Source organism: Erythranthe guttata, chromosome 10, assembly GCF_056151865.1.
Source record: "Erythranthe guttata isolate IM_541 chromosome 10, IM_541, whole genome shotgun sequence".
Taxonomy (NCBI): Eukaryota; Viridiplantae; Streptophyta; class Magnoliopsida; order Lamiales; family Phrymaceae; genus Erythranthe; species Erythranthe guttata.
The window spans coordinates 14,238,693-14,292,084 of record NC_142542.1 but is presented as its reverse complement, the minus strand read 5'-3'; the positions used below and the strand labels follow the sequence as shown (position 1 = coordinate 14,292,084).

The 53,392-nt window shown below is 35.5% G+C and overlaps 5 protein-coding genes across 5 annotated transcripts; 4 read left to right on the top strand and 1 right to left on the bottom strand.

The window, feature by feature from the left end:
- The first annotated feature begins 1,852 nt into the window (after window positions 1-1,852).
- Window positions 1,853-5,333, top strand: LOC148767611 (putative disease resistance RPP13-like protein 1). The gene is made up of 2 exons (XM_088824700.1): window positions 1,853-4,721; window positions 5,266-5,333. Exons 1-2 carry the CDS (start codon window positions 1,853-1,855, stop codon window positions 5,331-5,333), a joined length of 2,937 nt encoding a protein of 978 aa, XP_088680826.1.
- A 17,501-nt stretch (window positions 5,334-22,834) lies between these two features.
- On the top strand, window positions 22,835-24,534 carry LOC148767610 (uncharacterized). Its single transcript, XM_088824865.1, has one exon. It carries the CDS (start codon window positions 22,953-22,955, stop codon window positions 24,447-24,449), a length of 1,497 nt encoding a protein of 498 aa, XP_088680991.1. The 5' UTR covers window positions 22,835-22,952; the 3' UTR covers window positions 24,450-24,534.
- A 5,187-nt stretch (window positions 24,535-29,721) lies between these two features.
- On the top strand, window positions 29,722-33,202 carry LOC148767609 (putative disease resistance RPP13-like protein 1). Its single transcript, XM_088824699.1, has 2 exons — window positions 29,722-32,590; window positions 33,135-33,202. The coding sequence occupies exons 1-2, from the start codon at window positions 29,722-29,724 to the stop codon at window positions 33,200-33,202; spliced, it is 2,937 nt and encodes a 978-aa protein (XP_088680825.1).
- A 979-nt stretch (window positions 33,203-34,181) lies between these two features.
- Window positions 34,182-34,966, bottom strand: LOC148767608 (putative WRKY transcription factor 46). Its single transcript, XM_088824697.1, has 3 exons — window positions 34,740-34,966; window positions 34,517-34,621; window positions 34,182-34,332 (listed from the first exon to the last, which is right to left on the bottom strand). The coding sequence occupies exons 1-3, from the start codon at window positions 34,964-34,966 to the stop codon at window positions 34,182-34,184; spliced, it is 483 nt and encodes a 160-aa protein (XP_088680823.1).
- Window positions 34,967-48,245: 13,279 nt separating this feature from the next.
- LOC148767607 (putative disease resistance protein At3g14460) lies at window positions 48,246-50,500 on the top strand. The gene is made up of 2 exons (XM_088824696.1): window positions 48,246-48,617; window positions 48,697-50,500. Exons 1-2 carry the CDS (start codon window positions 48,246-48,248, stop codon window positions 50,413-50,415), a joined length of 2,091 nt encoding a protein of 696 aa, XP_088680822.1. The 3' UTR covers window positions 50,416-50,500.
- Window positions 50,501-53,392: the final 2,892 nt, after the last annotated feature.

Sequence of the window (53,392 nt, the reverse complement as noted above, 5' to 3'; positions counted from 1 at the left end):
GACAACCACATAAATATAATCTTTTGGATTTTTTGTTTTGTTTGAGTTGTTGACAGATTAACTTAATAATATTATTGTCTACTATTGTATTATAACTAAAAACACAATAATATTACTATGGTTGACGGTAATATTAGTGTTGTTACATTAATATTACTGTGGATGACAATAATATTACTTTCAACCACATCAATATTAATTATTTTGGCTTTTTATTATGTTTACTTATGTTGAACGAACAACATATTAATATTACTCTATTACACAATATTAGTGATTTTTGTTGTGTAAATATTACTGTGCAACAGAGTAACAGTAATATAGTTAATATGACTATAAACGACAACAATATTACTATTTATTTAAACAAGCAAAAATATATTGAAGAAAAAAAATCAAATAAAAAAAAAAAAAAAAAAAAAAAAAAAAAAAGTCAACACCGCCGGAGACCGGCGTTAACCGCAGGCAGAAAGAAGAAAAATAACAATAAAACGAAAAAGAAAAACAATCGAAAGAGTCAACGCCGAAAACCGGCGAAAAAAGGAGGAGAAAAAAAAATAGTCAACGGCGGCGACGAACGAAATTGTACTCAAAATTGAATAATTTGAGAAATTTGGGGTGAAATTGAGGTTAAATTAAATAAAAATGATGAAATTAGAGCATATTAAAATGTGAGGGGGTATTTTAGTCTTTTACAGACCTCTGGACAATGTCATGATTTTTTGGCAAATTTTTTTTTTGTGTGTGGACCCCTTAGTGAATAAGTATTCCTTGATGGACTTATTTGTAATGAACTTTTATTTTTTCTACATATGGTTCTATTTATTGCAATTTTGGTAAATTAGTTTTTGGATTTTCATGTATTTCGCTATAGAATTCCGAAAAAGAGTGAAGACATTGTGTAAATTCTCTTTATGTCCAAATTTGTTTCAAGAGATTATAAAGTAATACAATTTTTGAAATTTCCGAAATTCCGCCAATTTCGAGGCATTTAAAAATTATAATGGATTTTTTCGGAAAAAGCCATTTCCAATCTATTCCGCCCGATTTCCACCCCTAAATATGGTCAACACTTCACATTTCAAGAATTTGGATAACAATTTAATCACTATATTGATGTTCCATGTAATTTAACTATATTGCTTTCCATATACGTTAATTATTTTGATTTTTTTTTTAAAATTAGTTTAAAGTAATTTAGAAACAATGTAAAAAAATAACTTCAAATTATATATGGGACTTGTTTTTCTGGAAGGTCCGTGACCAAGATAACTTCAAATTAACTAAAATGGAATTTTTATTTTTAATGTTTTTGGTATATATTATATTATATATCAACTGTTAAAAGTTTTTGTTAATTTTATTTTATTCAAAAAAGAATTAAAAAAAGAAAAGAAAAAGAAAATTGATCCCTTGCATCGCACTAGTGAATGGGGATACAAATGCTTTTGTAAATAAGAAACTAAAAATACACTAAACCACACACACATATGACATATATATAAGAGAAAAAGAATTACCGGATGAGAAAAAGAAATTCAATTTATGTAATCCGACAGAAAAACACGACTTTCAGTAATGTTCCACGAGGGTGCAAGAGAAGCGCACCTGGGTGGTTGAATGAAGCTTTCTCTGTAGACAGGCACCTCGGTGCCGGGATTAGCGCATCTGAGAAACCTGAATCTCTGTACTGTGGCACCATTGTGGTGTTTGCTTAAAAAAAAAAAAAAAAGTTTGTACAAAACAGAGACAGAGCCGTTTCCTTCTTGTTTTATGTTTTCTTGTCTTTGCTTTCTTTTCACTAAAAATAAAGCAAAGCTAGTGTTTGTTCATATTCGCAACCAGCAGAAAAATGAATCCTCTTCTACAAACTCCACTCCGAATACTAGGGCAGAAATTCGCAAGTCAAGCTGCGAAGCAGTTCTCTGCAGTTTGGAATATTGATAAATCGACAATGGAGCTGCAAAGAAAGATTGAGAAGATAAGAGCTATGTTGGATAGCATGGAAGAAATTAGATGGACTTCCTCTAACGAAAAGGCATGGAAGGTTTTACTGGAATTTGCGGTTTCAGTCGTGTACTCTACCGACGATTTGCTCGATGGAATTTATTTGGATGTTCTAAAATACAGAGCCAAGCTCTCTGAAAATTCCTCCAATGAAGGAGAAACGGAGGTAAGAAACATGCTTCTTTCGACTTTCGATTCAAAGTTGGCCACTAAAGTAGCAAATCGAGTGAAGAAGTTGGAAAAAATTGAAAGAAATATTGAGTCGCTTTACAATAATGAGAGGTCCAAGAAGGTTTTAGAATCTAGGCCTTACAGTTCTGTGGTGGACAAGATGCGTGTGGTTGGACGAGACATAGAAATTAAACATATTGTTGATACATTGTTGGCCGACGAGGGAGATGATGTTTCTGTCATACCTATTGTGGGTATGGCCGGAATTGGAAAGACAACTGTAGCACAAATTGCTTACGGTGATGATGTTAGACTTGGTGATAAATTTGATTTGAAGATGTGGACCTCTGTGGGTATAAATTTTGATATCATCAGCATCACAAGGTCTATAATAGAGTCTGCCTTAGGAGAAAGATGTGAGTTATCGAACATTGATTCCATTCAAATGAAACTTCAGAAATTGATTCATGGGAACAAGTTTTTATTGGTTTTGGATGATTATTGGAGTGAAAACTATGAGGACTGGGCCCAATTGTTTTCTCCGTTCATGTTCGGGTTAAAAGGAAGCAAGGTCTTGGTTACCACTCCTAGTACGGCCGTGTCCCAAATTGTCGGCACCGCCCCTTCAATCGTTTTGAAGGACTTAACCGATGAATATTGCTCACTAATTATCAAGAACCGAGTGCATATAGACGACTTACACTTGGAGCCTATTCGGATGGAAATAGCAAAAAAGTGCAAAGGGCTTCCTCTCATAGCGACGACTATTGGTACAATGCTCCGCTACAAGCGTGGTCGTACCGAGTGGGAGTACGTTTTGAGCTGCGATTTATGGCACTTGGCAGAGATTAAAAATCAAATCTTCCCGGTGTTAGCACTTGGCTATTTTCAACTTCCATTAGAGCTAAAAGCATGCTTGGTTTATAGTTCATTTTTTCCGAGTTCTCACGAATTCACAATGAATGAATTGGTTTTACTCTGGATGGCAGAAGGTTTAGTAATTCCCACGGGAAAGATGCGCCCGGAAGATGTTGCTTGCGGTTACTTCAAGAAGTTGCTATCGGCCGCTTTCTTCCGTCTCTCCATAAACCAAAATTCGAAGGGGCAAGAATCTTACAAAATCCATGATGTGATTCACAGCATGATCCGGTTTATATCCGGTGATATCTGCCTTTCCCGGGAAGTTGAACAAACAAGCAAAGAAGAATTCGTCTTCGAAGTTGAACAAACAAGCAAAGAAGAATTCGTCTTCCCAAAAGGAACCCGTCATATGTTTGTGGACCGCAAGATTGTGCATAATGTGGTGCCAAAAAACTCACACAAGAAGAACTTGCGGACTCTGATAGTGTCATCCAAAAGTAGTGACACAACCAAGGTCTCGTTTGATTTTCTTTTAGATATGAAGCACGCAAGAGTGATAGATTTGAGCAATATGGGTATTGATAATGTGCCCCATTCGATTTTTGAAATGAAGCGTCTTCGCCTTCTCAATCTTTCTGGGAATCCTTTCTATGCGTTGCCCGATTTGTTTGGGCAGCTCACCGCTTTAGAGACACTAAAGCTTGAGAAATGTGATGGACTTAAGCAGTGGCCAAAGAACATGAAGAACGTCGTTACTCTACGGCATCTTATTTTTAGTGCACGTATGCTACAAAACATGCCATTGGAGTTTCGTAAATTGGTGAATCTTGAAACGTTGTCTGCGTTTATAGTGGGAAAGAGTAAAATTCATCATGGTATTCAACATCTTAAAGACATGGATATGCTAAGAGGATCCATTTGCATTGTAAATCTTGAGTATGTACTTAGTCATGATGATGCAAAGGAAGCTAGCCTACACACGAAGCCATTCCTTGACAAGATCGAATTTGTATGGAAGGCCGCAGTAAAAAATGGTGAAGAAGTTCTTGACGGTCTTTGTCCCCATAAAAATGTGAAGGAGTTGGTGATCGCAAATTATAATGGTGAAAAGTTTCCTAATTGGTTGAGCACTCTGCCCCAGCTTTCAGTTATTCACTTGATGCGTTGTACGAAGAACTCCGTCCTGAACGAATTGAGGATACTGGAAAATCTTAAATCGCTTGTCATTGAAGAGATGCCTATGTTGGACACTGTTAGTAGTCGGTTTTCCGGATTACTATGTCTGGAGTCTCTCAAGATAGTAAAGATGAAGAAAATGACTGCTTGGGGAATGTCTGTAGTTTCCGGTGAAAGTCGTTTCCCTAATCTTCGTATTCTTGAAATCAATGAGTGCCAAATGCTAAAGGAGTTGCCGGTGCTTACCGATACAAAACTTGAATGTCTAACAATCGTTAATTGTCCCAAACTTCTTTCATTGCCAATTGATGGTTTGCCCAAATCTCTTAAAGAATTGGTGATCTCAGGATGTGATAAGCTCAAACATACGTGCAGCGTAGGCGAAAGGGATTATAAAAAGATTGAATGGGTTGAGAAGATAACTATTGACGGTCAGACTCTGCATATTATCAAGTCTCCTAGCATGAAAAGCATTGTTAATCCAGATTCAGAGGACCGTACTAGAGGTATTTGTACGCGAAAGACATTTGTGCTCCATTTGAATTTTTATTTGCTTTGCAATTTATGATTAGTCCAACTGGATTTGTTTATTTGTGTTTCAGATAGCCGAGAATAGCGTGTACGTGAAGGGGGCATCAGTCTTAGGCTGTCATCTTTGGGACAGGTAGTTCCTAACTTAACTCATGCTATTTACATTGTTGTCCAGTAATGTGATTCGACGAATGAATATTTGAGAATCATAACCCCTAAGCTTTAGATTCAAATGTGTAAAGACCAAATTTGGAATGTAGGTAAGAGGTATATTCAGTAATAGACTTGCAATTTAAGTTCTATGATCGACCACTAGTTTTGGTTCCGAATTTGGTGTCGGCAATTAATGATATGATTTTGTTGCTGACAAAAAGCAAGGAGGTAATTATCATATCTTTCTATTGATTTATTTTTTAGTTTAAAATGTGAATATAGCTCATTTACCAGCATTCTTAGTTCAACCATATATGAAAAATGACACCTTTTGCTGATTAGTTTTCTTTGATAACTTGGACACAGGTTTTGAAAGCTCATTATCAGATGTTGTGGAAGTTGAGGATTTCTCTCCTACTGAACCCGGATTTTGATTTTTATGTTGTGGAAACATGAGATTTTTCATTTTTATTCACTCATATTCGGTTAGAAATTGTCCTTAATTCTGTGATTTATTATTCTTTTGTTGAGCTTTTCGAGTATGCAGATGAAATATCAAGATGAATACTCTTTATTCCAATGTTAATTGCTTTTTGGAATCTTAGCAGCTCTAGCTAGGCTCTCATATTTTTGTTGTTCTCCCGTGTTTATCGATGTGCTCGTGTGACTGTGTCAGATGTAGTTGTTAAATTACACACCCAGTTTTCAGGTGAGAAGAAAAAAAAAAAAGATGATCTACACCTCACTTTCTGTAATTTTCCACCGCGGTGCCAGATAAGAAAGATAACGAGCCCTTGAAAGCCCTCTCTCTCTCTCTGTAGACAGGCACCTCGGTGCCGTTTAAGCGCACCCGGATGCTTAGGTTGCAACCTAATTCTCTGTAGTGTGGCACCGCAGTGCCGTGTTATTGCACCTAGGTGCCTTAATAAATATCTTAAATTCTTTGGTTAATTATTTCTCATACTCTTATTTTGTGTAATGCGTTCCGAATAGTCTAAAAAAGCAAATAATGTTAGTTTGAAACATCATTTCAGATATTCATTTCCCGTAACTTGATTATTACATAGGGGTGGAGATCAGACGAATACGGTCGTAATTAGTACTTTTGGAAAAAAATCAATCCTTAACATTTGAACTGGAAAACCAAACCAATTCAAATTTCATCCTTGAAAAAAAAAAACAAAGAACACCGAAAATCAAAATTTTGCAAGAAGATTAACCACACAAGCATAATGCTCGATCTCTGGCCGATTTTTGTGGACCCCACTCAATTCATGCTTTCGAACAATGAAAGTCCATTCTGTTAAACAACTCGAGCGATTTCATCGCATTGCAAGCCCGGATATAATAGCGTTCCTAACTCTACTATCAAAAAACAACTCCCCGAGTACATTAGTCAAAACGCAAGCTCGATCGTTCTCTAAAACTTTGATCACCCAATGAATGGAGTAGATTTTTTCGTCAATCCTATGTTGTAATAAAAGCATAAACGAAGTACTTGTCCGGTGAGGGTCCATTTTTGAGAGTCAAATCCCGAGGACTTGTTCGAGTGGTACATGTGCCGACCTCAGGCATGTATGCTTCCCTCTGTATGTGATATCAACTGCATTCGGCTCATATGCTGACATACGCACTTCTTTCATAGCCATACAACCTTCCCTCACATGATCTATACATCTGTAATAGGTTCTGCACATTCAGAAAAAAATATTTAACGATCATTTCTTAACATGTGTGTGTAAAAACCTTAAAAGACACGTGTATTATTTTGAAAGGGAGAGACCGTAGTATATTGAGCACAAAGAAGTAGATTAGATCAAGTAGCATGCATACATATTCGTCACCTTGTGAGAAGGGGAGCAAATATATATTCTCGGCCGTACTTCCTCCAACTGTATCCATCGTCGAATTCTTCGGATGGTACCTTAGGTCTCACTGTCACCCGTGCGCTGCAAAGAGACCCGAACAAAATATATGCTAATCGATGAAAATTTCGAAGAGTGAAGAACAACCACCTTGGATTTTATACATTTATGATAAATTTTTTTTAGTAAAAATATTAATCACCTTTCGTCTGATGAGGATGACACAACGTTGTACTGACATTGTCCTTGTGGAGCAAATAGTTTAAGAAGGGATAGAGCCTCCTCGTACGAGACCAACTTACTCTCTAAAACACTATCTCCGATTTTGGAAGAAGATTCTTTTAGATGTTTCACTTTTTCTTTCCCTTTGGTAATCTCGTTTACGAGTTTCTTGTATTCCTCTGAAGAAGAAGAAGATACGCTCGCCATTCTTATACCTGTCACGACATTGAAAGATTCAAACATATTTTTATATGTTCAAAGAAATAGAGAAGACCACAAGTTTGTAACTGAATTAGCTATTTTTGACAATTTAGAAAGAGTTTTGTAGATCTGACACCACATATGTAAACTTTAAACCAATTCTTTATAAAAAATAGATTATTATTATTAGACTAAATTAGGGCCACCTCTTAAGTAAGGTCAAATTACGACACTCTCTTCTCATATTTGGATAATTACAACCAACCCCCTCGACTATAAATCTTCGTACACGTTCATCTTTTATGGTGTCAAATTAAGCAAAATCTTCTTGATTCCGAGAAATGTTCTCTAGTTTGTACCCATTTTGTGCAAAAATGTACTATTGAAACAAATGTCGACGAAATTTTGGTAATTACGGATATTTGGGGTATTTTTCGTAATTTAGCCCAAATCCAGGGGATTTTCGTAATTTACCCTATAATTTATATGCGTGATTATATTTAGGGTAAATTACACCTACACCCCTAAGGTATGTTAAAATAACTCTAAGGTCCCTCTAGTATTGATAATTACATCCACACCCCTCAAACAATTACTGGAGTCAAGATTTCATGTCCTGGGGACCGATGTGCACTATATTTTTTTTCCGCGGGGCGTTAATGCTACCATGATAAAAATTTATAAATCTTATATAAAGTAATAAGCATTTAAAAAATGTTCGGGGAGTCATATCACCTCTTACCTCTATATATATACTAGTGATGAAGCACCGCGCAAGGCTTGGTGCCCGGTTGATTCGTACGAACAAAACATAAAATAGAAAATAATGGCAGCAGGCAACAGTGGAGGAGAAAGAGATTTCTTTGATTTCACTTCTACCAGTCTGGCGGTTAGGGGTGGTAAACGAGCCGAGCCGACTCGACAAAGGCTCGAACTCGAGCTTGGGTTTTTTTACCTCGAGCTCGAGCTCATGAGTTCGAGCTTCGGACAAGCACGAGCTCGAGCCCAATTTTAGTTGTTCAACAACTCGCGAGCTGGTTTTTTTTTTTTTTTTTTTTTTTAATTTACATATATATATATATATATATTAATTATTAGTTAAATAGTAAATAGTTTTTAATAATAAGTATTTATAGTATTCAAACATAAACAAATCTATATTACTTAGATAATTCATAATAAGATAAAATATTATAATATATAAAAATTAAAAACAATATAACTACAGTTTATTATTTTTTTATAATTTTTTTCATTTTACTATAAATATTTTTTTTAATAAAAAAATAAATAATTAAAAAAAACCTAAATGAGTTCGAGCTCGAGCTTGAGCCAAAAAAAAAAAATAACTCGATGAGCTCGAGCTCGAGCTTGATCTGGCCAAAACAGGAAGATGGACTCGAGCTCGGCAAAATGGACTCGAGCTTGAGCCAAAAAAAAAAATAACTCGATGAGCTCGAGGTTTAGGGCTATATCTTTTTCGCCAATAAGCCCATCCCTTTAATATTTTTTATAAATAAATGAAAAATTAATGTATATAACAAAATTACCCCCAAGCCTTTACACCCAATTCTTAATTGTAACTCCAATTTAATCAATTTGGACCACAAAAATCCAATTTTGACCTTTTTTTTAAAAAAAAAAAATTCAGAAATTATTTTTTGCCGCTGGTTTCCGGCGTTGACTTTACGATTTTCTTTTCTTTTTATGGTCTGTTTTTCTGCTGCCGGTTTCCGGCATTGACTTTTTCGATATTTTTTTTCTCTGGTCTATTTTTTTCGCCGCTGGTTTCTGGCATTGACTTTTTTTAGTGGTTTTTTTTTTCCGCCGGCCGCTAAACGTTGACGGTAATTGTGCAGTCATTAACAGACTGTAATTATACTGTCACTGGCTGTAAATTAACGTAATTATATTGTCACTGACAGTACATTAACGTAATTGTACTGACGTTGACAATACATATATGTAATTGTACTGCCGTTGACAGTACAATTAGAGTCAAACACAATATTATTATTATTATTTTTGTTATTATTATTATTTTTTTAATTTTTTTTGATTTGTTGACAAGTCGACGTAATTATATTACTGTCGGACAGTAAAATAACTGTAAACACAATAATATTATTGTCAACCACATCAATATTATTATTTTTTTGGGTTTTTTATTTTGTTTGAGTTATTGATGGAGTAACATAATAATATTAATGTCTGTTATTGAAATATTACTGTAAGCACAATAATATTACTGTGATTTATGGCAATATTACTATTGTTACAGTAATATTACTGTCAACCCAGAAATCTAGATCTGACTCACCAGCCTAAAACTTAAAAAAATTCTCTCAGACACACTCAAAACTCTCCGTTTTACCCATCACTAAGACTGTATCGCTCACTCATAGAAGAGTGAAGACAAAAAATGAAGGAAAAACATGAACCATCTCTCTCCATCTCTACAACAAACATTTATACTCTGAGATACAACGGTCATCGGCGAATGAGCCGTCTTACTGTCAAAGTATGCCATTTGGTGGCGTTTGACTCTCAAATCGTCTGAAGAAGCCAAGAACAGAGAAAGTAGAACGACATATGGTACATGGAGAGGAAATAATATATGTTGATAATAGAATATTTCAAGATATGAATAAATTATTAAGTTTAAATTAAATTATCCGTAGTTAACTCAAAAAATATATTATTTTATACATTATGTATAAAATTCTACCAAAATGTACATTAATATACAATGTTAATATATATATTTCAAATTTCAAATAATAAATAAGTTTTATTATAAAATAAAAGAATGGACAAATGGATAATATTAAATTTAGCGAATTAATTGCATGATCCATATTAATTGTTTTAATATTTAATGCACTAAAGATTCAGCAGTTGATTAACTTGATTCGATGATAAGCTAGTATGGGGATTTTTAATACATTTAAAATTAACATCATTATACATCATTTCAATAATATATTTTAATAATTTTAAAATCACGAGACATACCAAAAAAAACATCATCATACATATATCTCATAAAATAAAATAAAAGAAAAAGAAAAAGAAAAAATGCAATGTAGTTAGGGGTGTCGGAATGCAATTTTGGAATTCCACAGATTCCGATTAAAAAATATCCAAATTTAAAACCGTACATTTTTGGCACGGATTTGGAATTTTATATAAAACTACCAAAAATTTCGATTCCCGACGACTTTAGTTACAATTATTTTTATTGTTTTTCGAAATATATAATATAATTTTCTGATTTATTTTTGTAATTCCATAATATAATGTATGTTATATTTTATATGAAAATTTTGAATAAGGGTCAAATAAACTAAAAACCTTGAAAAAAAAAAAAAATTAGCTTCAGAACTATCTGTTGCATTTTTTCTTATATCAAAAACCATGTGTTGTATATTGTTTTTTTTAGGGTAAATTACCCCCATATCCCTGAGGTATGCTTAAATAACTTTATGGTCCTTGTGGTATCGATAATTACACTCCCCCCCTTGAAACATAGTTATAAACTCTAATGGGATAATGCATTGGATACGTTATTACGATATAGTTCTAACAGACTATTTGGTTTTAGGAAGTGGTGGATACAACAAATAGTTATGAGTGACTTAATAAATGTTGGGGGAGCTATGTCACCCCATAACTCTATTGTTATCTCCACCACTAGCTAAAAGTAATAGTCCGTTATAACCCTATCGGAATAATGTATCCAATGCCTTATCCTATTAGAGTTTCTAACTACGTTTCAGGGGTGAATGTAATTATCGATACCATAAGGACCTTAAAATTATTTAAGCATACCTGAGGGGTGTGGTTGTAATTTACCCTTTTTTTTTTTAGTGTTTTTATGCAAAGTCCCTGACCAACCATTTTTATTATTCTAGGTTCAAGGGTTATATCTCTTTCGCCAATTTTATCCCTTAAATATGTATTATAAATAAATGCGAAATAATGTATTAAAACCAATTACTAATTGTAACCCCAAATTAACTTCAACTTAATCAATTTTGACCACAAAAATCCAATTTCCACCTTTTCTTTTTTTGAACTTATTTTTTCTCAATTTTTTATTCTGGTGCCGGTTTCCGGCGTTAACTTTTTTAATATTTTTTTCCCTAAATTGTTTCCCTTTTTTTTACGCTTGCCGCTGAACATGGACCGTAGTTGTACTATCAATAACAGTAATTATACTGTCGGTGACAGTAGTTGTTCTGTCGTTGATAGTACAATTACTGTCAACCACAACAATATTATTATTTTATCGGGTTTTTTTGTTTGATTTTTCGACAAGTCAACGTAATTATATTACTGTCGTTGGCTGTAAAATTAACACAATAATATTACTGACAACCACATAAATATAATTTTTTTGGTTTTTTGTTTTGTTTGAGTTGTTGACAGATTAACTTAATAATATTATTGTCTACTATTGTAATATAACTGTAAACACAATAATATTACTATGGTTGACGGTAATATTACTGTTGTTACAGTAATATTACTGTGGATGACAATAATATTACTCTCAACCACATCAATATTAATTATTTTGGCTTTTTATTATGTTTACTTATGTTGAACGAACAACATATTAATATTACTCTATTACACAATATTAGTGATTTTTGTTGTGTAAATATTACTGTGCAACAGAGTAACAGTAATATAGTTAATATGACTATCAACGACAACAATATTACTATTTAAACAAGCAAAAATATATTGAAGAACTTACTCTCTAAAACACTATCTCCGATTTTGGAAGAAGATTCTTTTAGATGTTTCACTTTTTCTTTCCCTTTGGTAATCTCGTTTACGAGTTTCTTGTATTCCTCTGAAGAAGAAGAAGATACGCTCGCCATTCTTATACCTGTCACGACATTGAAAGATTCAAACATATTTTTATATGTTCAAAGAAATAGAGAAGATCACAATGTTTGTAACTGAATTAGCTATTTTCGACAATTTAGAAAGAGTCATGTAGATTGATAAGTGTTCATTTTGCATGATTTTCACTTATCAATTCTTCGAGTTTTGGTCCTCGTTCGTCCGAGTTTTCGGCTTTATTTGTATATATTATGTTGTTTTTGTTTTATTTATATTTTAGGTAAAGAGAAGCTATTTTTGCCGATTCGAAACGATTTTGGAAGCGAAGCCGAGAACCAAACCAAACACGTGCAAAAGTGCATTCTCGCGGATTGTGGCAGTGTTTGGTATTTCGAGCATAACTTTTGCATACGACCTCCGATTGGGATGATTCAAGTGGATTTAGAAAGCTAACTTCAAGGGCTACAACTTTTGTGAAATGCACAATTGTCGAATTCAGGCTGAAAAAGGGTGAAAAAAGTGTTTGAAGTTGATGCAGAGGCCAGATCGCGATCCAGAATCACCGGATCGCGATCTGGTGGCAAATTCCAGTAGCAGCGAAAAGTTGGGGCAGATCGCGATCCGCACTTCCTGGATCGCGATCAGGGAAGGCGGTGGGCAGTTTTCGAGGTTGCCAGATCGCGATCCAAGAATCCCAGATCGCGATCTGGGCACAGAAATCGAGACTAGATATTTTTCTTTGATTTTTCACTATAAATAGAAGGTCTCTTTTTCATTTTTCAACATCTCGATTATCTTCTCGACTTCTTCTTCGGTTTTTCTTCGGTTCTCGCCAGTTCTTCGCGGGAAGCTTCGACGAGGGTTTCGACTCGGGTTTTTCATAAGCTTTTCTTTACGTTTAGTTTATGATTTCTCGTGTTCTTCATTTTGATGCTATGTTTGTAATGACCTGAGCATTTTCTTTTAGGGAAATGAAACCTTGTATATATTGATTTTGATTTCCAGATCTGTGATCTATTTGTCGTTCTTTGATTCTGTTTATGTTTTCCTGTATTAAATGCTTTCGATTGTTTGGCCAACAGTTGAATTGATTGTAAATGGGGATGAACTCGAGAGAGGATTTCTCGTTTGATTTTAGGAAAACATAGCTCGGGTTGTGGAAACGGAGACGTGATGCACCTCGGGTAGCCCTTAAGGACTTGACCTAAATGCTCTCTTAATATCAGGTTCTGAACGGAGACGTCGGACCTGTGGGTAGACTCTAACTACACTGGAGACGGGGGTTAGGGTACTTTAGTGTCTGGGTTAGCGAACATAGAATTGACATTAGATTCGGATTTGTAGATCTTTATCGATAGTACACTGGTGGATTTTACCCTAGAAGCCATCACACGTCGGAATTCCTCGATTATACTGGCGGACCGTTGTTTTTATTTTTGTTTCCTTTTTGCTTCATTTCATCCCCCATTATTTCCTTCGTCTAGATAGAGTTTATGATAGTATAATTACGGTACTTGGTAGATTTAGGAACTTAATTCCCTGTGGATCGATATATGGAATTCACTATTCTACAAAACGCGATACTGTACACTTGCGGTTATTTATACGTAGGTTTTACGCGTATCAAGTTTTTGGCGCCGTTGCCGGGGAATTAGTTAATCTTGAATTTACTAATATCGTTACCAACTATCCTTACTTTACTTTAGACATTTTTTTTTTCTTTTGATTTTTTTTATAGCAGATTTGTATACATCGATGGCCTCGATTTATGATCTCTCTCTTTGCAAGATTCAATCCAGAGCTGATTACATTCAACATGAGTTGGAGGATATTGAAAGACATCGAAGGTTGAACCCAGAAAATGGAATTGCACAAACAAATGAGCACTTCTGCTATCTACAAGAAGAACTCCACTTTTTGGCAAATATTTTCGAAAATTTTCAGAGATGTCACATTCATAAACCACATCCGACCATCCTTTATGAAGACAACAAGGCATTTACAGATTTTCGTATGAACGATGAGGTTGAGCACCTTGAGGGAATTATTCATCCCAGTTCTGTAGATACTTTTGTGTGTGATGAGAGTGGGATGAAGATGATGGTAGAGGAACTTGAAGAACGAAATCCTATCCACATTGCTACTCCGGATTTGAGTGTGAGCGAGGAGACGAGTTTCAGATTTGAGGTAGAGCTTACTCCAAAGCTCGAATATCTTGTGTACGAGTTTGAGAGATCGGTAGGCAAGCAACCCATCCTAGTCTCCTACCGACTGATTTCCAAAGCAAACGAAAAGTACCATGGGTTGGGATGGTCATTACAAGATTGCAATCTAGTCCACGATATGATTGCAAAGTATGTATCAAGACTGACGGATGGATGCGCAATCTACAAGGTTTTGGATTGGACATAATCCGTCCAAAACGTGTCGAGCCGTCGACTGTAAAACAGGCGCTGAATGGGAGGCAACCCATTATTCATTTTTCGTCATTTATTTTGTTAGTTTTCTTTTATTTTTGCATTTTTTTTATTTAAAGCTAGATTTCACCCATTTTTCTTGATTTTTGCCGGTATCTCGTCCCCAAGGAAAGAAGAGTAAGAAGTCGGGAAGTCTAGGCAATTCCGGCAATTCGCCCTCGGTGCCAAAATTGACGGCACCCCGTGCAACCAAAGAACACTTTCGCAACCGTAGAACACTGATCAATCTGCGGCACGACTGTTCAGGGCGTATTTCTTTCTCCTTTCTTTTATTTTCGCATTGAGGGCAATGCATGATTTAAGTTTGGGGGGAGTTTAGCTTATTTTGATTTGGTCTTTTGCATGCATATCATATAATTTAGTCTCGTTTATGTATTTCGATTTCCGTAATTGTGTTATGTTTGTCACATGCATCTCATTTAGGATCGAGTGTAAGTTGCATTTCCGGATTCTATTGAAGCAAAGCAATTAATGAATTAGTAGATGGGCTAGTTGATTTTAAAATTGAAATTGTGGATAACCGGCTAATTATAGATGAACCTTCCGACTGCGTTTTTGCAACTTGTGTGGATAGCCTTTCGAATCCTCTCCGATTAAGCTTGAGCGCACTTTTCTAAGGGGTATAATAGTCTGAGGTTTGGGGGGCGAGTTAGAATTGAATTATGTGTTCACGATTTCCAGTTGTTGGCTAAAAGTTCTATCTATGGTCTTTACGTTTTTGTGTTATATTAAAAAAAAAAAAAAAAAAAAAAAAAAAAAAGAGAGAAAAATAATAATTTGTGGTATTGTTGTGATTCACGCTCTGATTTCCCCGCCTTTCTGACTCGAGCTTAACCCGTTGGGTGCACCTCGTCACCTAAGTCCCTCGAGCTTTCGAGCTTGGGGGTTTCTTGGACTAAAGTTCGATACATGGGTCAGGGAGATAACACAGTGGTGTCGAGCCTTGCACGAGTCACAATTATGCCCATTTCAAAAAAAAAAATGAAAAAAGAAAAAAGTTGTGATGAAAATCACCAAAAATGTTGTTGTTGTCGTTTCTTATTGAATAAATAGACCTACTTATGCCCAACTCGAGTTTTTGAATTTCAGAATCAAAACTTGCTTTTCACCCACATTTCTACTCAAAACCCTCGATAATTGTGTTTATTGTTTAATTACGGATTCTTGAGTCTATCTTTCATTTTGGTGTAGAAACAACTAATTGCGTCGGTAGGAAAGTCAAATACCTTAAAGTCGTGGGCCATTATGAGATTTTAGGTTATCTAGCTCGTTTTATCTTTGGAATTAATTGCAATGCTTTGACCAATCCGGCAACTTTGTGGGTGTGTTGTCTGAAAACCCTCACGAGACACAACTCGTCCTTTGGGGGTACCCAGGGGTTCAACGGCTTGTTGCATACGCTAAATGCAATCGTGTTTCCCTACGTTAGTGGCCTAGGTTTAGTTTGTTGTTTCTTTTTCCTTTTTGTTGTTCTTTCGTTTTGATTTACTCGGGACGAGTAAAGATCTAAGTTTGAGGGTGTGATAAGTGTTCATTTTGCATGATTTTCACTTATCAATTCTTCGAGTTTTGGTCCTCGTTCGTCCGAGTTTTCGGCTTTATTTGTATATATTATGTTGTTTTTGTTTTATTTATATTTTAGGTAAAGAGAAGCTATTTTTGCCGATTCGAAACGATTTTGGAAGCGAAGCCGAGAACCAAACCAAACACGTGCAAAAGTGCATTCTCGCGGATTGTGGCAGTGTTTGGTATTTCGAGCATAACTTTTGCATACGACCTCCGATTGGGCTGATTCAAGTGGATTTAGAAAGCTAACTTCAAGGGCTACAACTTTTGTGAAATGCACAATTGTCGAATTCAGGCTGAAAAAGGGTGAAAAAAGTGTTTGAAGTTGATGCAGAGGCCAGATCGCGATCCAGAATCACCGGATCGCGATCTGGTGGCAAATTCCAGTAGCAGCGAAAAGTTGGGGCAGATCGCGATCCGCACTTCCTGGATCGCGATCAGGGAAGGCGGTGGGCAGTTTTCGAGGTTGCCAGATCGCGATCCAAGAATCCCAGATCGCGATCTGGGCACAGAAATCGAGACTAGATATTTTTCTTTGATTTTTCACTATAAATAGAAGGTCTCTTTTTCATTTTTCAACATCTCGATTATCTTCTCGACTTCTTCTTCGGTTTTTCTTCGGTTCTCGCCAGTTCTTCGCGGGAAGCTTCGACGAGGGTTTCGACTCGGGTTTTTCATAAGCTTTTCTTTACGTTTAGTTTATGATTTCTCGTGTTCTTCATTTTGATGCTATGTTTGTAATGACCTGAGCATTTTCTTTTAGGGAAATGAAACCTTGTATATATTGATTTTGATTTCCAGATCTGTGATCTATTTGTCGTTCTTTGATTCTGTTTATGTTTTCCTGTATTAAATGCTTTCGATTGTTTGGCCAACAGTTGAATTGATTGTAAATGGGGATGAACTCGAGAGAGGATTTCTCGTTTGATTTTAGGAAAACATAGCTCGGGTTGTGGAAACGGAGACGTGATGCACCTCGGGTAGCCCTTAAGGACTTGACCTAAATGCTCTCTTAATATCAGGTTCTGAACGGAGACGTCGGACCTGTGGGTAGACTCTAACTACACTGGAGACGGGGGTTAGGGTACTTTAGTGTCTGGGTTAGCGAACATAGAATTGACATTAGATTCGGATTTGTAGATCTTTATCGATAGTACACTGGTGGATTTTACCCTAGAAGCCATCACACGTCGGAATTCCTCGATTATACTGGCGGACCGTTGTTTTTATTTTTGTTTCCTTTTTGCTTCATTTCATCCCCCATTATTTCCTTCGTCTAGATAGAGTTTAGGATAGTATAATTACGGTACTTGGTAGATTTAGGAACTTAATTCCCTGTGGATCGATATATGGAATTCACTATTCTACAAAACGCGATACTGTACACTTGCGGTTATTTATACGTAGGTTTTACGCGTATCATAGATCCGACACCACATATGTAAACTTTAGACCAATTCTTCATTAAAAATAGATTATTACTATTAGGGTCAAATTACGAAACCCCCTCCTCATGTTTGGATAATTACAACCAACTCCCAACTATGAATCTTCTTACACGTTTATCATTTATGGTGTCATATTCAAATTCAACAGAATCTTTTAGATTCCGAGAAATGTTCTCTAGTTTGTACTCGTTTTGTGCAAAAATATAGTTTCTAATAATGCACCACAATCTGATATTTATAAGCCAAGAGACACATCTTATGATCATCTTGTTTCAAAATGTGGAGCTTGAATGGGGTAAAACAGGGTGGGTTTTTCGCACTTTGCACGCTTGAATTACACCCTTTTGGCACTTTGCACCCTTAAATTGCAAAATTGGCAGATTGCACCCTTTAAACATAAATTGTTTGGCACTTTGCACCCCAAATCACTTTTGGCTTAGAAAAATTACTTGCAACTTGCTGAAAATCTGGAAAATGGACAAATTTGTAATTCTCTAATTATCTATCTTCTTCCACCAATTCTTAATCATCGTTCTACCATTTTTATCTTTCGTCATTTTAATAAGAGAAAAAAAAAAAAAAGCTAAATTCTTCTTAGCCATTTCTAATTGCCATAATATGTAAATTTTGAACTAAAACTCAAGAATGGTCGTAATACATAGACAAGAGTTCGATACCACACCTTCAGAAGATCAAGTTTTATTCCATGGTAACGCTATTTTCTAATCATTTTTCAGATCCAAACTATTCAATGGGAGCACAAAATTCCTCCCATCATGAAACTAATAGGCACCAGCTCCTTGCCAACAAATAAACCTCCCAATAGCCTTATTGTGTCATTTGACTGATTTATCACTGAAAGAAATGTCTAAAAAGATATTAGGAGTTTTTGATTAAAGGGATCATGAAAGATAAAAATGGTGGAAGGGTGATTAACAAGGGGGCAACTATTTTGAATACTAATTTTTGCTTAGTTGAATACTACCAAGTTGAAAACCACAATTGAGTACATATTTATAAGTTTTTTCTTACTTTAATACCAAAATAAAAATAAAAGTACAAAAATACCCTTTCATACAAAATACTAATTACATCATTTTTTCTTTGAAATTACCTATTTGAAAACCAAATAAAAAAAAAAAGAAAAAAAAAATTCAAACACAAAAAAACCTCCCTCCGTCCACCCCTCCCTCCGTCCACCCCTCCCACGCCGCCCGACGCCGCCGCCGCCGCTCCAACCATCGCCGCCGCCGGACGCCGACGCCAAACACCGCCGAACGCCGCCCAACGTCGCCCAAAGCCGCCGCCGTCGTCGTCTTCGAATAGTAAGTTATAGTTGTTTCGATTTTTTTTCTTTAATATTTATTTAAGATTTGATTGTTTGATATGGGTAATTAGGATTTGGTTGTTTTAGGTTAGAATGATCGTTAATTAGTAATGGGTGCATCTGATTTCAGTCGATTTGAGCATTGATTTGAGATTCGTGGGTCGGTTCTTCGTTCACCATTTTCGACCTGTATATGTCGATTTTCGATGAATTTTCGACAGGTTGATGTCGAAAATTCATCCAAAATCGACATGTAGATGTCGAAAATGGTGAAATTGTTGAATTTGGAATTTTGGTAATTCGACAGCTACCTGTCGAAAATTGGTTGAATTTTCGACAGCGACTTGTCGAAAATTCAACCAATTTTCGACAGGTAGCTGTCGAAAATTCAACCAATTTTCGATAGGTAGCTGTCGAATTTGAACTGTGAATTTTTTTTTTTTTTTCCCTATTTTTATTTGCTTGTGTTTATATTATGTATATTAATTTTTATTTGTGTGTTATTTTGCAGTGGAAGAACCACGTGAACCTCGTATACCTCCGACTGTCTCGAACCGTAAGAAGAGGAAGGAATTATCCGATAGAGGCAAGGGCATACCAGTCACGACCAAGAAAAAGACCACGACCAAGAAGAAGTCTGGAGAGGGTTCTTCGTCAACGAATCCGGTGCCGGCTCTACCTTCGACTGTAGAAGTTGGTGATTCGAGCAACGAACCGGTCCGAGGTCCCGAGATACCGGAATTGTACACAAAATTTGATAAGCACATTGCTTATCATATTGTGAACGGAGGGCCAGATCGTTCGGAGCGCGGCTCAGAATTTCGAATACGAAATCACACAGGAACTTTGAAAGGTTGGGAGCCGGCGCCGTTTATTACAGAGGTAGTACAAAGATGTGGTTTAATGTCAGTTGTACAGGCATCGTACAATACTGTGGACGGCCATCTACTTAGAGCCTTCATAGAGAGATGGGAGCCAGCTACCAACACATTTCACTTACCTGTTGGAGAGATGACCATCACACTTGACGATGTGAGTACGTTGATCGGTTTGCCAGTTGTTGGGCGTACCGTAGCTTGCGAGCGTTTGGTCCGTGATTCCAAAACGATCCCCAGTACTTTGATGTTCGAGTTGCTAGGTGAGTACCCGGACGATGTAAACAAGAAGAAAGCGGTCAAGTTGGAATGGTTGAAGGCTAAATTTAGCAAAGTGACCATGAGAGATAGTGCGGAGAAGAGGACATACGCCATTCGGGCGTATTTGTTATTTTTGCTCGGGTGTACTATACTGTGCGACAAGACAGGCAACATGGTAAGCGTTGAGTACCTAAATCTTGTATCTGATTTGGATCGGATCGGCGAGTATGCTTGGGGCACTGCATGTCTTTGCCGGTTGTACGATGAGCTTTCCTCAGCCTCACAAAAATCAACGAACTCGATGGCTGGCTGGCTGACGCTCTTTCAGTCATGGATTTACGAGCACTTTCCTTATTTGGCGGGTGGCACATTGAAGACGGAATTCGAGGGGCCATTAGCGAGCCGATGGGAGCCTCAGTCAAAGACTACTTCAACGCCTGAACGAGCGTCGTACCTGCGATCTCGATTAGATGATTTGATCCCCGATCAGGTAACATACCAGTTTAATAATTTGTTATTACTACTTAAGAAGGTTTTTAAATCTAATTTTTTATTTATTTTACTAGGTTTTATGGTCACCGTATACGGCTATTCGTGATCGTTTCCCGATGCCAGATTCTGCTTGGTTTAGTGGGATGATATGTTGCATGGACCACTTCGAGGCATATTATCCGGACAGAGTGTTGAGGCAGTTCAACCGGGTGCAAATCATTCCAGGTCGTGCATACATGTCAAAAGATATGTACAAAGCTCTAGTTAGCAAAGGTCGACCGGTCCAGAACTCAATTTTCGTTGCGTACGGCGAACGATTCTCTGATCGGTGGGAGGAGTATTGTCTGGACGAGGAGTCGGGGTCCGTTGAAATTGAACTCGGGGAGGCGGACACTTCGCCGGACTACATGAATTGGTTCCGACCCAGATGCATGTTACAACTGAGTAGGCATGGAGCCCATCCACCTCGACCCCAGGCGGATCGACCTCGACCCCATGAAGCTCGTCCAGAGGGTGGTACCGATAAGGAGGTCCAACTTTCACAAATTTTGGAGTTGGTGAAGGGTACACTTAGCGAGGTGCGGGGACTTGCGCCATCCGACGCTCATACGGTCATGTGGGGGACCCTAAATGATATTGTCAGATTGATCGAGCCGGATGCCCCACTTCCACCTCCTTCGAGCTCGTCGGATGCCCCACCACCACCTCCAGGTAGCTCGATAGGGCCAATTCCACCGCCATCGAGCTCGTCCGATGCCCCACAGGCGGGTGTGAAACGCGTGTTTAGTAGGAAGAAAAAAACACAGGATTAGTCTTGTATTTTTTTAGATGGATGTTGTTTGATGGATTTTATTTGATTTACTTGTTTTTTAATTTAGTTTTATATGGATTTTGGTTGTTTTAAATGAAAATATTTTTGATAATTTGAATTTTTTTTTTGTCCAAAAACACTTAGAATATGTTTTTTATCTTTCATTGCAATATATTTGGGGTTAATTTCACAAAAAAAAAAATTTGCAATTTTTTCAAAAAAAAATAAAATTTGATACAGATCAAATTCGACAAGTAAATCAAATAAAATCCATCAAACAACATCCATCTAAAAAAATACAAGACTAATCCTGTGTTTTTTACACCCTTTTGGCACTTTGCACCCTTAAATTGCAAAATTGGCAGATTGCACCCTTTAAACATAAATTGTTTGGCACTTTGCACCCCAAATCACTTTTGGCTTAGAAAAATTACTTGCAACTTGCTGAAAATCTGGAAAATGAACAAATTTGTAATTCTCTAATTATCTATCTTCTTCCACCAATTCTTAATCATCGTTCTACCATTTTTATCCTTCGTCATTTTAATAAAAAAAAAAAAAACCTAAATTCTTTTTAGCCATTTCTAATTGCCATAATATGTAAATTTTGAACTAAAACTCAAGAATGGTCGTAATACATAGACAAGAGTTCGATACCACACCTTCAGAAGATCAAGTTTTATTCCATTGTAACGCTATTTTCTAATCATTTTTCAGATCCATACTATTCAATGGGAGCACAAAATTCCTCCCATCATGAAACTAATAAGCACCACCTCCTTGCCAACAAATAAACCTCCCAATAGCCTTATTGTGTCATTTGACTGATTTATCACTGAAAGAAATGTCTAAAAAGATATTAGGAGTTTTTGATTAAAGGGATCATGAAAGATAAAAATGGTGGAAAGGTGATTAACAATTGGGAGAAGAGGATAGATAACAAGAAAATTATGAATTTGCCAATTTTCCATGTTTTCGAGCAAGTTGCAGGTAAGTTTTCTAAGCCAAAAGTGATTTGGGGTGCAAAGTGGCAAACAAGCTATGTTTAAATGGTGCATTATGCTAATTTTGTAATTTAAGGGTGCAAAGTGCTAAAATGGTGTAATCCAAGGGTGCAAAGTGCTAAAAACCCGGTAAAACAGGTACAAATTGCTGTGTTTTTCTTCTCGAATAAGATCACAACTCAGGTGCAGCAACGCAAGAGCAGAAAAAGTTTTTCTCTCAAATAAAAGGGACGACATAAAACAACGTTGATGCTGCCCTTCTTATACTTCCTTAGGTGGATTAGTAGAGCCCTACACAAAAGTGGAGCCCATTAGGTTATTTTATCTCACGTAAGAAAAAAAGAGTTGTGTAAAACAAGGAAAGTCTTAGTCAATTAAATTCCTTGTTAATAAAACACTTAGGCAATTAAATAAATTAATGACAAAATAAGAGTTTAAAGAACTAAGGAAACTTCCCTAGTTTTTATACACGTTTTTCGCACACGTGTTGAAAAACCGAAATAGAATCCTCTCGGATTCTAACACATGGCATAGAAGAAGAAGACATTGAAAATTCGCAAGTTCCCCTAATAGATTACTGGAACTGTATTCGGCATCTTGCCCTATTTCTTCCGGATTACGGATTTTCAAAAGATAAATTGGTACAAATGTGGATTGCCGAAGAATGCATCAAACTCGAAGTGACGAAACGAATGGAGGACGTGGGTAATTTGTGCTTCGACTTTTTGCTTAATCAAAATATCATCGTACCTGCAAAGCCAACTGCTGCTTATCTTTCCCATTACCAAGTCAACGGCAAATCCAAAATTGCTAGGTTCATTATCCAACGAGGCGATTACGTAAGAATCCGAGATGGTAATGAGTTGGATACGACCAACCAAGAAATCCTACACTTAACATGGGACTGTCGTAAACATGGCGACGCTTTAGTTGATGATGCTCTTACAAAATTCAAGAAACTTCGCACACTCTTAGTTGTCAATCTCTGTATTCCGAGGAATAAAATGTGCAATTTAAGGTTTCCCCACTTGAAGCTCTTAAAAACATTGGATCTGAGCTCGAGCAACATAACACACGTACCGTGTTCCATCAAGTATTTGGATTCTTTGAGATTCCTAGACATCTCCAACACTCCCATCGATCAATTGCCTCAGTCGATCGATCTTCTTCTTTCTCTTCAGACATTAAGATTGAGGGACTGCCCTGGAATCGACGAACTGCCACGGGGATTCGGGTCTTTGATTAATCTTCGCCACCTGGACCTCCAGATTTTTGGCCAGCTGAGGGTCATGCCTAGTGGGATGGGAAACTTAACCAAACTCCAAACATTAGATGCGTTCATCGTGGGGGAAACCGACGATGGGTGCGGAATAACGGAGCTGAAAAACATGAACGAGATCGCCGGGTCGTTCTCTATCCTAAATCTTCATAATGTATCTAACGCGGAAGAAGCAAAGGCAGCTGCATTGTGCGATAAGAAACGCATAGATAATCTGTACTTGTATTGGGGTAGTGTCGAAAACCCCGATGCAACCGACATCTTAGAATGTCTGCAGCCTCATTTTAACCTTAAAGTTTTAGACATTTCAGATTATTGTGGTTCGAAGCTTCCGAGTTGGATAACCAATCCATCTTTTGTCGATCTTTCCACAATATTCCTCATAAGATGCATAAATTGCGACACGTTGCCCTCGTTTGGCGAACTGCCGTCTCTTAAGAGCCTCGATCTTGTGGAGATGACAAGTGTGAGGGATATTAATTCCCTATTCTGCAGAAAGTCCGAAACTCGTGTTAAAGTTGCATTTCCGAAGCTAGAGAAATTGAGTATCGACGACATGCCGAACCTTGTGGAATGGTCTGGAATGGAGGATGGTGATTTCCCATGCCTCAAAGATGTTACGATTGGATCATGTCCGGAACTTACGGTTCTTCCGTCTCTGTTGCATCTCCGCTCACTCGAATCATTGGAAATAAACGACTGCGAAAAGATGATTTCTTTGCCTGAATTGCCGGCTTCGGTTCAAGATCTCAGGGTACGTTGCTGCCCTAAAATGAGTAAGCGGTTGTACTACAAGGATGGAAGACGAGAGATTGCACATGTAAACAACATTTGGATTGATCTTGAAAAATTATCTTTACATTAAAAAGTTTGTGTCTGAATTATATTTTTACATTGCTTTCTACTTCTCTGGTTCTGGTTAACTAGCAAGTTTCACGTGTCTTATTATTTTATTTATTTATTTATTTTTCCATGGATTACTTAGATTTTGCATTTGTTTAGTTATATTTTTTTTCAAATAATATATAATTTAAGGTAAATTTCAAACCCCCTGAATGTAGGCCAAATTACAATAAATACCCCCACCTATCCGTAATTACTAAAATACCCCCAATGTTTGTTTCCGTCTTGCACCAACCTCCTTACGGTGTCTGATTCCTCATAAAATATTTTTGAGTCTAGGCAATATTTTCCGAAAAATGTCAATTGTACTCCTGCAGACGTGGAATTTCTTTTTAAGGGTCAAAATTACTCTCTAGTAAAAAAGCTTTCGTGAAAAATCACATCATAAGGGGGTTGGTGTACTATATATTGGAACAAATGTCGAGGGAATTTTGGTAATTACGGATATTTGGGGTACTTTTTGTAATTTAGCCTAAGTCCAGGTGATTTTCATAATTTACCCTATAATGTATATGCCTGAGAGTCATGACTATATTTAGGGTAAATTACACCTACACCCTTAAGGTATACTAAAATAACTTTAAGGTCCCTCTAGTATTGATAATTACAGCCGCACCCCTAAATTAATTACCGGAGCCAAAATTTCATGTCCTGGGGACCGATATGCACTATATTTGTTTTCCGCGGGGGCATTAATGCTACCATGATGAAAAATTATAAATCTTTCTTATATAAAGTAATAAGGATTTAAGAAATGTTTGGGAAGTCATGTCACATCTTACCTTTCTATGTTGTCTCCACCACCGCCTGAAAATAATAGTCCGGTAGAACCTTAACGGAATAACTTATCCAATGTATTATTCCGTTAGTGTTTCGGACAATGTTTCAGGGGGGGTGATTGTAATTACCAATACCACAGAGACCTTAAAGTTATTTTAACATACTTCAAGGGTGTAGGTGTAATTTATCCTTATATTTATTTAATTTCTTTGGGTAAATTACACCAACAACCCCTGAGTTATGCTTAAATAACTTTAAGGTTCATGTGGTATCGATAATTACAATCACCCCCTGAAACATAGTTAGAAACTCTAATGGGATAATGCATTGGATACATTATTCCGATACAGTTCTAAGGGACTACGACTTTTAGCTAGTGGTGGAGACAACATAGAGTTAGGGGGTGACATGGCTCCCCAACATTTCTTCAATCACTTATAGCTCTTTGTTGTCTCCAAACTTCCTGAAACTAATATACCATTAGAATTCTATCGGAATAAAATATCAAATGCATTATCCAATTATTGCTTCTAACTATGTTTTAGGGGAGTGAGTGTAATTATCGTTACCACAAGGACCTTAAAGTTATTTAAGCATACCTCAGAGGTGTGGATGTAATTTACCCAATTTTTTTCTTAGCAACTTTTGTTTTCTTCTTAGCAACTGTTTCTTTTTGTTTCTTAATGCTGAGAACTGAGAACTTCTTTTGTGGTTACGGCAATATCTTAAGCAATTTATGTTACATGCTACTTGAAACTATGTTTATTTTATTGTACTGTCTCTTTGCATAAATTAATTGTATGATATTGTATATAATAGACCGTCAAAATATATAACAAATTTTGAAATTTCATATCTACGGGGCATTACGTATGCGCGGTGCGACTCCCCTAGTATATATATATATATATATATATATATATATATATATATATATATATATATATATATATATATATATATATATATATATACACACTATTCTTACTACTTTAGTTGATAATTTACAGTATTTAAGACTTAATTGCTTAAAATATCACATTATTAATTGTTTTATAAATAAATAAAATTATATATGATTAATTTAATATAAAATAAGTTTCTAGTTATTGTGTACTATGAATGATCAAATAAAATATTTCAATCATATTGAATATAAAAATGTAAATGTTTGCTCACTAATACAATATTTGTATGGGTTCTTCTACACGTTAATGGTTAAAATGACCTTGTTTCTCTTAAACGCTTATATATGTTGATAATAGAATATTCCAAGATATGAATAAATTATTAAGTTTAAATTAAATTATTCGTAGTTAACTCAAAAAATATATTATTTTATACATTATGTATAAAATTCTACCAAAATGTACATTAATATACAATGTTAATATATATATTTCAAATTTCAAATAATAAATAAGTTTTATTATAAAATAAAAGAATGGACAAATGGATAATATTAAGTTTAACGAATTAATTGCATGATCCATGTTAATTGTTTTAATATTTAATGCACTAAAGATTCATCAGTTGATTAACTTGATTCGATGATAAGCTAGTATGGGCATTTTTAATACATTTAAAATTAACATCATTATACATCATTTCAATAATATATTTTAATAATTTTAAAATCACGAGACATACCAAAAAAAACATCATCATACATATATTTCATAAAATAAAATAAAATAAAAAGAAAAAGAAAAAATGCAATGTAGTTAGGGGTGTCGGAATGCAACTTTGGAATTCCACAGATTCCGATTAAAAAATATCCGAATTTAGAACCGTGCATTTTTGGCACGGAATTGGAATTTTATATAAAACTACCAAAAATTTCGATTCCCGACGACTTTAGTTACAATTATTTTGATTATTTTTCGAAATATATAATATAATTTTCTGATTTATTTTTGTAATTCCATAATATAATGTATGTTATATTTTATATGAAAATTTTGACTAAGGGTCAAATAAACTAAAAACCTTGAAAAAAAATAATTAGTTTCAGAACTATCTGTTGCATTTTTTCTTATATAAAAAACCATGTGTTGTATATTGTTTTTTTTAGGGTAAATTACCCCCATATCCCTGAGGTATGCTTAAATAACTTTATGGTCCCTGTGGTATCGATAATTACACTCACCCCCTTGAAACATAGTTATAAACTCTAATGCATTGGATACGTTATTACGATATAGTTCTAACGGACTATTGGTTTCAGGAAGTGGTGGAGACAACAAATAGTTATGAGTGACTTAATAAATGTTGTGGGAGCTATGTCACCCCATAATTCTATTGTTATCTCCACCACTAGCTAAAAGTAATAGTCCGTTATAACCCTATCGGAATAATGTATCCAATGCCTTATCCCATTAGAGTTTCTAACTACGTTTCAGGGGGTGAATGTAATTATCGATACCATAAGGACCTTAAAATTATTTAAGCATACCTGAGGGGTGTGGTTGTAATTTACCCTTTTTTTAGTGTTTTTATGCATAGTCCCTGACCAACCATTTTTATTATTCTAGGTTCAAGGGTTATATCTCTTTCGCCAATTTTATCCCTTAAATATGTACTATAAATAAATGCGAAATAATGTATATGGCTGTAAAATTAACACAATAATATTACTCTCAACCACATAAATATAATCTTTTGGATTTTTTGTTTTGTTTGAGTTGTTGACCGATTAACTTAATAATATTATTGTCTACTATTGTATTATAACTAAAAACACAATAATATTACTATGGTTGACGGTAATATGGATGACAATAATATTACTCTCAACCACATCAATATTAATTATTTTGGCTTTTTATTATGTTTACTTATGTTGAACGAACAACATATTAATATTACTCTATTACACAATATTAGTGATTTTTGTTGTGTAAATATTACTGTGCAACAGAGTAACAGTAATATAGTTAATATGACTATAAACGACAACAATATTACTATTTATTTAAACAAGCAAAAATATATTGAAGAAAAAAAATCAAATAAAAAAAAAAAAAAAAAAAAAAGTCAACACCGCCGGAGACCGGCGTTAACCGCAGGCAGAAAGAAGAAAAATAACAATAAAACGAAAAAGAAAAACAATCGAAAGAGTCAACGCCGAAAACCGGCAAAAAAAGGAGGAGAAAAAAAAAATAGTCAACGGCGGCGACGAACGAAATTGTACTCAAAATTGAATAATTTGAGAAATTTGGGGTGAAATTGAGGTTAAATTAAATAAAAATGATGAAATTAGAGCATATTAAAATGTGATGGGGTATTTTAGTCTTTTATAGACCTCTTGACAATATCATGATTTTTTGGCAAAATTTTTTTTTGTGTGGACCCCTTAGTGAATAAGTATTCCTTGATGGACTTATTTGTAATGAACTTTTATTTTTTCTACATATGGTTCTATTTATTGCAATTTTGGTAAATTAGTTTTTGGATTTTCATGTATTTCGCTATAGAATTCCGAAAAAGAGTGAAGACATTGTGTAAATTCTCTTTATGTCCAAATTTGTTTCAAGAGATTATAAAGTAATACAATTTTTGAAATTTCCGAAATTCCGCCAATTTCGAGGCATTTAAAAATTATAATGGATTTTTTCGGAAAAAGCCATTTCCAATCTATTCCGCCCGATTTCCACCCCTAAATATGGTCAACACTTCACATTTCAAGAATTTGGATAACAATTTAATCACTATATTGATGTTCCATGTAATTTAACTATATTGCTTTCCATATACGTTAATTATTTTGATTTTTTTTTTAAAATTAGTTTAAAGTAATTTAGAAACAATGTAAAAAAATAACTTCAAATTATATATGGGACTTGTTTTTCTGGAAGGTCCGTGACCAAGATAACTTCAAATTAACTAAAATGGAATTTTTATTTTTAATGTTTTTGGTATATATTATATTATATATCAACTGTTAAAAGTTTTTGTTAATTTTATTTTATTCAAAAAAGAATTAAAAAAAGAAAAGAAAAAGAAAATTGATCCCTTGCATCGCACTAGTGAATGGGGATACAAATGCTTTTGTAAATAAGAAACTAAAAATACACTAAACCACACACACATATGACATATATATAAGAGAAAAAGAATTACCGGATGAGAAAAAGAAATTCAATTTATGTAATCCGACAGAAAAACACGACTTTCAGTAATGTTCCACGAGGGTGCAAGAGAAGCGCACCTGGGTGGTTGAATGAAGCTTTCTCTGTAGACAGGCACCTCGGTGCCGGGATTAGCGCATCTGAGAAACCTGAATCTCTGTACTGTGGCACCATTGTGGTGTTTGCTTAAAAAAAAAAAAAAAAGTTTGTACAAAACAGAGACAGAGCCGTTTCCTTCTTGTTTTATGTTTTCTTGTCTTTGCTTTCTTTTCACTAAAAATAAAGCAAAGCTAGTGTTTGTTCATATTCGCAACCAGCAGAAAAATGAATCCTCTTCTACAAACTCCACTCCGAATACTAGGGCAGAAATTCGCAAGTCAAGCTGCGAAGCAGTTCTCTGCAGTTTGGAATATTGATAAATCGACAATGGAGCTGCAAAGAAAGATTGAGAAGATAAGAGCTATGTTGGATAGCATGGAAGAAATTAGATGGACTTCCTCTAACGAAAAGGCATGGAAGGTTTTACTGGAATTTGCGGTTTCAGTCGTGTACTCTACCGACGATTTGCTCGATGGAATTTATTTGGATGTTCTAAAATACAGAGCCAAGCTCTCTGAAAATTCCTCCAATGAAGGAGAAACGGAGGTAAGAAACATGCTTCTTTCGACTTTCGATTCAAAGTTGGCCACTAAAGTAGCAAATCGAGTGAAGAAGTTGGAAAAAATTGAAAGAAATATTGAGTCGCTTTACAATAATGAGAGGTCCAAGAAGGTTTTAGAATCTAGGCCTTACAGTTCTGTGGTGGACAAGATGCGTGTGGTTGGACGAGACATAGAAATTAAACATATTGTTGATACATTGTTGGCCGACGAGGGAGATGATGTTTCTGTCATACCTATTGTGGGTATGGCCGGAATTGGAAAGACAACTGTAGCACAAATTGCTTACGGTGATGATGTTAGACTTGGTGATAAATTTGATTTGAAGATGTGGACCTCTGTGGGTATAAATTTTGATATCATCAGCATCACAAGGTCTATAATAGAGTCTGCCTTAGGAGAAAGATGTGAGTTATCGAACATTGATTCCATTCAAATGAAACTTCAGAAATTGATTCATGGGAACAAGTTTTTATTGGTTTTGGATGATTATTGGAGTGAAAACTATGAGGACTGGGCCCAATTGTTTTCTCCGTTCATGTTCGGGTTAAAAGGAAGCAAGGTCTTGGTTACCACTCCTAGTACGGCCGTGTCCCAAATTGTCGGCACCGCCCCTTCAATCGTTTTGAAGGACTTAACCGATGAATATTGCTCACTAATTATCAAGAACCGAGTGCATATAGACGACTTACACTTGGAGCCTATTCGGATGGAAATAGCAAAAAAGTGCAAAGGGCTTCCTCTCATAGCGACGACTATTGGTACAATGCTCCGCTACAAGCGTGGTCGTACCGAGTGGGAGTACGTTTTGAGCTGCGATTTATGGCACTTGGCAGAGATTAAAAATCAAATCTTCCCGGTGTTAGCACTTGGCTATTTTCAACTTCCATTAGAGCTAAAAGCATGCTTGGTTTATAGTTCATTTTTTCCGAGTTCTCACGAATTCACAATGAATGAATTGGTTTTACTCTGGATGGCAGAAGGTTTAGTAATTCCCACGGGAAAGATGCGCCCGGAAGATGTTGCTTGCGGTTACTTCAAGAAGTTGCTATCGGCCGCTTTCTTCCGTCTCTCCATAAACCAAAATTCGAAGGGGCAAGAATCTTACAAAATCCATGATGTGATTCACAGCATGATCCGGTTTATATCCGGTGATATCTGCCTTTCCCGGGAAGTTGAACAAACAAGCAAAGAAGAATTCGTCTTCGAAGTTGAACAAACAAGCAAAGAAGAATTCGTCTTCCCAAAAGGAACCCGTCATATGTTTGTGGACCGCAAGATTGTGCATAATGTGGTGCCAAAAAACTCACACAAGAAGAACTTGCGGACTCTGATAGTGTCATCCAAAAGTAGTGACACAACCAAGGTCTCGTTTGATTTTCTTTTAGATATGAAGCACGCAAGAGTGGTAGATTTGAGCAATATGGGTATTGATAATGTGCCCCATTCGATTTTTGAAATGAAGCGTCTTCGCCTTCTCAATCTTTCTGGGAATCCTTTCTATGCGTTGCCCGATTTGTTTGGGCAGCTCACCGCTTTAGAGACACTAAAGCTTGAGAAATGTGATGGACTTAAGCAGTGGCCAAAGAACATGAAGAACGTCGTTACTCTACGGCATCTTATTTTTAGTGCACGTATGCTACAAAACATGCCATTGGAGTTTCGTAAATTGGTGAATCTTGAAACGTTGTCTGCGTTTATAGTGGGAAAGAGTAAAATTCATCATGGTATTCAACATCTTAAAGACATGGATATGCTAAGAGGATCCATTTGCATTGTAAATCTTGAGTATGTACTTAGTCATGATGATGCAAAGGAAGCTAGCCTACACACGAAGCCATTCCTTGACAAGATCGAATTTGTATGGAAGGCCGCAGTAAAAAATGGTGAAGAAGTTCTTGACGGTCTTTGTCCCCATAAAAATGTGAAGGAGTTGGTGATCGCAAATTATAATGGTGAAAAGTTTCCTAATTGGTTGAGCACTCTGCCCCAGCTTTCAGTTATTCACTTGATGCGTTGTACGAAGAACTCCGTCCTGAACGAATTGAGGATACTGGAAAATCTTAAATCGCTTGTCATTGAAGAGATGCCTATGTTGGACACTGTTAGTAGTCGGTTTTCCGGATTACTATGTCTGGAGTCTCTCAAGATAGTAAAGATGAAGAAAATGACTGCTTGGGGAATGTCTGTAGTTTCCGGTGAAAGTCGTTTCCCTAATCTTCGTATTCTTGAAATCAATGAGTGCCAAATGCTAAAGGAGTTGCCGGTGCTTACCGATACAAAACTTGAATGTCTAACAATCGTTAATTGTCCCAAACTTCTTTCATTGCCAATTGATGGTTTGCCCAAATCTCTTAAAGAATTGGTGATCTCAGGATGTGATAAGCTCAAACATACGTGCAGCGTAGGCGAAAGGGATTATAAAAAGATTGAATGGGTTGAGAAGATAACTATTGACGGTCAGACTCTGCATATTATCAAGTCTCCTAGCATGAAAAGCATTGTTAATCCAGATTCAGAGGACCGTACTAGAGGTATTTGTACGCGAAAGACATTTGTGCTCCATTTGAATTTTTATTTGCTTTGCAATTTATGATTAGTCCAACTGGATTTGTTTATTTGTGTTTCAGATAGCCGAGAATAGCGTGTACGTGAAGGGGGCATCAGTCTTAGGCTGTCATCTTTGGGACAGGTAGTTCCTAACTTAACTCATGCTATTTACATTGTTGTCCAGTAATGTGATTCGACGAATGAATATTTGAGAATCATAACCCCTAAGCTTTAGATTCAAATGTGTAAAGACCAAATTTGGAATGTAGGTAAGAGGTATATTCAGTAATAGACTTGCAATTTAAGTTCTATGATCGACCACTAGTTTTGGTTCCGAATTTGGTGTCGGCAATTAATGATATGATTTTGTTGCTGACAAAAAGCAAGGAGGTAATTATCATATCTTTCTATTGATTTATTTTTTAGTTTAAAATGTGAATATAGCTCATTTACCAGCATTCTTAGTTCAACCATATATGAAAAATGACACCTTTTGCTGATTAGTTTTCTTTGATAACTTGGACACAGGTTTTGAAAGCTCATTATCAGATGTTGTGGAAGTTGAGGATTTCTCTCCTACTGAACCCGGATTTTGATTTTTATGTTGTGGAAACATGAGATTTTTCATTTTTATTCACTCATATTCGGAATCTTAGCAGCTCTAGCTAGGCTCTCATATTTTTGTTGTTCTCCCGTGTTTATCGATGTGCTCGTGTGACTGTGTCAGATGTAGTTGTTAAATTACATACCCAGTTTTCAGGTGAGAAGAAAAAAAAAAAAAAAAGATGATCTGCACCTCACTTTCTGTAATTTTCCACCGCGGTGCCAGTTAAGAAAGATAACGAGCCCTAGTAAGCCCTCTCTCTGTAGACAGGCACCTCGGTGCCGTTTAGGCGCACCCGGATGCTTAGGTTGCAACCTAAATCTCTGTAGTGTGGCACCGCAGTGCCGTGTTATTGCACCTAGGTGCCTTAATAAATATCTTAAATTCTTTGGTTAATTATTTCTCATACTCTTATTTTGTGTAATGCGTTCCGAATAGTCTAAAAAAGCAAATAATGTTAGTTTGAAACATCATTTCAGATATTCATTTCCCGTAACTTGATTATTACATAGGGGTGGAGATCAGACGAATACGGTCGTAATTAGTACTTTTGGAAAAAATTCAATCCTTAGCATTTGAACTGAAAAACCAAACCAATTCAAATTTCATCCTGATAAAAAAAAGAAAAAGAACACCGAAAATCAAAATTTTGCTAGAAGATTAACCACACAAGCATGATGCTCGATCTCTGGCCGATTTTTGTGGACCCCACTCAATTCATGCTTTCGAACAATGAAAGTCCATTATGTTAAACAACTCGAGCGATTTCATCGCATTGCAAGCCCGGATATAATAGCGTTCCTATCTCTACTATCAAAAAACAACTCCCCGAGTACATTAGTCAAAACGCAAGCTCGATCATTCTCTAAAACTTTAATCACCCAATGAATGGAGTAGATTTTTTCTTCAATCCTATGTTGTAATAAAAGCATAAACGAAGTACTTGTCCGGTGAGGGTCCATTTTTGAGAGTCAAATCCCGAGGACTTGTTCGAGTGGTACATGTGCCGACCTCAGGCATGTATGCTTCCCTCTGTATGTGATATCAACTGCATTCGGCTCATATGCTGACATACGCACTTCTTTCATAGCCATACAACCTTCCCTCACATGATCTATACATCTGTAATAGGTTATGCACATTCAGAAACATAGGTTTTTCAGAAAAAAATATTTAACGATCATTTCTTAACATGTGTGTGTAAAAACCTTAAAAGACACGTGTATTATTTTGAAAGGGAGAGACCGTAGTATATTGAGCACAAAGAAGTAGATTAGATCAAGTAGCATGCATACATATTCGTCACCTTGTGAGAAGGGGAGCAAATATATATTCTCGGCCGTACTTCCTCCAACTGTATCCATCGTCGAATTCTTCGGATGGTACCTTAGGTCTCACTGTCACCCGTGCGCTGCAAAGAGACCCGAACAAAATATATGCTAATCGATGAAAATTTCGAAGAGTGAAGAACAACCACCTTGGATTTTATACATTTATGATAAATTTTTTTTAGTAAAAATATTAATCACCTTTCGTCTGATGAGGATGACACAACGTTGTACTGACATTGTCCTTGTGGAGCAAATAGTTTAAGAAGGGATAGAGCCTCCTCGTACGAGACCAACTTACTCTCTAAAACACTATCTCCGATTTTGGAAGAAGATTCTTTTAGATGTTTCACTTTTTCTTTCCCTTTGGTAATCTCGTTTACGAGTTTCTTGTATTCCTCTGAAGAAGAAGAAGATACGCTCGCCATTCTTATACCTGTCACGACATTGAAAGATTCAAACATATTTTTATATGTTCAAAGAAATAGAGAAGACCACAAGTTTGTAACTGAATTAGCTATTTTTGACAATTTAGAAAGAGTTTTGTAGATCTGACACCACATATGTAAACTTTAAACCAATTCTTTATAAAAAATAGATTATTATTATTAGACTAAATTAGGGCCACCTCTTAAGTAAGGTCAAATTACGACACTCTCTTCTCATATTTGGATAATTACAACCAACCCCCTCGACTATAAATCTTCGTACACGTTCATCTTTTATGGTGTCAAATTAAGCAAAATCTTCTTGATTCCGAGAAATGTTCTCTAGTTTGTACCCATTTTGTGCAAAAATGTACTATTGAAACAAATGTCGACGAAATTTTGGTAATTACGGATATTTGGGGTATTTTTCGTAATTTAGCCCAAATCCAGGGGATTTTCGTAATTTACCCTATAATTTATATGCGTGATTATATTTAGGGTAAATTACACCTACACCCCTAAGGTATGTTAAAATAACTCTAAGGTCCCTCTAGTATTGATAATTACATCCACACCCCTCAAACAATTACTGGAGTCAAGATTTCATGTCCTGGGGACCGATGTGCACTATATTTTTTTTCCGCGGGGCGTTAATGCTACCATGATAAAAATTTATAAATCTTATATAAAGTAATAAGCATTTAAAAAATGTTCGGGGAGTCATATCACCTCTTACCTCTATATATATACTAGTGATGAAGCACCGCGCAAGGCTTGGTGCCCGGTTGATTCGTACGAACAAAACATAAAATAGAAAATAATGGCAGCAGGCAACAGTGGAGGAGAAAGAGATTTCTTTGATTTCACTTCTACCAGTCTGGCGGTTAGGGGTGGTAAACGAGCCGAGCCGACTCGACAAAGGCTCGAACTCGAGCTTGGGTTTTTTTACCTCGAGCTCGAGCTCATGAGTTCGAGCTTCGGACAAGCACGAGCTCGAGCCCAATTTTAGTTGTTCAACAACTCGCGAGCTGGTTTTTTTTTTTTTTTTTTTTTAATTTACATATATATATATATATATTAATTATTAGTTAAATAGTAAATAGTTTTTAATAATAAGTATTTATAGTATTCAAACATAAACAAATCTATATTACTTAGATAATTCATAATAAGATAAAATATTATAATATATAAAAATTAAAAACAATATAACTACAGTTTATTATTTTTTTATAATTTTTTTCATTTTACTATAAATATTTTTTTTAATAAAAAAATAAATAATTAAATAAAACCTAAATGAGTTCGAGCTCGAGCTTGAGCCAAAAAAAAAAAAATAACTCGATGAGCTCGAGCTCGAGCTTGATCTGGCCAAAACAGGAAGATGGACTCGAGCTCGGCAAAATGGACTCGAGCTTGAGCCAAAAAAAAAAATAACTCGATGAGCTCGAGGTTTAGGGCTATATCTTTTTCGCCAATAAGCCCATCCCTTTAATATTTTTTATAAATAAATGAAAAATTAATGTATATAACAAAATTACCCCCAAGCCTTTACACCCAATTCTTAATTGTAACTCCAATTTAATCAATTTGGACCACAAAAATCCAATTTTGACCTTTTTTTTTAAAAAAAAAAATTCAGAAATTATTTTTTGCCGCTGGTTTCCGGCGTTGACTTTACGATTTTCTTTTCTTTTTATGGTCTGTTTTTCTGCTGCCGGTTTCCGGCATTGACTTTTTCGATATTTTTTTTCTCTGGTCTATTTTTTTCGCCGCTGGTTTCTGGCATTGACTTTTTTTAGTGGTTTTTTTTTTTCCGCCGGCCGCTAAACGTTGACGGTAATTGTGCAGTCATTAACAGACTGTAATTATACTGTCACTGGCTGTAAATTAACGTAATTATATTATCACTGACAGTACATTAACGTAATTGTACTGACGTTGACAATACATATATGTAATTGTACTGCCGTTGACAGTACAATTAGAGTCAAACACAATATTATTATTATTATTTTTGTTATTATTATTATTTTTTTAATTTTTTTTGATTTGTTGACAAGTCGACGTAATTATATTACTGTCGGACAGTAAAATAACTGTAAACACAATAATATTATTGTCAACCACATCAATATTATTATTTTTTTGGGTTTTTTATTTTGTTTGAGTTATTGATGGAGTAACATAATAATATTAATGTCTGTTATTGAAATATTACTGTAAGCACAATAATATTACTGTGATTTATGGCAATATTACTATTGTTACAGTAATATTACTGTCAACCCAGAAATCTAGATCTGACTCACCAGCCTAAAACTTAAAAAAATTCTCTCAGACACACTCAAAACTCTCCGTTTTACCCATCACTAAGACTGTATCGCTCACTCATAGAAGAGTGAAGACAAAAAATGAAGGAAAAACATGAACCATCTCTCTCCATCTCTACAACAAACATTTATACTCTGAGATACAACGGTCATCGGCGAATGAGCCGTCTTACTGTCAAAGTATGCCATTTGGTGGCGTTTGACTCTCAAATCGTCTGAAGAAGCCAAGAACAGAGAAAGTAGAACGACATATGGTACATGGAGAGGAAATAATATATGTTGATAATAGAATATTTCAAGATATGAATAAATTATTAAGTTTAAATTAAATTATCCGTAGTTAACTCAAAAAATATATTATTTTATACATTATGTATAAAATTCTACCAAAATGTACATTAATATACAATGTTAATATATATATTTCAAATTTCAAATAATAAATAAGTTTTATTACTCCCTCCTTCCCTCAATAGTTGTCACTTTTGGTAGTTGCACATATATTAAGAAATCCAATAAATATGCATAGATAATAACAAAAAATATAGTAAATCACTAAAATGCCCATGCCATTAATTACTTTTTAAATAATTATAATTCAATTAATTATGAGTGAGAAAGGGCAAAATTGAAAAATTGCAATTAATTATTCATTGGAATAGTAAAATGACAAATAATTTGAAATGTGAAAAAATGGCAAAAGTGACAAGTATTGAGGGAAGGAGGGAGTATAAAATAAAAGAATGGACAAATGGATAATATTAAATTTAGCGAATTAATTGCATGATCCATATTAATTGTTTTAATATTTAATGCACTAAAGATTCAGCAGTTGATTAACTTGATTCGATGATAAGCTAGTATGGGGATTTTTAATACATTTAAAATTAACATCATTATACATCATTTCAATAATATATTTTAATAATTTTAAAATCACGAGACATACCAAAAAAAACATCATCATACATATATCTCATAAAATAAAATAAAAGAAAAAGAAAAAGAAAAAATGCAATGTAGTTAGGGGTGTCGGAATGCAATTTTGGAATTCCACAGATTCCGATTAAAAAATATCCAAATTTAAAACCGTACATTTTTGGCACGGATTTGGAATTTTATATAAAACTACCAAAAATTTCGATTCCCGACGACTTTAGTTACAATTATTTTTATTGTTTTTCGAAATATATAATATAATTTTCTGATTTATTTTTGTAATTCCATAATATAATGTATGTTATATTTTATATGAAAATTTTGAATAAGGGTCAAATAAACTAAAAACCTTGAAAAAAAAAAAAAATTAGCTTCAGAACTATCTGTTGCATTTTTTCTTATATCAAAAACCATGTGTTGTATATTGTTTTTTTTAGGGTAAATTACCCCCATATCCCTGAGGTATGCTTAAATAACTTTATGGTCCTTGTGGTATCGATAATTACACTCCCCCCCTTGAAACATAGTTATAAACTCTAATGGGATAATGCATTGGATACGTTATTACGATATAGTTCTAACGGACTATTTGGTTTTAGGAAGTGGTGGAGACAACAAATAGTTATGAGTGACTTAATAAATGTTGGGGGAGCTATGTCACCCCATAACTCTATTGTTATCTCCACCACTAGCTAAAAGTAATAGTCCGTTATAACCCTATCGGAATAATGTATCCAATGCCTTATCCTATTAGGCCCCTTTTGGTTGGAGGGATGGGGTGGGATGGGATTGGGGCTTAATTGGAAAATGACACTTTATGGATTAGTGAAGTATGGATGGTATCTCGGGTTTGGTTGGTTGGATATGGAACTGTATGATTGAATCCGAATGAGCCAATCTCAGGAATGGTTGGGAGGATTGTGTGGGATAATTTGGTTAATTACATTACCACCCCTTGGAAGGTATTTTTATTATTAGTTTATACATCTGAAAATTTTAAATTATTGCCAACTGCACCCATTATTTTCTTTCATTTTCCTGTAACTATAAAATCAGCCCTAATATTTTCGGATAATTACATTTCCACCCCTCATAATCCCTTTTTAATATTATATTACCCCAGTATTTTTTACAATATTGCTTGTTGCACCCATTCTTTTCCTCTCCCATTCACTTTTAATTACAAAATCATCCCTAACATTTTTGTATAATTACATTTCCATCCCTTGCAAGCCCTTTTTATTATTATATTATACACCTGACAATATTAAAAATATTGTTTACACCACTCATTCTTTCCTCCCATTTTACTGTAATTATGAAATCAACCCTAACATTTTCGGATAATTACATTTCCACCCCTTGCAACCCCTTTATATTTATTTATATTATACACCTGACACTGTAAAATATTTCTTTGCAGCACCCATTGAATAAGGATAACGGCAAGGGGCCAATCGACGGGGCAAACGATTACTAGGTCATACTTTGACGCATGTGTTGTACTTGGAGACTCCATTGATCAATGGGAGTTCAAATTTTCCAATCTCCATTATCTCGGCTAGTTTTTCCTAATATTTTTCATAATATTTTCCGTGTTATTATTATTGGTATTTCCCGTATTATTTTCCCACTTCCATGTAGTCGGCAAGATTTTCAGTATTAGTATTTGATTTTCCTGACTTTGTATTTTGGTTTGTAATTTTAATTTTCATTTTCGTACCCATGGGCGATAATATATATTAATATTGTTTGTTTACATTTTGTTCATACTACTGTTTTTCTTAGTTAATACATATTTATATATTTAACATTGTTTGTTTAAATTTGTTGATACAGATGTTTGTTCATATAGAATTTAAAGTTGTAATTGATCACACTATAACCAATGACCGAGCACAATGAAACTTTCGCAATTGCATAAACCAATTACTATGAAATTAAAAAAAAAAACACGAAGACATGCGTATTGACAAAAATCTGCACGAAGGCCTGCAACTATAACCTGTTGCAGTGTGAATATAACACATGCATATTGACAAAAACCTTGGAATATTACACAACCCGTGAACCTGTTTAAAATTGACCATTAGCTCCTAAATAACAAAATATTTTTTCAGCTTACCATTTAGGCATAGTAGCTCCAAACTAACAGAATATTTACAGACATATAATCGGCCATAATACACAAAATTTATAAGTTCATACGGAAAAACTAACAGAAATGTCTTCAATGCAAATAACGCCGCAAGATAGGGTCCGAATACGGGAAAAAATTTCTTCACCTTGTGAGTGGATGATATTCTAGCTAACCGAAGTAGCGCCCTTCGAGGATCATTCGAACCATAACCCCCTTTTCGGTTTCATTTAATCCAAAAAAGATGTCGAGATCGGTTGGGCTATTGCAAACGGCTTTAGCGACAGTAATCTTATCCTCGACACCTAAACATAACGGCGATAGGGCATCCAACACCTTCTTACATGTGTAGTTGACGCATCGTGCTCAAAACCGATACGGTGGGCCAACTCGCCTAGGAATGTTTTAGTCTCCACAAAAGTCCTAGTCATATCCGCCATCATATCCACGATACGGCCATCGAGGTCATCGTTTCGGGAACGCTTGTTGCCTTTCTTTTTACCCCTACTTTGATGTGAGGTTGAAGTCCCTTCACCTTGCATGTTAGACATGTAACCTTCACCGTGCAATGAGGACATGTTCTCCGAGTCATTCTCGTTGGAGTGCATGGCAGGTTGCGGTATGTGGTCTCCACCCATTGAATCGTCGCCCGCTTCTTTATCTTGTTTCGATATATCGTTGATCGCATGGGCGAGAGCCTCGGCACTTTCCCCCGTAGCCCGATCTTTTCCAAAGATGATTGTCCAATCTTTGAAATATGGCCATGATTTATAGCGCATCAACCGGGCATTTGAATCGAACTACAAAATAAATGAAAATGGAGGAGGTGCATTAAATTGGTTCGCATTATGGGTTTCAATTACGTTAATGTATAGTAACCGGTAGAAGAATACCTTAATTACGAGATGAAGGAACGGATAATTAGAACAATAAAAAAAATCGAAACCCATATAAACCCAAAATTCTTCAACAATACTCGGATGCATTTGAAGAAATCTGTGATATCAATTTGTGATGAGTTGATTATCGGAAAAAACCAAAAAAAAAAAAAATAACTAATGAAGTATGAAAAATAAGAAATCAATCTGTGATGAGTTGATTATTCTTCAACCGGTTTAGGGGGGCCTAAAAAACGAAGAAAGAAGCGTGTTAGAGAACCTAGATGAGTTGATTATCAGAAAAATTACCTCGGTGAAAAAACCGACCACAGTGGAGAAAAGCAGAACGAAGAACGGCGTGTATTGCTATGCCGGTAAAATTCTAGGGCTAACACAATAATTTTTGGGGTAATTCATATATATATGGGGTAGTCTTGTAATTAGAAATAAATATTCAGGGCATAAAGGTAATATACTGTACTTGATTGGGCTGAGAGTTGGATGAGATTACCCAATCTCACCTCCTTCGGCCTGATGGGAGATCCGGTAAATCCTTGATCCGGACCCGGGCCCAAGTGCAATCCCAGACCCCGTTGGGCTCAACCAAAGCTGAGATCCGAGTGGATTAGAGGAACTATCCACCCGGATCAGCCCAACCAAACTGGGCCTTAGTGTTTCTAACTACGTTTCAGGGGTGAATGTAATTATCGATACCATAAGGACCTTAAAATTATTTATGCATACCTGAGGGGTGTGGTTGTAATTTACCCTTTTTTTTTTTAGTGTTTTTATGCAAAGTCCCTGACCAACCATTTTTATTATTCTAGGTTCAAGGGTTATATCTCTTTCGCCAATTTTATCCCTTAAATATGTATTATAAATAAATGCGAAATAATGTATTAAAACCAATTACTAATTGTAACCCCAAATTAACTTCAACTTAATCAATTTTGACCACAAAAATCCAATTTCCACCTTTTCTTTTTTTGAACTTATTTTTTCTCAATTTTTTATTCTGGTGCCGGTTTCCGGCGTTAACTTTTTTAATATTTTTTTCCCTAAATTGTTTCCCTTTTTTTTACGCTTGCCGCTGAACATGGACCGTAGTTGTACTATCAATAACAGTAATTATACTGTCGGTGACAGTAGTTGTTCTGTCGTTGATAGTACAATTACTGTCAACCACAACAATATTATTATTTTATCGGGTTTTTTTGTTTGATTTTTCGACAAGTCAACGTAATTATATTACTGTCGTTGGCTGTAAAATTAACACAATAATATTACTGACAACCACATAAATATAATTTTTTTGGTTTTTTGTTTTGTTTGAGTTGTAGACATATTAACTTAATAATATTATTGTCTACTATTGTAATATAACTGTAAACACAATAATATTACTATGGTTGACGGTAATATTACTGTTGTTACAGTAATATTACTGTGGATGACAATAATATTACTCTCAACCACATCAATATTAATTATTTTGGCTTTTTATTATGTTTACTTATGTTGAACGAACAACATATTAATATTACTCTATTACACAATATTAGTGATTTTTGTTGTGTAAATATTACTGTGCAACAGAGTAACAGTAATATAGTTAATATGACTATCAACGACAACAATATTACTATTTAAACAAGCAAAAATATATTGAAGAACTTACTCTCTAAAACACTATCTCCGATTTTGGAAGAAGATTCTTTTAGATGTTTCACTTTTTCTTTCCCTTTGGTAATCTCGTTTACGAGTTTCTTGTATTCCTCTGAAGAAGAAGAAGATACGCTCGCCATTCTTATACCTGTCACGACATTGAAAGATTCAAACATATTTTTATATGTTCAAAGAAATAGAGAAGATCACAATGTTTGTAACTGAATTAGCTATTTTCGACAATTTAGAAAGAGTCATGTAGATCCGACACCACATATGTAAACTTTAGACCAATTCTTCATTAAAAATAGATTATTACTATTAGGGTCAAATTACGAAACCCCCTCCTCATGTTTGGATAATTACAACCAACTCCCAACTATGAATCTTCTTACACGTTTATCATTTATGGTGTCATATTCAAATTCAACAGAATCTTTTAGATTCCGAGAAATGTTCTCTAGTTTGTACTCGTTTTGTGCAAAAATATAGTTTCTAATAATGCACCACAATCTGATATTTATAAGCCAAGAGACACATCTTATGATCATCTTGTTTCAAAATGTGGAGCTTGAATGGGGTAAAACAGGGTGGGTTTTTCGCACTTTGCACGCTTGAATTACACCCTTTTGGCACTTTGCACCCTTAAATTGCAAAATTGGCAGATTGCACCCTTTAAACATAAATTGTTTGGCACTTTGCACCCCAAATCACTTTTGGCTTAGAAAAATTACTTGCAACTTGCTGAAAATCTGGAAAATGGACAAATTTGTAATTCTCTAATTATCTATCTTCTTCCACCAATTCTTAATCATCGTTCTACCATTTTTATCTTTCGTCATTTTAATAAGAGAAAAAAAAGAAGCTAAATTCTTCTTAGCCATTTCTAATTGCCATAATATGTAAATTTTGAACTAAAACTCAAGAATGGTCGTAATACATAGACAAGAGTTCGATACCACACCTTCAGAAGATCAAGTTTTATTCCATGGTAACGCTATTTTCTAATCATTTTTCAGATCCAAACTATTCAATGGGAGCACAAAATTCCTCCCATCATGAAACTAATAGGCACCAGCTCCTTGCCAACAAATAAACCTCCCAATAGCCTTATTGTGTCATTTGACTGATTTATCACTGAAAGAAATGTCTAAAAAGATATTAGGAGTTTTTGATTAAAGGGATCATGAAAGATAAAAATGGTGGAAGGGTGATTAACAAGGGGGCAACTATTTTGAATACTAATTTTTGCTTAGTTGAATACTACCAAATTGAAAACCACAATTGAGTACATATTTATAAGTTTTTTCTTACTTTAATACCAAAATAAAAATAAAAGTACAAAAATACCCTTTCATACAAAATACTAATTACATCATTTTTTCTTTGAAATTACCTATTTGAAAACAAAATAAAAAAAAAAGAAAAAAAAATTCAAACACAAAAAAACCTCCCTCCGTCCACCCCTCCCTCCGTCCACCCCTCCCACGCCGCCCGACGCCGCCGCCGCCGCTCCAACCATCGCCGCCGCCGGACGCCGACGCCAAACACCGCCGAACGCCGCCCAACGTCGCCGAAAGCCGCCGCCGTCGTCGTCTTCGAATAGTAAGTTATAGTTGTTTCGATTTTTTTTCTTTAATATTTATTTAAGATTTGATTGTTTGATATGGGTAATTAGGATTTGGTTGTTTTAGGTTAGAATGATCGTTAATTAGTAATGGGTGCATCTAATTTCAGTCGATTTGAGCATTGATTTGAGATTCGTGGGTCGGTTCTTCGTTCACCATTTTCGACCTGTATATGTCGATTTTCGATGAATTTTCGACAGGTTGATGTCGAAAATTCATCCAAAATCGACATGTAGATGTCGAAAATGGTGAAATTGTTGAATTTGGAATTTTGGTAATTCGACAGCTACCTGTCGAAAATTGGTTGAATTTTCGACAGCGACTTGTCGAAAATTCAACCAATTTTCGACAGGTAGCTGTCGAAAATTCAACCAATTTTCGATAGGTAGCTGTCGAATTTGAACTGTGAATTTTTTTTTTTTTTTCCTATTTTTATTTGCTTGTGTTTATATTATGTATATTAATTTTTATTTGTGTGTTATTTTGCAGTGGAAGAACCACGTGAACCTCGTATACCTCCGACTGTCTCGAACCGTAAGAAGAGGAAGGAATTATCCGATAGAGGCAAGGGCATACCAGTCACGACCAAGAAAAAGACCACGACCAAGAAGAAGTCTGGAGAGGGTTCTTCGTCAACGAATCCGGTGCCGGCTCTACCTTCGACTGTAGAAGTTGGTGATTCGAGCAACGAACCGGTCCGAGGTCCCGAGATACCGGAATTGTACACAAAATTTGATAAGCACATTGCTTATCATATTGTGAACGGAGGGCCAGATCGTTCGGAGCGCGGCTCAGAATTTCGAATACGAAATCACACAGGAACTTTGAAAGGTTGGGAGCCGGCGCCGTTTATTACAGAGGTAGTACAAAGATGTGGTTTAATGTCAGTTGTACAGGCATCGTACAATACTGTGGACGGCCATCTACTTAGAGCCTTCATAGAGAGATGGCAGCCAGCTACCAACACATTTCACTTACCTGTTGGAGAGATGACCATCACACTTGACGATGTGAGTACGTTGATCGGTTTGCCAGTTGTTGGGCGTACCGTAGCTTGCGAGCGTTTGGTCCGTGATTCCAAAACGATCCCCAGTACTTTGATGTTCGAGTTACTAGGTGAGTACCCGGACGATGTAAACAAGAAGAAAGCGGTCAAGTTGGAATGGTTGAAGGCTAAATTTAGCAAAGTGACCATGAGAGATAGTGCGGAGAAGAGGACATACGCCATTCGGGCGTATTTGTTATTTTTGCTCGGGTGTACTATACTGTGCGACAAGACAGGCAACATGGTAAGCGTTGAGTACCTAAATCTTGTATCTGATTTGGATCGGATCGGCGAGTATGCTTGGGGCACTGCATGTCTTTGCCGGTTGTACGATGAGCTTTCCTCAGCCTCACAAAAATCAACGAACTCGATGGCTGGCTGGCTGACGCTCTTTCAGTCATGGATTTACGAGCACTTTCCTTATTTGGCGGGTGGCACATTGAAGACGGAATTCGAGGGGCCATTAGCGAGCCGATGGGAGCCTCAGTCAAAGACTACTTCAACGCCTGAACGAGCGTCGTACCTGCGATCTCGATTAGATGATTTGATCCCCGATCAGGTAACATACCAGTTTAATAATTTGTTATTACTACTTAAGTAGGTTTTTAAATCTAATTTTTTATTTATTTTACTAGGTTTTATGGTCACCGTATACGGCTATTCGTGATCGTTTCCCGATGCCAGATTCTGCTTGGTTTAGTGGGATGATATGTTGCATGGACCACTTCGAGGCATATCATCCGGACAGAGTGTTGAGGCAGTTCAACCGGGTGCAAATCATTCCAGGTCGTGCATACATGTCAAAAGATATGTACAAAGCTCTAGTTAGCAAAGGTCGACCGGTCCAGAACTCAATTTTCGTTGCGTACGGCGAACGATTCTCTGATCGGTGGGAGGAGTATTGTCTGGACGAGGAGTCGGGGTCCGTTGAAATTGAACTCGGGGAGGCGGACACTTCGCCGGACTACATGAATTGGTTCCGACCCAGATGCATGTTACAACTGAGTAGGCATGGAGCCCATCCACCTCGACCCCAGGCGGATCGACCTCGACCCCATGAAGCTCGTCCAGAGGGTGGTACCGATAAGGAGGTCCAACTTTCACAAATTTTGGAGTTGGTGAAGGGTACACTTAGCGAGGTGCGGGGACTTGCGCCATCCGACGCTCATACGGTCATGTGGGGGACCCTAAATGATATTGTCAGATTGATCGAGCCGGATGCCCCACTTCCACCTCCTTCGAGCTCGTCGGATGCCCCACCACCACCTCCAGGTAGCTCGATAGGGCCAATTCCACCGCCATCGAGCTCGTCCGATGCCCCACAGGCGGGTGTGAAACGCGTGTTTAGTAGGAAGAAAAAAACACAGGATTAGTCTTGTATTTTTTTAGATGGATGTTGTTTGATGGATTTTATTTGATTTACTTGTTTTTTAATTTAGTTTTATATGGATTTTGGTTGTTTTAAATGAAAATATTTTTGATAATTTGAATTTTTTTTTTTGTCCAAAAACACTTAGAATATGTTTTTTATCTTTCATTGCAATATATTTGGGGTTAATTTCACAAAAAAAAAAAATTTGCAATTTTTTCAAAAAAAAATAAAATTTGATACAGATCAAATTCGACAAGTAAATCAAATAAAATCCATCAAACAACATCCATCTAAAAAAATACAAGACTAATCCTGTGTTTTTTACACCCTTTTGGCACTTTGCACCCTTAAATTGCAAAATTGGCAGATTGCACCCTTTAAACATAAATTGTTTGGCACTTTGCACCCCAAATCACTTTTGGCTTAGAAAAATTACTTGCAACTTGCTGAAAATCTGGAAAATGGACAAATTTGTAATTCTCTAATTATCTATCTTCTTCCACCAATTCTTAATCATCGTTCTACCATTTTTATCCTTCGTCATTTTAATAAAAAAAAAAAAACCTAAATTCTTTTTAGCCATTTCTAATTGCCATAATATGTAAATTTTGAACTAAAACTCAAGAATGGTCGTAATACATAGACAAGAGTTCGATACCACACCTTCAGAAGATCAAGTTTTATTCCATTGTAACGCTATTTTCTAATCATTTTTCAGATCCATACTATTCAATGGGAGCACAAAATTCCTCCCATCATGAAACTAATAAGCACCACCTCCTTGCCAACAAATAAACCTCCCAATAGCCTTATTGTGTCATTTGACTGATTTATCACTGAAAGAAATGTCTAAAAAGATATTAGGAGTTTTTGATTAAAGGGATCATGAAAGATAAAAATGGTGGAAGGGTGATTAACAATTGGGAGAAGAGGATAGATAACAAGAAAATTATGAATTTGCCAATCTTCCATGTTTTCGAGCAAGTTGCAGGTAAGTTTTCTAAGCCAAAAGTGATTTGGGGTGCAAAGTGGCAAACAAGCTATGTTTAAATGGTGCATTATGCTAATTTTGTAATTTAAGGGTGCAAAGTGCTAAAATGGTGTAATCCAAGGGTGCAAAGTGCTAAAAACCCGGTAAAACAGGTACAAATTGGAGAATAATGTAGAATTATTGTTGTGATTACCTAAATATGACCCATTATTATAATGATTGTTGTTAAAAACAGAGTATTTTGTTTGTTGAAAAAAAGAGATGGGTAGAGTATAATATTGTCCAAGAATGATGGGAGCTAACCGATTGGCTAACATGTCATATCTGAAACACCAACTGACCGGAGAAGAAGGAACGGGCAATGAGATCTACGAAGTGGTCGATCGGGTGACGGGCGTGAAATACTTTTTGAAGGAATTCCGCCGCGGCGGCGGCGGAATTGAGATTCTGATGAAATTGGAACATCCGAACCTCTTGAAATGTGTCGAGGTTATCGAAATCAAGGGGAAGATCTATCTTCTGTTCGAGCTGTTGTATAGGTTTCTCTCTTCTTGTATGAAGACACACAAAGATGATGAATCAAAAAATAGATGGGCAGTCGAGAAACTTCTTTGCCATCCATTTTTGAATCAGCTTTCTGCCACCACTTCATTCAACCAAAAGGTCCCTACATAATTTTTTATTAATTTTTTTTTTTTTAAATCTGTTGTATATATGTATAGTTTTTGGTTAACCTTTGCAGATGAAGTTACCTGCTGCTATAAAACATGAAGCATCTCCCTCTGAAGAAACTACAGAACAAATTAATCTTAGAGCAAAACGACGAAAAGCTTATGAAGAACATGGCATAGAAGAAGAAGACATTGAAAATTCGCAAGTTCCCCTAATAGATTACTGGAACTGTATTCGGCATCTTGCCCTATTTCTTCCGGATTACGGATTTTCAAAAGATAAATTGGTACAAATGTGGATTGCCGAAGAATGCATCAAACTCGAAGTGACGAAACGAATGGAGGACGTGGGTAATTTGTGCTTCGACTTTTTGCTTAATCAAAATATCATCGTACCTGCAAAGCCAACTGCTGCTTATCTTTCCCATTACCAAGTCAACGGCAAATCCAAAATTGCTAGGTTCATTATCCAACGAGGCGATTACGTAAGAATCCGAGATGGTAATGAGTTGGATACGACCAACCAAGAAATCCTACACTTAACATGGGACTGTCGTAAACATGGCGACGCTTTAGTTGATGATGCTCTTACAAAATTCAAGAAACTTCGCACACTCTTAGTTGTCAATCTCTGTATTCCGAGGAATAAAATGTGCAATTTAAGGTTTCCCCACTTGAAGCTCTTAAAAACATTGGATCTGAGCTCGAGCAACATAACACACGTACCGTGTTCCATCAAGTATTTGGATTCTTTGAGATTCCTAGACATCTCCAACACTCCCATCGATCAATTGCCTCAGTCGATCGATCTTCTTCTTTCTCTTCAGACATTAAGATTGAGGGACTGCCCTGGAATCGACGAACTGCCACGGGGATTCGGGTCTTTGATTAATCTTCGCCACCTGGACCTCCAGATTTTTGGCCAGCTGAGGGTCATGCCTAGTGGGATGGGAAACTTAACCAAACTCCAAACATTAGATGCGTTCATCGTGGGGGAAACCGACGATGGGTGCGGAATAACGGAGCTGAAAAACATGAACGAGATCGCCGGGTCGTTCTCTATCCTAAATCTTCATAATGTATCTAACGCGGAAGAAGCAAAGGCAGCTGCATTGTGCGATAAGAAACGCATAGATAATCTGTACTTGTATTGGGGTAGTGTCGAAAACCCCGATGCAACCGACATCTTAGAATGTCTGCAGCCTCATTTTAACCTTAAAGTTTTAGACATTTCAGATTATTGTGGTTCGAAGCTTCCGAGCTGGATAACCAATCCATCTTTTGTCGATCTTTCCACAATATTCCTCATAAGATGCATAAATTGCGACACGTTGCCCTCGTTTGGCGAACTGCCGTCTCTTAAGAGCCTCGATCTTGTGGAGATGACAAGTGTGAGGGATATTAATTCCCTATTCTGCAGAAAGTCCGAAACTCGTGTTAAAGTTGCATTTCCGAAGCTAGAGAAATTGAGTATCGACGACATGCCGAACCTTGTGGAATGGTCTGGAATGGAGGATGGTGATTTCCCATGCCTCAAAGATGTTACGATTGGATCATGTCCGGAACTTACGGTTCTTCCGTCTCTGTTGCATCTCCGCTCACTCGAATCATTGGAAATAAACGACTGCGAAAAGATGATTTCTTTGCCTGAATTGCCGGCTTCGGTTCAAGATCTCAGGGTACGTTGCTGCCCTAAAATGAGTAAGCGGTTGTACTACAAGGATGGAAGACGAGAGATTGCACATGTAAACAACATTTGGATTGATCTTGAAAAATTATCTTTACATTAAAAAGTTTGTGTCTGAATTATATTTTTACATTGCTTTCTACTTCTCTGGTTCTGGTTAACTAGCAAGTTTCACGTGTCTTATTATTTTATTTATTTATTTATTTTTCCATGGATTACTTAGATTTTGCATTTGTTTAGTTATATTTTTTTTCAAATAATATATAATTTAAGGTAAATTTCAAACCCCCTGAATGTAGGCCAAATTACAATAAATACCCCCACCTATCCGTAATTACTAAAATACCCCCAATGTTTGTTTCCGTCTTGCACCAACCTCCTTACGGTGTCTGATTCCTCATAAAATATTTTTGAGTCTAGGCAATATTTTCCGAAAAATGTCAATTGTACTCCTGCAGACGTGGAATTTCTTTTTAAGTGTCAAAACTACTCTCTAGTCATCATAAGGGGGTTGGTGTACTATATATTGGAACAAATGTCGAGGGAATTTTGGTAATTACGGATATCTGGGGTACTTTTCGTAATTTAGCCTAAGTACAGGTGATTTTCATAATTTACCCTATAATTTATATGCATGAGAGTCATGACTATATTTAGGGTAAATTACACCTACACCCTTAAGGTATACTAAAATAACTTTAAGGTCCCTCTAGTATTGATAATTACATCCGCACCCCTAAATTAATTACCGGAGCCAAAATTTCATGTCCTGGGGACCGATATGCACTCTATATTTGTTTTCCGCAGGGGCATTAATGCTACCATGATGAAAAATTATAAATCTTTCTTATATAAAGTAATAAGGATTTAAGAAACGTTCGGGAAGTCATGTCATATCTTAGCTCTCTATGTTGTCTCCACCACCGCCTGAAAATAATAGTCCGGTAGAACCTTAACGGAATAACTTATCCAATGTATTATTCCGTTAGTGTTTCGAACAATGTTTCAGGGGGGTGATTGTAATTACCAATACCACAGAGACCTTAAAGTTATTTTAACATACTTCAAGGGTGTAGGTGTAATTTATCCTTATATTTATTTAATTTCTTTGGGTAAATTACACCAACAACCCCTGAGTTATGCTTAAATAACTTTAAGGTCCATGTGGTATCGATAATTACACTCACCCCCTGAAACATAGTTAGAAACTCTAATGGGATAATGCATTGGATACGTTATTCCGATACAGTTCAAAGGGACTACGACTTTTAGCTAGTGGTGGAGACAACATAGAGTTAGGGGGTGACATGGCTCCCCAACATTTCTTAAATCACTTATAGCTCTTTGTTGTCTCCAAACTTCCTGAAACTAATAGACCATTAGAATTTTATCGGAATAAAATATCAAATGCATTATCCAATTATTGCTTCTAACTATGTTTTAGGGGGGTGAGTGTAATTATCGTTACCACAGGGACCTTAAAGTTATTTAAGCATGCCATAGAGGTGTGGATGTAATTTACCCAATTTTTTTCTTAGCAACTTTTGTTTTCTTCTTAGCAACTGTTTCTTTTTGTTTCTTAATGCTGAGAACTGAGAACTTCTTTTGTGCTTACGGCAATATCTTAAGCAATTTATGTTATATGCTACTTGAAACTATGTTTATTTTATTGTACTGTCCTTTGCATAAATTAATTGTATGATATTGTATATAATAGACCGTCAAAATATATAACAAATTTTGAAATTTCATATCTACGGGGCATTACGTATGCGCGGTGCAACTCCCCTAGTATATCTATATATATATATATATATATATATATATATATATATATATATATATATATATATATATATATATATATATATATATATATATATATATATACACACTATTCTTACTACTTTAGTTGATAATTTACACTATTTAAGATTTAATTGCTTAAAATATCACATTATTAATTGTTTTATAAATAAATAAAATTATATATGATTAATTTTATATAAAATAAGTTTCTAATTATTGTGTAATATGAATGATCAAATAAAATATTTTAATCATATTGAATATAAAAATGTAAATGTTTGCTCACTAATACAATATTTGTATGGGTTCTTCTACACGTTAATGGTTAAAATGATCTTGTTTCTCTTAAATTCTTATATATGTTGATAATAGAATATTTCAAGATATGAATAAATTATTAAGTTTAAATTAAATTATCCGTAGTTAACTCAAAAAATATATTATTTTATACATTATGTATAAAATTCTACCAAAATGTACATTAATATACAATGTTAATATATATATTTCAAATTTCAAATAATAAATAAGTTTTATCTATATAATATATAAATTGAAACCCTCATAGCCTCGAATTTCGACATTTGTCATCCACGTAGGTGTCCATGTAGCCATCCCAGTCATTGCCCATGTGTCATTACATATACCATAAATAACTTCACTTTCAAAATCGGATTTGATTGCAAGAATCGGAATAAATCAAACATTATTTAGTAAATCTGAATCAATTCATATTATTTACGGTAGTGATATTAAATTGTGGATATTTATTCGAAATTATGGAAGTTAATTATGGAATTAATAGTTTTAAATTAATACAGATTTAATTATATCGTAATTAATTGTATATTATTATAAATTTAATACCTAAATTACGGCATACATTACGTTAAGAAATTAATTTCAATAAGTGTATACTAAGAAATTAAGGAATTCTTATTATAATATAGGACAATTATTAGTTATTACCACTCTATTAATAGAGATATATTCATAGTACGTCAATTGCGTAATAAAAATATTTTTATATTTAATAAAGAAATATTATTAATATTTTTTTTATTCCAATTAGAAAATCTTATTTTTTATTAAAAGAAAAATTATATAGGTTATTATGGTAATGATTAATTTTGTCATTTTTTATTAGAAAATGACATTTTTTATGACAATTATATATTTCCTTAATATTATATAGGTTATTATGGTAATGATTAATTTTGTCATCTAATATCAATTAAAATCCGTAATATATATGTAATTATATATTATAA

Bases quoted from the DNA above. Each gene is read 5' to 3' on its own strand.
- LOC148767611 (XM_088824700.1), top strand. From the start codon at position 1,853: ATGAATCCTCTTCTACAAACTCCACTCCGAATACTAGGGCAGAAATTC. The intron at 4,722-5,265 runs GTATTTGTACGC...ACTTGGACACAG, and splicing joins TTCAGAGGACCGTACTAGAG to GTTTTGAAAGCTCATTATCA.
- LOC148767610 (XM_088824865.1), top strand. From the start codon at position 22,953: ATGTGGATTGCCGAAGAATGCATCAAACTCGAAGTGACGAAACGAATG.
- LOC148767609 (XM_088824699.1), top strand. From the start codon at position 29,722: ATGAATCCTCTTCTACAAACTCCACTCCGAATACTAGGGCAGAAATTC. The intron at 32,591-33,134 runs GTATTTGTACGC...ACTTGGACACAG, and splicing joins TTCAGAGGACCGTACTAGAG to GTTTTGAAAGCTCATTATCA.
- LOC148767608 (XM_088824697.1), bottom strand. From the start codon at position 34,966: ATGGCGAGCGTATCTTCTTCTTCTTCAGAGGAATACAAGAAACTCGTA. The intron at 34,622-34,739 runs GTGATTAATATT...GTCTCTTTGCAG, and splicing joins TCATCCTCATCAGACGAAAG to CGCACGGGTGACAGTGAGAC. The intron at 34,333-34,516 runs GTGACGAATATG...AACCTATTACAG, and splicing joins TTTGCTCCCCTTCTCACAAG to ATGTATAGATCATGTGAGGG.
- LOC148767607 (XM_088824696.1), top strand. From the start codon at position 48,246: ATGGGAGCTAACCGATTGGCTAACATGTCATATCTGAAACACCAACTG. The intron at 48,618-48,696 runs GTCCCTACATAA...TAACCTTTGCAG, and splicing joins CCACTTCATTCAACCAAAAG to ATGAAGTTACCTGCTGCTAT.